Source organism: Hippoglossus stenolepis, chromosome 17, assembly GCF_022539355.2.
Source record: "Hippoglossus stenolepis isolate QCI-W04-F060 chromosome 17, HSTE1.2, whole genome shotgun sequence".
Classification (NCBI taxonomy): Eukaryota; Metazoa; Chordata; class Actinopteri; order Pleuronectiformes; family Pleuronectidae; genus Hippoglossus; species Hippoglossus stenolepis.
Window position 1 is genome coordinate 2,854,313 of NC_061499.1, and position 69,331 is coordinate 2,923,643.

The 69,331-nt window shown below is 46.6% G+C and overlaps 6 protein-coding genes across 10 annotated transcripts in view; 3 read left to right on the forward strand and 3 right to left on the reverse strand.

Annotated features, from left to right (window-relative positions):
* The first annotated feature begins 18,970 nt into the window (after positions 1-18,970).
* On the forward strand, positions 18,971-24,782 carry vps45 (vacuolar protein sorting 45 homolog). Its single transcript, XM_047344176.1, has 15 exons — positions 18,971-19,244; positions 19,709-19,843; positions 19,948-20,008; positions 20,511-20,590; positions 20,883-20,951; positions 21,113-21,250; positions 21,370-21,480; positions 21,573-21,707; positions 21,800-21,913; positions 22,094-22,261; positions 22,376-22,534; positions 22,699-22,806; positions 23,599-23,720; positions 23,935-24,066; positions 24,183-24,782. Exons 1-15 carry the CDS (start codon positions 19,152-19,154, stop codon positions 24,262-24,264), a joined length of 1,707 nt encoding a protein of 568 aa, XP_047200132.1. The 5' UTR covers positions 18,971-19,151; the 3' UTR covers positions 24,265-24,782.
* Positions 24,783-25,948: 1,166 nt separating this feature from the next.
* On the forward strand, positions 25,949-37,640 carry plekho1a (pleckstrin homology domain containing, family O member 1a). Its single transcript, XM_035182308.2, has 10 exons — positions 25,949-26,524; positions 28,375-28,524; positions 29,195-29,335; positions 32,763-32,867; positions 33,096-33,197; positions 33,301-33,612; positions 33,885-33,973; positions 34,563-34,725; positions 34,813-34,925; positions 35,013-37,640. Exons 1-10 carry the CDS (start codon positions 26,498-26,500, stop codon positions 35,812-35,814), a joined length of 2,004 nt encoding a protein of 667 aa, XP_035038199.2. The 5' UTR covers positions 25,949-26,497; the 3' UTR covers positions 35,815-37,640.
* A 6,921-nt stretch (positions 37,641-44,561) lies between these two features.
* Positions 44,562-52,644, reverse strand: anp32e (acidic (leucine-rich) nuclear phosphoprotein 32 family, member E). Its single transcript, XM_035182348.2, has 7 exons — positions 52,468-52,644; positions 49,814-49,963; positions 49,497-49,619; positions 48,719-48,881; positions 48,516-48,643; positions 47,940-47,979; positions 44,562-47,675 (listed from the first exon to the last, which is right to left on the reverse strand). Exons 1-7 carry the CDS (start codon positions 52,630-52,632, stop codon positions 47,581-47,583), a joined length of 864 nt encoding a protein of 287 aa, XP_035038239.1. The 5' UTR covers positions 52,633-52,644; the 3' UTR covers positions 44,562-47,580.
* Positions 52,645-53,391: 747 nt separating this feature from the next.
* gabpb2a (GA binding protein transcription factor subunit beta 2a) lies at positions 53,392-61,275 on the reverse strand. Of its 3 annotated transcripts, XM_035182343.2 has the most exons (8): positions 61,021-61,275; positions 59,227-59,334; positions 58,973-59,140; positions 58,497-58,691; positions 58,167-58,320; positions 57,912-58,088; positions 57,712-57,830; positions 53,392-56,628 (listed from the first exon to the last, which is right to left on the reverse strand). In XM_035182343.2, exons 2-8 carry the CDS (start codon positions 59,332-59,334, stop codon positions 56,275-56,277), a joined length of 1,275 nt encoding a protein of 424 aa, XP_035038234.1. In that variant the 5' UTR covers positions 61,021-61,275; the 3' UTR covers positions 53,392-56,274. The 3 variants fall into 3 exon arrangements, with proteins under 3 accessions (XP_035038234.1, XP_047200149.1, XP_047200150.1); XM_047344193.1 differs by having other exon boundaries at positions 57,912-58,320; XM_047344194.1 differs by lacking the exon at positions 61,021-61,275 and adding an exon at positions 60,669-60,995 and having other exon boundaries at positions 57,912-58,320.
* Positions 61,276-62,861: 1,586 nt separating this feature from the next.
* On the reverse strand, positions 62,862-66,034 carry mllt11 (MLLT11 transcription factor 7 cofactor). 2 transcript variants are annotated; one of them, XM_035182368.2, is made up of 3 exons: positions 65,924-66,034; positions 63,911-64,086; positions 62,862-63,684 (listed from the first exon to the last, which is right to left on the reverse strand). In XM_035182368.2, the coding sequence occupies exons 2-3, from the start codon at positions 64,076-64,078 to the stop codon at positions 63,592-63,594; spliced, it is 261 nt and encodes an 86-aa protein (XP_035038259.1). In that variant the 5' UTR covers positions 64,079-64,086; positions 65,924-66,034; the 3' UTR covers positions 62,862-63,591. The 2 variants fall into 2 exon arrangements, with proteins under 2 accessions (XP_035038259.1, XP_035038260.1); XM_035182369.2 differs by lacking the exon at positions 65,924-66,034 and adding an exon at positions 64,293-64,316.
* A 2,384-nt stretch (positions 66,035-68,418) lies between these two features.
* cdc42se1 (CDC42 small effector 1) overlaps positions 68,419-69,331 on the forward strand; it is an 18,051-nt gene continuing 17,138 nt past the window's right edge. For both annotated transcript variants that reach the window (XM_035182366.2, XM_035182367.2), the window contains exon 1: positions 68,419-68,537. The gene's annotated coding sequence lies outside the window, so the exon portion shown is untranslated. The remainder of the gene's footprint in view (positions 68,538-69,331) is intronic.

The window sequence follows — 69,331 nt, forward strand, 5'->3', positions numbered from 1 at the left end:
GTCAGGCGGGAGTAAGAGGAGTCAGGGAGTGAGAGGAGTCAGGTGAGTAAGAGGAGTCAGACGGAGCGAGAGGAGTCAGGCGGAGTGAGAGGAGTCAGGTGAGTAAGAGGAGTCAGGCGGGAGTAAGAGGAGTCACGGAGTAAGAGGAGTCAGGCGGAGTGAGAGGAGTCAGGCGGAGCGAGAGGAGTGAAGGGGAGCGAGAGGTCAGACGGGAGCGAGAGGAGTCAGCGGGAGCGAGAGGAGTCAGACGGAGCGAGAGGAGTCAGGCGGAGTGAGGAGCAGGCGGGAGCGAGAGGAGTCAGGGGAGTGAGAGGAGTCAGGCGGGAGTAAGAGGAGTCAGGCGGAGTAAGAGGAGCCAAGTGGAGTGAGAGGAGTCAGGCGGGAGTGAGAGCAGTCACGGAGTGAGAGGAGTCAGGCGGAGTAAGAGGAGTCAGACGGGAGTAAGAGGAGCAGGCGGGAGTGAGAGGAGTCAGGGAGTGAGAGGAGTCAGGCGGGAGTGAGAGGAGTCAGGCGGGAGTGAGAGGAGTCAGGCGGGAGCGAGAGGAGTCAGGGGAGCGAGAGGAGTCAGACGGGAGCGAGAGGAGTCAGGCGGGAGCGAGAGGAGTCAGGCGGGAGCGAGAGGAGTCAGGCGGGAGTGAGAGGAGTCAGGCGGGAGTGAGAGGAGTCAGGTGAGTAAGAGGAGTCAGGCGGGAGCGAGAGGAGTCAGGTGAGTAAGAGGAGTCAGGAGTAAGAGGAGTCAGGCGGAGCGAGAGGAGCAGGCAGGAGTGAGAGGGAGTCAGGTGAGTAAGAGGAGCAGGCGGAGTAAGAGAGTCAGGCGGGAGTAAGAGGAGTCAGGCGGAGTAAGAGGAGTCAGGCGGGAGCGAGAGGAGTCAGGTGGAGCGAGAGGAGTCTGGCGTGGAGCGAGAGGAGTCAGACGGGAGCGAGAGGAGTCAGACGGAGCGAGAGGAGTCAGGCGGAGTAAGAGGAGTCAGACGGGAGCAAGAGGAGTCAGGCGGAGCGAGAGGAGTAGGGGAGTGAGAGGAGTCAGGTGAGCGAGAGGAGTCAGTGAGCGAGAGGAGTCAGGCGGGAGTCAGAGTCACAGGAGTCAGGTGAGCGAGAGGAGTCAGGCGGAGTCAGGGAGTCACAGGAGTCAGGTGAGTGAGAGGAGTCAGGCGGGAGTCAGGGGAGTCACAGGAGTCAGGTGAGTGAGAGGAGTCAGGCGGGAGTCAGGGGAGTCACAGGAGCAGTGAGTGAGAGGAGTCAGGCGGGAGTCAGGAATGCAGGAGTCAGTGAGTGAGAGGAGTCAGGCGGAGAGGATCACAGGAGTCAGGTGAGCGAGAGGAGTCAGGTGAGTGAGAGGAGTCAGACGGAGTCACAGGAGTCAGGTGAGTGAGAGGAGTCAGGTGAGTGAGAGGAGTCAGACGGGAGCGAGAGGAGTCAGACGGAGCGAGAGGAGTCAGGGGAGCGAGAGGAGTCAGGCGGAGCGAGAGGAGTCAGGCGGAGCGAGAGGAGTCAGGCGGGAGCGAGAGGAGTCAGGGGAGCGAGAGGAGTCAGACGGGAGCAGAGGAGCCAGACGGAGCGAGAGGAGTCAGACGGGAGCGAGAGGAATCAGGCGGGAGCAGAGGAGTCAGGCGGAGCAGGAGGAGTCAGGCGGGAGCGAGAGGAGTCAGGCGGGAGCGAGAGGAGTCAGGCGGAGCGAGAGGAGTCAGGCGGAGCGGAGGAGCACGGGAGCAGAGGAGTCAGGCGGAGCGAGAGGAGTCAGAAGGAGCGAGAGGAGTCAGACGGAGCGGAGGAGTCAGACGGGAGCGAGAGGAGTCAGGCGGGAGCGAGAGGAGTCAGAGGGAGCGAGAGGAGTCAGGCGGAGCAGAGGAGCCAGACGGGCGAGGAGTCAGGCGGAGAGGAGGAGTCAGGTGAGTAAGAGGAGTCAGGCGTAGAGGAGTCAGGTGAGTAAGAGGAGTCAGACGGAGCGAGAGGAGTCAGGGGAGTGAGAGGAGTCAGGTGAGTAAGAGGAGGACGGGAGTAAGAGGAGTCAGCGGAGTGAGGAGTCAGGAGTAAGAGGAGTCAGACGGGAGGAGAGGAGTCAGGAGTAAGAGGAGTCAGACGGGAGTAAGAGGAGTCAGGCGAGTAAGAGGAGCCAGGAGTAAGGGTCAGACGGAGTAAGAGGAGTCAGGCGAGTGAGAGCAGTCAGATGGGAGTGAGAGGAGTCAGGGAGTAAGAGGAGTCAGACGGAGTAAGAGGAGTCAGGCGGAGTAAGAGGAGTCAGAAGGAGTGAGAGGAGTCAGGAGGGAGAGCAGTCAGATGGGAGTGAGAGAGTCAGGCTGGAGTAAGAGGAGTCAGACGGGAGTAAGAGGAGTCAGGCGGAGTAAGAGGAGTCAGGCGGAGTATGAGGAGTCAGGCGGGAGTGAGAGGAGTCAGGCGGAGTAAGAGGAGTCAGGCGGGAGCGAGAGGAGTCAGGCGGAGCGAGAGGAGTCAGACGGAGCGAGAGGAGTCAGGTGAGTAAGGGAGTCAGACGGGCGGAGGAGTCAGGCAGTGAGAGGAGTCAGGTGAGTAAGAGGAGTCAGGCGGGAGTAAGAGGAGTCAGGCGGAGCGAGAGGAGTCAGGTGAGTAAGAGGAGTCAGGTGAGTGAGAAGGAGTCAGACGGAGCGAGGAGTCAGACGGGAGCGAGAGGAGTCAGGCGGAGCGAGAGGAATCAGGCGGGAGCGAGAGGAATCAGGCGGGAGCGAGGGAGTCAGGCGGGAGCGAGAGGAGTCAGGCGGGAGAGAGAGGAGTCAGGCGGGAGCGAGAGGAGTCAGGCGAGGCGAGAGGAGTCAAACGGAGCGAGAGAGGAGTCAGACGAGAGCGAGAGGAGTCAGGCGAGCGAGAGGAGTCAGGCGCGAGGGAGTCAGGCGAGGCGAGGAGTCAGGCGGAGGAGAGGAGCAGGCGGGAGGAGGGAGTCAGGTGAGTAAGAGGAGTCACGGAGCGAGAAGAGTCGGCGGAAGAGGAGTCAGCGGAGCGAGAGGAGTCAGGCGGGAGCGAGAGGAGTCAACGGAGCGAGAGGAGTCATGAAGGGTAGGGGGAGGAGTCAGGCGGGAGAGGAGTAGGGGAGCGAAGGAGTCAGACGGGAGCGAGAGGAGTCAAGGAGTGAGAGGAGTCAGGTGAGTAAGAGGAGTCAGGCGGGAGCGAGAGGAGTCAGGTGAGTAAGAGGAGTCAGGCGGAGCGAGGAGTCAGGCGGAGTGAGAGGAGTCAGGTGAGTAAGAGGAGTCAGGCGGAGTAAGAGGAGTCAGGCGGGAGTGAGAGGAGTCAGGTGAGTAAGAGGAGTCAGACGGGGCGAGAGGAGTCAGGCGGGAGTGAGTCAGGTGAGTAGAGTCAGGCAGAGTAAGAGGTCAGGCGGGAGTAAGAGGAGTCAGGCGGGAGTGAGAGGAGTCAGGCGGGAGCGAGAGGAGTCAGGCGGGGCGAGAGGAGTCAGGCGGGAGCGAGAGGAGTCAGAGGAGCGAGAGGAGTCAGACGGGAGAAGAGAAGAAGCGGGAGGGAGCGAGGAGAGAGTCAGGCGGAGTAAGAGGAGTCAGGCGGAAGAGAGGAGTCAGGCGGAGTAAGAGGAGTCAGGCGGAGTGAGAGGAGTCAGGCGGGAGTGAGAGCAGTCAGGCGGAGTGAGAGGAGTCAGGGGGAGTAAGAGGAGCGGAACGGGAGTAGGAGGAGTCAGCGGGAGTAAGAAGAGTCAGGCGGGAGTAAGAGGAGTCAGGCGGAGTGAGAGGAGTCAGGCGAGAGTGAGAGGAGTCAGGCGGGAGTAAGAGGAGTCAGGCGAGGCTAGAAGAGTCAGCGGGAGCGAAGGAGTCAGACGGGGCGAGAGGAGTCAGGCGGGCGAAGGAGTCAGGGGGACCGAGAAGTCGGGAGTGAGAGAGTCAGGGAGGAGAGGAGTCAGTGAGTAAGAGGAGTCAGGCGGGAGCGGAAGGAGTCAGGTGAGTAAGAGGAGTCAGGCGGAGTAAGAGGAGTCAGCGAGCGAGAGGAGTCAGGCGGGAGTGAGAGGAGTCAGGTGAGTAAGAGGAGTCAGGCGGGAGTAGAGAGGAGTCAGGCGGGAGTAGAGGAGTCAGGCGGGAGTAAGAGGAGTCAGGCGGGAGCGAGAAGTCAGGAGGCTTGAAGGAATCAAGCGAGGCGAGAGGAAGTCAGACGGGAGCGAGGAGTCAGACGGGAGCGAGAGGAGTCAGGCGGGAAAGAGGAGTCAAGCGGGGCAAGAGGAGTCAGGCGGAGCGAGAGTCAAGCGAGGCGGAAGTCAAGCGAGGAGAGAAGTCAGGCGGGAGTGAGAAGTCAGAGCGGAGTAAGAGGAGTCAGGCGGAATAAGAGGAGTCAGGCGGGGCTGAAGAGTGGCGGGAGGAGAAGTCAGGCGGGGCTGAGAAGTCAGGCGGGAGCGAGAGGAGTCAGGGAGTGAGAGGAGTCAGGCGGGAGTCACAGGAGTCAGGTGAGTGAGAGGAGTCAGGCAGGAGGAAGAGGAGTCAGACGGGAGCCAGAGGAGTCAGGCGGGAGTGAGAAGAGTCAGGTGAGTAAGAGGAGTCAAGGCGAGAGTAGAGTCAGAGCGGGAGTAAGAGGAGTCAGGCGGAGCGAGAGGAGTCAGGCGAAGCGAGAGGAGTCAGGCGAGAGCGAGAGGAGTCAGACGAGGCGAGGAGTCAAGGGAGCGAGAGGAGTCAGACGGGAGTAAGAGGAGTCAGGCGGGAGTAAGAGGAGTCAGGCGGGAGTGAGAGGAGTCAGACGGGAGTGAGAGGAGTCAGATGGGAGTGAGAGGAGCACGGGAGTAGAGGAGTCAGACGGGAGTAAGAGGAGTCAAGCGGGAGTAAGAGGAGTCAGGCGGGAGTAAGAGGAGTCAGGGAGTGAGAGGAGTCAGGCGGGTAGAGAGTCAGGCGAGGCGAGAGGAGTCAGGCGGGGCGAGAGGAGTCAGACGGGAGCGAGAGGAGTCAGAGCCGAGGCTTGAAGAGTCAAGCCGAGGCGAGAGGAGTCAGCGGGAGTGAGAGGAGTCAGGTGAATAAGAGTCAGGCGGGGCTTGAAGAGTCAGGTGAGTAAGAGTCAGGCGGAGTAAGAGAGTCAGCGGGAGCGAAGGAGTCAGGCGGGGTAGGGTCAGGTGGTAAGAGGAGTCAGGCGGGAGTAAGAGGAGTCAGGCGGGAGTAAGAGGAGTCAGAGCGGGAGTAAGAGGAGTCAGGCGGGAGCGAGAGGAGTCAGAGCGGGAGCGAGAGATCAGGAGGCGAAGGAGTCAGGCAGGGCGAAGGAGTCAGACGGGGAGCGAGAGGAGTCAGCGGGAGTGAGAGGAGTCAGACGGGAGCAAGAAGAGTCAAGCGGGAGCGAGAGGAGTCAAGCGAGGCGAGAGGAGTCAGGCGGAGGAGAGGAGTCAAGCGAGGTGAAGAGTCAGGCGGGAGTAAGAGGAGTCAGGCGGGAAGAGAAGTCAGCGGGCGAAGAGTCAAGCGGGAGGAAGAGGAGTCAGGCGGAGCGAAGAGTCAGGCGGGAAGAGAGAGTCAGACGGAGTGAGAGGAGTCAGGCGGGAGTGAGAGGAGTCAGGCGGGAGTGAGAGGAGTCAGGCGGGAGGGAGAGGAGTCAGGCGGGAGTGAGAGGAGTCAGGCGGGAGGAAGAGGAGTCAGGGGACAGTACCTGCAGAAAGTCCCTGAGTACTGGCGTCACACAGACGTCAAGCGGCTGCAGACGACAGCAGCATCCTGATGGGATGACGATGGAATCTGTAGAGATGGAGGACAGGTCGTCTCTGAACTGGTTGCTCAGGTGACCTCGATGGACGTCCACCATGAGGACAGACTCACTGTCACACCCTAAGGCTGCCAAATGGGGGCGCCACACCTGCACAGGTACAGACAGGAGAAGGTTGAGCAAGATGATGTTAAAATAAGAATGTGGAGGAAGTTTGGATGTAAATAACAAGTCTTTGATGACAGATGTGACTGAAGACAAAGCATTTGAAAAAGACAAATAATTGCAATCATAATAATAATATTTATTAATATTAATAATTTGTATTATTATTGTAAAGATATATGTAAAGGCTCAGTATGAGCTCATTTCTTGGACCTTGTTGACCCAGATGTGCAGACGCTCCTGGTCGGTGAAGCCTTCCTGCCGAGCCTCCAGCAGAACGTTATCAGGGAACCCTTCAGGAACACGTGATGTAGTTCCCCTGAAGAACACCAGGGGGGTCAAGATGGTCCCATCGGACAGAGCGGAGAGGACAATGTCAAAAAGAGGAGAGTCTCCAGGGGAACCAAACAGCTGGAAGGCCAACTGGTTCTGGTCGTTGAAGGAGTCCGAGTCGATGAAGATGGAGAACTCGTCCATGCATCCGACGGAGTGAAGAGGAAGAGCTTTACTGTGAATCTGCAGCAGAATGAAGAGACGTTCAGTGTGAAGGAGTTAGTGACATCATCAGGTGTCGTATATGTGAACGTACACCACCTAGAGACATCTAGTGGTGAAGTTACATATAATAAACCACTGGACCCTGAGGACACAGAGGAGGCTGCAGGAAAAGTTTCAGAAAATGTCCCGAGCAAATGACTCAGACATTTGTTCTCACATACAGAGCCTCCAAAACCAGTTTCAGGAAAACAACTTCTGTTCGTGTCTAAAAACATCTCCACTCTTTTGTTGACATGAATGAAAACTGACCTGTGATCGTAGCGATTGTATGAATGTGTGGATTTTCTTCTTGATTTTCCTCGGCAGCACGGTTTGGCTGCTGGTCTGCCGACCGGCATCATATCTCAGCATGAAGTCCACAGTCCAGTTGTAACAGTCGATCAGTGGACTGTCCTCTCCCAGGATTCCCCTGGCCCTCTGCAGCAAGATGTCTTCACTCACGACTAACTGTTGCTCTCTCCAAAGCAACAAACTTTCTGCCAACTTCTCCGTCTTCCAGCACCACTTCCTGCCCCACAGCCCTCGCTCCAGCTGCCGAGTCCAGGAGCAGATCAGTAGCGCAGACGTCTTGCAGCGCCGCGATGCCTGAGAGACGCCGTGACAGAGAGAGGAGAGGACTGCTGCCAGCTGGGAGATGGACAGAGGAGCGGCTGGAGGCTGAGGCCCAAACAGGGAGAGATTGGAGGTAAAACAGGAAGTTATGCCAACAGAGAACATGCATCTCTCACATCTGCAGCTTCAGCAGCGTCCTCCTCACCTGCTCAGGTTGTGGGCAGGGCCCCAGGAACGTGATGGTCATGGCAGGCGGAGAGGACAGGGGGGAGGGGGAGGGGAGGGGTTTGACGGCCAGCTGGGTGGAGGTCTTACTGACGGGCAGGAGGTGGATGGGGATAAACGCCCCATGGCGCTGAACACCTGGTGATGTCACACTGTGAGGAGAGGGGGGGCAGTTGTGCGTCTGCTGAGCTCTGTCAACGTTCTGATCTGAAACAGACGATTTTAACACTCAACTCTTTGCTGAGTTTTACTCTGGTGCCACCTGGTGGAATCTTTTCCCGATGGTGTGCCGAAGCTTAAATTTGATTTAACTGACATTAATTTGAAAATTGTATGAATATCGAATTCTAGAAATAAACTAGTACTTTTAAATAAAGTAAAATGAAAGGAATCTAATTGTGTTCGCAGTCACTGTGTGTGTGTGTGTGTGTTACCTGTGTGTACTTTGCAGTCATGGTCAGGTCTCTCTATCAGGTGATTGGCCATCACGTCTCCTCTGTAGGAGCAGAGTGAACATGACGCACACTCCAACCTGTGAGACAACCTGAAACACACAGAAACACGGTACAATTTTTCAGATATTTTATTTGATACGTGAAGAGACTTCTGTTCATCACAAACAGGAAGTGAAGGGTGATTAAACGGCGGTGGCTTGTTACCGTGGCCCTGACTGGAAGAGGCTCTTGTACTTGGGGTTCCTCCTGGAGGTTGAATGTTTACTGTGAAAACATCACATCAACACAATCACACAACAGTTTATTCAAGCTGAGACACGGAAAAGATCATGTTACATGTGTGAACTGGTTCGATTTCTTCATGAGAATGACGTCATGTGAAATACATGTATATTACATATGAAAGGAGCGAAGTCAATTATGTTTGTGCTGAAATAATAAAGACGTCAAATTGGTTCAATAACAAAGGTAACGATCAGATGAGCTAAAGCTAACGACCAGACGCAGACGTACTTGATCATGTGGTTGGCGTACGATGTGGAGCAGCAAGTGAGGAACCTGCAGAGGAAGCAGTGGACCATAGACGGGAAGTGAGAGTTGAAGTCGTGAACGATAGACAGACACTCGACACAGTGCTGGAGAGGCCAAGAGACACCGGCTGCTTTACTGGAACAGAGAGAGAGAGAGAAGGGACACAGATTTAGAAACTGACAAGGGAACAGTTTAACAGTGTAAATCAGAATGTGAGCTCAGGACAGAACAACGGACACAGAATCCGTTAACACTGACACTATGTTTGGGTTTGTAAACTCATCACTGTTGCTATGGTTACGCTTGGTGGAGTTTCCGGCCACTAAATCAGAGACTTGTGTAAACTGGTCTCGTTTCAGTTTGAAAACTCTGGGTTTGTGTTTGAGTCTGAACAGAAACTGAGACGTTAGTAAACGATGACACGTTCTCTTCCTGATTGGTTCTCATCAGTCACATGACTCGACTACCAGCGGTGAACACAAAGCGTCGCTAACACTTCCTGTCAGTAACAGTTCCACCTCGTCGTCGCTCAGAGAAAAGAAATCCCTGCTCCGACTCTTCACTGTTCCTCCTTCAGAGGAGTTTCTGTTACTAAGCAACCAACTGCAGAGGAGACAATCTACTTCCTGTTTACGTCACATGACCAGTGTGCTTGAAAATGTCATGTGACATGATTTTTCAGGTGTATCAGTGTCGTCGGAGCCTCTGACTGTTCCAAAGACTCAAACATAATGGAGACTCGAAGCTTCGACCCGATCATGTGAATATAAACTGTAGAGGTGCGTCCCAGTACCTGAGGTTGGACAGTAGTGGGCCCAGAGTCTCCACTGGTTTCCTCTTCGGAACATCCTGTGGCGGCGGCGGTTCAACATTTACCACCTGAAACACAAAGAAACAGCTAATCACAGAGATGAAGCTTTGAAATTTCACAATCTGCAGCTCAAATAAGTTCTGACACAAAGCTACGACTGGTCCTAGTCTCCAAAGCAACCGCAGCCGAGGCTTATGGGTAATGTAGTCCACCAAAATGTCAGATAAGACCTGATCTCTTAGGACAGAAACCTGCAGCGTTGTTTTGTCTGAGGTGATGAAATGTGATGAAACGTGAGAACAGTTTGAATCCTGCTGCCTCAGGATGTCGTCTATCACATGACATCTGACCATATGAGGTAATATGTTAACGGCCTGAAGTGACTTGCCTTGCATGGAACGACAGCTTTCTTTATCGCTTCTTCACTCTCAGCCCCTTCAACCACTGAGTATGTCCTCACAGTCACCTGCAGACACACAGACACACACACAGACACACAGACACCACGAGTTGTTCAGCTCTGAGACAAACAGCAACGTCAGATAAAACCATGTGACCTCGAGGTGACGTATACCTTGGTTCCAGGCTTGAGTCCGGTTAGTTGAGAAGGTCTGACATGGGTTTTGTGATGCAACAGTTTGTGTTCCATCCTTTCTTTAATGTACAGGAAGTTAAGACGACACTTGTCACAGCTGAACATGTGTTTCTTCTGAAACACATCAACACACACAGTTGTAGAAAATTGAGTTTAGCCGAAAACATTAAAACACAGTTTTTTTTTACAGTTTACACATTACAACCTGTTGAAATAGAAAAGACTTTGAAGGATTTGTCTTCATGATACTTAAATCACTTTAAAAAGAGAAAATCAGACCAAACTTCTGGGTCACTGTGACCTCTGACCTCTAATCAGTTCATCTTTGAGTGACAACTGGTCAAAATGTGAAGAAATTCCCTTAGGACAGACTTGAGATATCATGTTCACAACAGGACGTGTGTGAGTGTGTGTGTATGTGTATAAGTGTGTGTGGGTGTAAGTGTGTGTCTGTATGTGTGTGTGTGTCTGTCTGTCTGTGTATCTAAGTGTGTGTCTGTGTGTGTGTGTACCTGGTGTTGGGCAAAGTGCTGCTGGTAGCAGGTGTGACTGCGCAGGACTCGCAGACAGTACTGACAGAGCAGGTGCTTGGTGTCAGCATGAGCTTCCTGAAAGTGCGACCACACGTCTGAGTAGAACGACGACCTGAAGTCACACACCTGAAGCACAGGAGAGAAGACGGGGGTCAGAGGTCAGACAGAGCCACAGTGGAAACGTGTGAGCAGCTGTCGTCGTCGTCGTCGTCTCACCTGGCAGACGTACGGCATCTCTCCTGGTTTGTGAGTGTTCTTCATGTGCCGGAGGAAAACTGGTTCACTGCCAAACTCTAGCTCACAGATTCTACACGTAACTACACAACAGACACACAGCATGAGGAAACAACACACTGACATAAAATAACTCAAGATTACACATCACACAGCAACAAGACGACTGTCAACTCCAAGTGTCAAGTATAGGTCGTGTGTGTGTGTGTGTGTGTGTGTGTGTGTGTGTGTGTGTGTGTGTGTGTGTGTGTGTGTGTGTGACAGACCTGTGGAGTCAGACTGACTGTGAACAGCCTCCTGGTGGCACTGCAGTTTGAATGGAGATGGAAAGTGACGGAAACAGTGAGGACACAAGGACATGGAGTTTCTGTCCTCCTGAGACATCACGTGTTGCTGCATGTGACTCATCAACCTGAGAAAGACAACGACACTCACTTCTTATTCTTTTCTGACAAACTGGATGGAGATTTTTATTAAAACAGAAAATATCAGTTAAAAAAATGATCTGCAGTAGTGAAGAATGTATGAGGCTTCAAAATAAAACACAGTTCTTTACTGGAGGACTTTAACTCTGAAAACCAGGATGAGATGCTCTTTGTCCTTCCTCAGTTAATCTGTGGTGTAATTTAGACGTGAAGCGAATTTATATCTTTATATGGTTTTGTCCATAAAATGAAAAATGTATTTCGATGTTTTCAGAGAGTCTGAAACACAAAGACATGAATTTCTAAATAAATGTCTAGTATCATTTCGACATGTGAGAGTCTGGAAGCAGCAGATATTTCTTGAAGGAGCAGAATTTACTACAGGACTGTTTGAGCCTCAGTGAGTGTGAGCGTGTGCACGCGTCTCACTCGAGGTTGTTGCACAGCGTCATGGGACAGTGGATGCAGCGGTACGGTCCAGTGAGCGTTCTGCTATGCTGGTCAGGTTTGGCGGAGTTTGTTCCTCGTGCTGAGCCGTAATAGAAATCTTCCACCAGTATCACCAGTTTCCCCTGAAGGGGGGCATGGGTGGCTTCAGATAGGTCCTGCTGGCGGCTGCTGAGGTCAGAGGGGTGGGCGGTGCTGGTGAACTGGTCTGACAGGAAGTCATCAGACGATCTGCGAGTCCTCTGCAGAGGAGAGACGACTTTAGACTGAAGGAGACAAACAGGAAGTAGATGAAGAGCGTCAGCAGCTTGAACTCACAGCAGGAAGTCCTGATCCCGTCCTGGAAACTTTACTGCTGCTCTGAGAATCTCTGGACACTCGGGACGTTGTCTTCTTCTCTCGGCTCCACATGCGAGATTTATTCTTCCTCTTCAAGTTCCTCCAGAGGAGGAGACTCTGAGCAATCTCAGGGCTGCACAGCTAGAAAGGAAGAGAAGGAGGAGGATGAAGAAAAGCAGAAGGGGGAAGACGAGGAGGAAGAAGAAGAAGAGGAGGAGAGGTTATTCTGGTCATGACACTTTATTCTCCTTCTATAGAAACTGATTAAAGCTCTCAGAGCTCTGGAGCTGAACGTCTTTGATGTGATCGAACACTTACACACATGAATCCTCTGAGCTCCGGGATGAATCTGTACTGAGACAAACAAACAGTACAGGCGGGAGGAGACTTTGGTCCCAGCTGACCTGAGGAAACAAACACACCTGGTTCATCTCAGAAATAAAGGACGACGAGAAACTTCCAACTGTTCCTCAGTCTTTTTTCAAACTCTCAAAACTTTCTTCTAAATTCTGAATTGTGTGTTTGTGTAAAATGAAGCAGATGACATAATGATGATAATTCTCTATGGTTTGAATACTTTAAATAATATCCAAGGATTCACATCAGACCCCCCATTATAATCACTGTCAGTAATCCTAAGAGCGATTATATGTTTGACATGGAGAAGGACGAATTGTCAATAATCAAGCAAAAATTTAATTCCTTCGGTTTGTTGAACCTGAATATAAAAAAAAAACATTACATGAGTGTATTCATTATTTATTATTTACGTTGTTTATGTTTTTATTTTGTATATATGTTGGTTGCGTGTTTGTTCTGCTGGCTGTACAACAAACAAGATACCTTGATATTAACTGAGGTATTCAGTGCTGACGAAAATATCCCATCAGACAACACTGTTCCAATAACACGTCTTTAAAGTATATAACATTTTGAGACATCAACATGTGACAGTTAACAACTGATGACGACACATGTTTTGGGTGAGTTATGGGACATGTATGTAATGAATGCAGTATATTTTTTAAAAGGTTGCAGGAACGTTGCACGCATGACGTAGTGGATGTAATGTTGACGTGAGTCATAAGACTCTGCTCCATAACATGTTTATAGATTATGTGTATTAATCTATTGTCAACTCATGTAAAAATCATTATCAATATAATGTCCTACTTATCTATTTATATTTTATTATCTCCTGTCAGAAGACATGCTATAAGATGTCCGACCTGTTTCCTGTTGTTCAGATTGTGGATCATCACAGAAACAATCCATGTTTGTCAGCAGAGTAAGATTAACAAAACAGCTGGTTTTAAAATCGCAGCATTTATATGTGTGTGTAAGCCTGAGCTTTGTTAGAGATAAAACAACTGTCCACATCTGTAGAGGTCAAGTGACCATGTGGTGACCACAAGCAGTCAAGTGTGTTCTGGTGGTGGATGATCTAAGCAGTTCAGCCCATTGAAAGAAAATAAAAGAAACTCGTTCGTCTCTTCAGTCAAACCTTTGTGTCGCAGCTTCAGAGGAGCTGCAGGTCCGCTGCAGCTGGGAGGAGGCTTTTTCTTCTTTGACGCTGGCTGTGTGGTCTGTGTTGAGGTGAGTGACAGGATGGGTGGGGTCTTCAGGTTTGTCAGAGGCGAGCTGGATTTGAAGTTCACGTTGTGGTTGTTTAAAACCTTCTGGGCTGCTTCACCTGAGACCACACCTGCACCACAGACACTTGGAGGTTAGAAAACAGGTCGTGTTTAAACTGCATCTTTCTGATGAGAGGTGTACCTGTGATGATGGGGGTGGAGCCTGCCTTAGGTTCAGGTGGAGCAGCAGCAGGTTTTGGAGCTGTACGTGTGTTTGAGGTGGAGAACAGGGAGATGGTAGTGTTGATGTGACGACTTCCTGCAGGACTGATGACTGTCACAGTGATGGGGATCTCAACTGAGGTGAAACCGATGGCTGAACCTTTGGGCTGAGAATATTGCTTCAGCTCTGCACCGCTACCTGAAGGATCAACATGAAGATAAAATAAATTAACGTCTCTGCTCCGACTCAATGGATCCCCCTAGTTTAACTGGTTCGGAATCTGTAGACTTTCCCTGTCATGATAGAGACAGACAGACAGAACTGAACTGACCTTCAGGCAGCCGAGGAACCAGCTGACCGTTCATTGTTAAGTCCAGAGGACCATCTGAAGGCTGAACACACACACACACACACACACACACACACACACACACACACACACACACACACACACACACACACACACACACGTTGAATCACAGACTACAGCAGTGATACAAAATTGTATCTGAATCGTCAGCAGCTTTGTTACCATCTCTGTGTGGTTGAGTGTGGTGGGGCTGCAGCTGTTCACTGGTTGGAATGTGATGGGAATGATCCTGACTGGTGGGGGGTCTTTTGACTGCTGCTCCATGGGACGGACAACAGTCCTCACACCTGCAGAGACAGAGTCGTGTTTGAGGCCCCGTTCACACCTGGTGTTCACCCCTGTCTCAGCATCTCCAGTGTTCAGGTGTGAACACATTGAGGACTCACCTGAGATGCCATCACTACTCTGAAGTGGTAGTGAGCCACTAAAACAGAGATGTTTGTTAATACTGCTGGTCCCGTTTTAGTTTGAAAACTCTGGGGCTGCATTTTAGTTGGGACGGGCAGAAATGAAAATGTTTGGAAACGATGAAGCAGACACTCACAACCACTTGCTGATCGAGTCTTTTCGGCCACGGAGTAACCAGTGCTGATTCGCCATGCTCCTATCACGTGACCTTTTTCCTGAAGAACCAGCATAAGCCTGAACTTCCAGGGTAAAATGCATCATGGATAATCGATTACAAATGTTCCCGACCATTTTGTCTTTGCTAGCCGCCGACGTTCAGTTCAATTCTGTATTTTATATGAATATAAACTGTTTACATGTGGAGGAGACGAGATATTGTACAATATTGTTTTTTACTCTGTTCCTGTCCTGATATTTAACACATCCCACTCGTTCTGTTTATGAAAAAAAAAGTTTATGTTGAAATTCACAGTTTAATTTTGGTTTCAGTGGTAAAAAAGTATTCATTCTAATAAATGTAGTAAAGACAATAAACAATATAAATAAATATGGTTAAATATGTGATCCATTCACTCACTATTCAAACTCAGCCCATTTTAACTCTTCACCTTCATCCTTCTCTTTTACTGTCTCTTGTGTCCGAGGCCAAACCTCCTGCTCCTCTTCATCACACTCCATCAGCAGGTCACCACCTGCAGCTCGCTCCACCTCCATCGTCCCCTCCTCACCTGCAGAGGGAGGCACAACTGGTGTGAACACATCAACGTGTGACTGGTACAAGTCGGGTAAGTTGTGAGATATCCATTTCTGGGTCCAAGGTCTTTTAAAGATGCCCCAGTGCTGTGTCTCTTGCTGTATTTGTGGATGTCGGATGTTGGAAATGATTAAATACCACGTGAAAAAAGTTAGTCTTTTTCCAGTGTTGCTAGCTCCACATGTGATGCATGACATTAGTGTGTAAGCAGGTCTACTTAATGTTATTCTGTGATGGAGTTTACATGAAGATATTTTCTGTAGAGTTCTATGAGCTTAATACATTTTTTTTATATATTGTAAACCACAATTAGCTTTGATACTATGATACAAAAATAAAACAGATGAAATGACAGAACCTCAAATGACTTAAAGTTGCAGTGTGTAGAATGTAGTGACATAAAGTGGTGACGTGTCATGTGGCAGCTGAACACCCCCTCTTCCAAACATGAAAGAGAACCTGTGGTAACCTTCAGTTTTCATAAAAACTCAAAGGGTTTAGTTTGTCCAGTCGGGGCTACCACAAGAAACATGACGCCTCCAAAGAGAGGACCCCCCCGATGTAAATATAAAGTATTTCAATATAAAGGTCCATTCCAGGTAAATAAAACAACAATTTGTATAATTTAGATGAAATACAGTCGTTAAAACATCAATAGGATTATTTTATATTAAATTTCTGTCAATAGATCCTTTTCACCTAAATCTTACACACTGGACCTTTAATACATGAATTTATAAATCACATTGTTTGGTTTCCAGCTGCTGTGTCTGCTCTTCATCACTGACAGATAATATGTGACAGTGTATTGTCATTGACAAACATAATACAACTGACATTACTGAATATAAAGAACCATAATGTACAGTCACACTTAAGAATGAATTAGTTGATGGATAAACTTCACGTTTGTTTGGGTGTTAGCTCTTAGTTAGCCTAGCTGCTGTGTGAACACTAAGACTCTGTTTTCTCTTTGTCTTTAATGAAAATTTTATTTAATAAATGTTGAAAACTTAAATGTTTGAAAGTTTTACATTTGAATTATTAATCTATGAACTGACCCAGAACTGAACAAGCAACTGGCTTTAAACGGTTAGCAATCTCAGCTAACATGCTAATGAGAGCACAAACAGGCTAACAATGTTAGCATGAACAATATTTACATTTGGTCTACTGATGTAAACACGATGTAAACATGATGTAAACAAACTGTGAGAGATTCATTTCATGATGCTGAGCTACACCCCCCCTCCTCAGCCATTTTACCATCCAGCTAGCAATGCTAGCAGGCTAGCCCAGCAGCTAACTGAGTGACTTAAAAAACTCTGCATGATATCTGAATAAAAAGTGAGGCGGGTGCTCGCTTACCTTATCCGGAGACTTTAAATGTTAAATGAGAACTTATTCTAGCGTTAACTGTATTTTTAAAAGAGTTAGTGAGTGAATGAGTGCAGACAGGAGGGTTAGCTGTTAGCTGTTAGCACCGGGCACACCGTTTGTGGCTGCTCAGACTGATCACGGCTCTAGCCTCGTATTCCTCCGCTACGTCCCCGCCTCCGGCTGCAGTGAGGACACATGTACCACACCACGGCGGATGGATATCTCCCAGTGCTGGCCCAAAAGTCACTTTTAATAAACTGGAATAACAACAAAAAATTAATCTAATTAAAAATATAAACATGTCGTTATCTGACATTTACCTTTTGCAGATTTATCGCGACGTCACGTCAATTCAACCGCGTTCAGCAGCGTTTTATCCCCGGGTCGAGCCGAACCACAGCTGCGTGTCAACCACGGTCCCAACAAATAGATCCGAACCAAACTAAAGTCAGACTTTCACAACCAGTTAACGTGACCCGGGTCCAGCTGCACTGACCCGGGTCAGTCACCGACCCGGGTCCAGCTGCACTGACCCGGGTCAGTCACCGACCGGGACGCACGATCGTTCATCTCACGACGCTAATTGTGTAGCATTAATTAGGCTAAGCTAATGATAGCCAACGTAAGCTAAGTTACGTCGCTAAAGTATCAACAGTAACACGTTCCCGTTAACATCCAGCTACATGATGCTAATTAGCATCTGAACACATGCTAACAGCTGCTGCTGAAGTTCAGTGAGACACGAGTTGCTGATGTTTATAGTCATAGCTGTGATGCTAGCTAGCTGCCTGTGGCTAAGTATATATATATAGTTAAAGTAATGATCAGCTGAAGTACTGATTCACGTGCCTTCATCACATCTATAGCATGTGTTAGCTCAGGGCTCAGCTAACCGGCTAGAGAAGCATTTTATTTATATTATCAAATATTCAGTCATTAGTTGGTTTAAAACCGCCTCCATCATTTTGAGTTGTGGTTTTCAACTCTAGACACTAGGAAGAGATGTGACATGGATTTTGAAGAATGTTTTAAAATTAATGTGCGAAATTTCCACGAATGCAAAAATAGAAACTTTATTCGATAAAAACTGAAGCTAGCTGATTAGCTAACATTCATCTAGATCAAGCTGATGATAAGTGACCTGAACAGGCCTGTATTGCTTCCATTAAATATTAAGTGGATTTCATTGTTATCATCAAAAACTATGAAATATTCCTTAATGTCATTCAAGTGAACAGAAACATAAATGAATGACTTAATTACAGCTGAGTCATAGGTTTACGTACGTATCATATAAAATTTATAATAATATTGATAATAATATTACAGCTTGTACAGGACAAACCGACCCCTCTACACGTTATTCATTAAGAGGCTCCATAGAAAACATTGACGTGTTCATCAGCTCGAACTGATCCACGGCTCAATGTCCAAACACTAGATGTACTGTTCATCCAGAGTTGAAAAATAAGCACCATGGTTTTTAAGTCTTTGATGTAATCATTTTGAAATCATATTTGATTATTAATTACATAAATTCCTTTAATATAAATCACCTGTTTACTATCACATATTGAACTATATGTTCATAAGAACATATAGTTCAGCTGACGCTTTATCCAAAGTGACTAACAATAATATGTTAAGACTCTATTAAGTTCAATTCAGAGGTATTTCTATTTCCATCTCATTTCACTGCAGTGCAGAGGAAAATATTGTTACTACACAGTTTATAACAGAACATTCATCAATGTTTATAATGTGTTGTTCCAGTTTATTGGGAACGCCCAGCATGCAACAGTCCTGTAATAAATCATGAAGGTTTTAATGTTCACTGTGTTCAGACCATAAACTATAAATAAAGATGGACGACATGAGTTCAGTGGCTCCGTCCCAACCAAAGTCACTGAGGTGGATGAGGCCCCACTGCTCCAGCTACAGAGCGCTGCTCACCTGTTTTTGATCAAAGTTTATTATTATAACATGTACAACAATGAGAAAAGTACATTTCACTGGACCCTTAATAACACACATGACAATTGTGAAGGTGATAAGTTGAATGGTTCTGAGATATGCAAGATACTTTACAGAACATTAGAACCGATTAGCCCTTAGTTGTGACGGCGTTGTTCCTACGTCTGTGTGCTTTTGCATCAAAATGTGTTAAAAACATGAAGGCTGTGAACAACATGAGTTGTATTAATGTGTTTAAACAACACTGACTCATCTTCATGATATTTACATGATAACAAAGAGCAAAATAAAAGTTTTGGGCGTGACAGACATATTTTAAAATGTAGTCATACAACATCTGTATTGGACAAAGAGGGAATAACAAAAGTAACATTTGACAAGTTCACATTAAACGCTTATTTTTTATTAGTTGACTTGTAATTGATGACATCAGCAACTCTATCACTTTACAATCAACCTCGTGAGTTGTGTTTCCAACCTGAGATGATGTGAAAGTCTCCAAATCATTTTTCCAATATTTCTGTGACACATCATCAACGCACAGTTAGTTTCAGCTGTAAATTTAACAACATTATTAGTAAAAGAACAACAATAATAATAAAGACATAAAAACAACAGTAATAATGTAAAACCGAACACTAAAGCTTTGTTTTATTATATATATATATTTGTACATTCCGGTAATAATATATTTTATACTTATATGTCAAATATATGTTAAAATAAAATGATGAGAAAATACACCAAAAAAACGCTTACTACGTATTGACGTTGGTGTCGCGCGTGTGACGTCAGGACGTGATGGACCCGGAAACAGCCAGCAGCTTGTTGTCGTTGTGACCGACACTAACAGAAACCTTAGACCGGACCCGACCGAACCGGACTGAACCGGACCCGACAGAGCCGGACCGAACCGGACCGTAACTCGCAGCTGTCGGTGCTTCGTGAAGCCGCCGCCATGAACGTGAGTCTCGCGGTGAAGCAGTACGTCTCTAAGATGGTGGAGAGCAGCGGCCCCGGGATGAAGGTGCTGCTGATGGACCGAGAGACGGTGAGTCACTCACACACACTTCCTGCTTCACGGCCATGTGACCTGGAACAGGAAGTCTCCACTGGAAGATGAAGTGTGATGATCAGCAACAACACTGATAAACCACTAATGAATAAGAGCCCGGGAAGAGCGCCACCTGCAGGCCGGACTGCTGACAGCAGCTCCATAGATTCATGTTGGTTCTGCAGAAACACAGTCTGACCTCTGACCCCTGACGTCAACACACAGCTGCTGCAACAATCACGTCACTGTGTGAGATTCAAACCGGAAGTGAAGCTCCTCACCTGCGACCTTATACACCGAGGTGCTGCCATGTGATTGGCTGAGGTGTTCCTAATAAAATGCTCATGAGTTTATGTTTAGTTTAGTTTTCTGCCTGTAGGAAAAGACTGCAGCTCTCTGGATATTAGTGTGTGTGTGTGTGTGTGTGTGTGTGTGTGTGTGTGTGTGTGTGTGTGTCACAGACCAGCATCGTCAGCATGGTGTACACTCAGTCTGAGATCCTGCAGAAGGAGGTTTACCTGTTTGAACGGATCGACTCTCAGAACAGAGACAGTATGAAACACCTGAAGTCCATCTGCTTCCTCAGACCCACCAAGGTACGAGAGCTGCTCCGCCTCCCTGTGATGATGTCATTCATTGTGATGAGTGATGTCATGTCCGCTGTGATGATGACTAAATCTTTAACCTATGTTTTCTGCAGGAGAACGTAGAACATCTGATCCAGGAGCTGAGGAGACCAAAGTACGGCGTGTACTTCATCTGTAAGTAACTTATCCTCCTGAGAGTCACTGTGACATCAGTTCCTGAGGACGTCATCATCTCTGATGTCATCAATAATAAACCTCCTGAAATACATAAAGTAGGGGAATCAGAATGTGCAGAACCTCATAGAGAATCTTGATGTTTTTAGAAAAGACTCTGAACAAAGACCATGGAGTCGTTTGAAGTGAGGGACAGGACAGGGTGGGGGACGTCCCTGGTGGTGGTTTTCGGTCTCTGGTGGTGGGGCGCCACCCACCTTTGATTAGAGGCTGTTTATCTTTTCATATTAAAATGTCCTGACGTAGAGACGTCTCAAACTGTCGACTCTGCGTCAACATTGGTCCTGAAGGGTCTAGGACAGTTTGAACACACACATACTATGTACATGTAGATTATTTATTAATGTGATAGTAAAACTAACATCAAAGAGTAGTCATGTCATTTAGTTTACAACACATTGAAGTGTGTGTGTGTGTGTGCGTGTGCGTGCGTGTGTTTCAGACTTCAGTAATGTGATCAGTAAGAGTGAAATCAAAGCTCTGGCTGAAGCAGACGAACAGGAAGTGGTGGCTGAAGTCCAGGTGAGTCACAGCAAGTTTAACCTGATGAACTCTCCAAGTTAAAACTCACTGTTGGTTTGAGTCTTCAGTTTCCTTCAGTGGGAATTAGATAGAATCAGTCCTGCTCAGAATAACAGATGCTATTACACACAGTACTTTCTCCACTTGTTTATCAAATATTCACTGATCTTTAACAAACTCCGTCACCCGTCAGCCGCAGGTGGTGAGAACATGAGTTTCTATGTGTCAGTTGAACTGAGGTTTGCTGCTGTTCAGATGTTAAACTACCGTGATGGTTCGTCTGTGTCTGCAGGAGTTTTATGGAGATTTCATCGCAGTGAATCCACATCTGTTCTCACTGAACCTGCACGGAGTGTCCAGGGTGAGTGTGTGTGTGAGTGTGTGTGTGTGTGTGAGTGTGAGAGTGTGAGTGTGTGTGTGTGTGTGTGTGTGTGTGTGTGTGTGTGTGTGTGTGTGTGTGTGTGTGTGTGTGTGTGTGTGTGTGAAGTGCAGTAAACGTGTGTGTGTGTGTGTGTGTGTCAGGGTCGGAGCTGGGAGTCGTCCATGTTGTCTCGCTGTACTCAGGGTCTGACGTCCGTCCTCCTCGCTCTAAAGAAATGTCCCATGATCCGCTACCAGCTGTCCTCGGACATGTCCAAACGCCTGGCAGAGAGCGTCAAGGTTTCCATGGCAACACACACACAGTAACTCTGATTTTAAAATCACTGATTTAAAGATTTCGTTCTAAAGGAAGAGACTTCTTCTTCTTCTTCTTCTTCTTCTTCTCTCACGTCCGACAGCAAATCATCACGAAGGAGTACGAGCTGTTTGACTTCAGGAAGACGGAGGTTCCTCCTCTGCTGCTGATCCTCGACCGGAGCGACGACGCCATCACGCCGCTGCTCAACCAGGTGACCAATCACAGCGCTCCACACCAGGACATCAGCACATTTTAAGGTTAAAGATCTTCTGTTCACGTCAGTGTGTCTCTGTCGTGGTACAGTGGACGTACCAGGCGATGGTCCACGAGCTGCTCGGCCTCAACAACAACAGGATCGACTTGTCCAGAGTCCCGGGGATCAGCAAAGACCTGAGGGAGGTGGTTCTGTCTGCGGAGAACGACGAGTTCTACGCCAACGTGAGTCAGACCGCAAGGACACACAGAGACGCCATTTCTAGAAGTATGTGGACACGTGTGTCAGGTTGTTAATGAAGTCGTGTCTCTGTCAGAACCTGTATCTGAACTTCGGAGAGATCGGCACCAACATCAAGAACCTGATGGAGGATTTCCAGAAGAAGAGACCTAAAGGACACCAGAGGCTGGAGTCCATCTCCGACATGAAGGTCAGACAGCGGGGGCCCGTCACTAACAGCTGCTCCCTGTCACTTACAGGATGTTCTCAGCCTCTTCTCAGTGATGTAGATGCTCAGAGTCAAACTTAAAGTTTGAAAATCAAACCAGGACATTGAAGCATCGTCTGAACGTTTCCAGCTGTGACGTTGACCAGATGTTTTTCTCCGCAGGCGTTTGTCGATAACTACCCTCAGTTTAAGAAGATGTCGGGCACCGTGTCCAAGCACGTGACGGTGGTGGGCGAGTTGTCTCGGCTGGTTTCGGAGCGTCAGCTGATGGAGGTGTCGGAGGTGGAGCAGGAGCTGGCCTGTCAGAACGACCACTCCAACGCTCAGCAGGTAACCTGACGCCGTTTCCTGTCTGAGGAGACCAGGGTTACCATGGTTACCACCGTAACCAACAGAGCGGGAACGTTAACGCCTCATCTTCTCTGCTGCTGCATCTTTTTTCAGAGCGTTCGTCGCCTGCTACAGAATCCTCGTCTGTCAGAGCTGGACGCCGTGCGCCTCGTCATGCTCTACGCTCTGAGATATGAACGCCACAGCAGCAGCATCCTGCCGTCACTGATGGACGAGCTGAGCAGGAGAGGAGTGTCTGAACGCCACCGCAGGGTAAAGATCTCACTAAAGCTCAGCCCTGATTGGACGAGTAAATGCTCCGTATATTTCAATTTACAGTTGATCCACAGCTTCTTCTGTTTGTTTCAGTCACTGAAGATAAAAACACTTTTTTATAAACTGATTCAGTAAAGAATTGCCCCCCCCCCCACTGACAGATGGTTCAGTCTGTGGTTGAGTACGGAGGGAAACGAGTCAGAGGAAGTGACCTCATCATGCCGACAGACGCCGTCGCCATGACAAAACAGTTCTTCAAAGGACTCAAGGTACAGTCACAGTACACAGCATAGTAACCACCTCATCCTCCTTAGCAACCACTGTCAGCATAGTAACCACCTCATCCTCCTTAGCAACCACTGTCAGCATAGTAACCACCTCATCCTCCTTAGCAACCACTGTTAGCATAGTAACCACCTCATCCTCCTTAGCAACCACTATTAGCATGCTGTCAGCATCACATCCTCCTGCAACTCATAGTAACCACCTCATCCTCCTTAGCAACCACTGTTAGCATAGTAACCACCTCATCCTCTTAGCAACCACTGTCATCCTCTTGCAACCACTATTAGCATAGTAACCACCTCATCCTCCTTAGCAACCACTGTCAGCATAGTAACCACCTCATCCTCCTTAGCAACCACTATTAGCATAGTAACCACCTCATCCTCCTTAGCAACCACTGTTAGCATAGTAACCACCTCATCCTCCTTAGCAACCACTATTAGCATAGTAACCACCTCATCCTCCTTAGCAACCACTGTTAGCATAGTAACCACCTCATCCTCCTTAGCAACCACTATTAGCATAGTAACCACCTCATCCTCCTTAGCAACCACTGTTAGCATAGTAACCACCTCATCCTCCTTAGCAACCAATGTTAGCATAGTAACCACCTCATCCTCCTTAGCAACCACTATTAGCATAGTAACCACCTCATCCTCCTTAGCAACCACTGTTAGCATAGTAACCACCTCATCCTCCTTAGCAACCAATATTAGCATAGTAACCACCTCATCCTCCTTAGCAACCACCGTCGTGTGTGTGTGTGTTTGTTTCAGGGTGTGGAGAACGTCTACTCTCAGCATCAGCCGCTGCTTCATGACACTCTGGATCAGCTGATTAAAGGTCGACTCAAAGACAGTCAGTTTCCATACCTGGGAGCCAGCAGCCTGAGAGACAGGTACCACACACACACACCACACACACACACACACACACACACACACACACACACACACACACACACTGAGAGACACGAAACACACACACAAGCATAGTAACCACCGCATCCTCCTTAGCAACCACTGTCAACTGTGTGTGTGTGCGTGCGTGTGTGCGTGTGTGTGTGTGTGTGTGTGTGTGCGTGCGCGTGTGTGTGTGTGTGCGTGTGGCAGGCCTCAGGACATCATCGTGTTTCTGATTGGTGGAGCCACTTATGAAGAAGCTCTGACTGTTTACAACATGAACCGAAGTTCACCTGGAGTCCGCATCGTCCTCGGAGGAAGCAGCATCCACAACACCAAGAGGTCTCACACACACACACACACACACACACACACACACACACACACACACACACACACACACACACACACCTGAGTCACAGTGCAGCTGTCTTTACCTCGCTCTCTCTCTCTTTCAGTTTCCTCGAGGAAGTGATGTCGTCAATGGGTCACGGTGGTGATGGACCACAAGGAAGTGGTCGCCATGGCACTAGACGCTGAGAAAACACACGCACACACACACATATTCATATCAGTCTCATTATGTTCATCATGAAATCAGTGTAAATTTTAAAAGACATTTGATCTTATCATGTTAAAGAAAGAGATAAAAGATCCTGATGTTATTTCCTCTCTGACTCATGTTTCATCCAGTTTACTGGAAATATGTTCGTCCTACTGACACACACAGACACACATAGGACAGGGGTCTGTGTTGTTGCTTTTTGTGTAAGATCCTTTATTACGGGGGTCAGAATATTAGGAACACCTCTGAATCTAACACAGTGAACCTCACTACCAACACATCACAGGTTCCAGCTCAGCTGCTCATGTCTGGAACAACACAAACAGGCTCAGTGTTTGAACTCTGTCAGTCTCTGGTGGTTTTCTGTTTGTATTTGGTGAAATGTCCCTTTAAAGTGTCTAAATGTTAAACTTTTAGGTTAGAATCTAAATAAATCATAAACTTGACAAATGACTGCATCATGTGATTCATTAAACATTTTCTCCAAATTAAATTTGACTTCATTATTTGTTTTTGTCATTTTTTAATTTATATTTTAGTTTATTCCTCAGAGACTTTAAAAAAAGTTTAAACGCTTCTGCTGCGACATCCACTTCCTGTCCGCCTTCACTTTAACTGGAAAACAGGTGTGAAGCACAAAGACTAGAAACAAGCTATTTATCACTTCATGTAAGTGACCTCAGGTCAGAGGTCACCGAGAGGCTTCATTTCTCTATCAGTTATTTTCATTATTTATCAATTTGTTCATCTCAATTATTTGTCACGAGTTAATAAAGAGAAACTTCAGAGCTGAATTTAAACAAAGTTCAAACTGTGAGTTTGAAATGTGAGATGTTAACCAGCAGTGGGAGCTGTTGTCTCATCAGTGAACCATCATGTTAAACTGAAGCTGATGACTGACCTCTGACCTCGCTCAGTTTGCCTCAATTGACACTCTGATAATTTCAGGTTTCAGCTCCAGAAGGAAACAAACAACTTTACACAGTCAGAGTCAGAGGTCAAGAAACAGGTCAGGAAACAGGTCAGAGGTCAGGAAACAAGTCAGAGGTCAGGAAACAGGTCAGAGGTCAAGAAACAGGTCAGAGGTCAGTCCATAGTTTGGCAAAGAAGGGTTACCCTGTTTTTCTTTTATTTAAAGTAAAGAAAAGATTTTATAATCTCCAGTGAACAAACTTACCTAACCTAACCCTAACTACAGTTTTGGTCAAATATCATACTAAAATATTATTTTAATTTTATTTCATTTGTTTGACTGAATAAACATCATTTATGAGTCTTTCTGTGAATAAGAGTTTGCTTCTCTTGCTGAAATGAGTTTAATGGGGCGGCTGAGGGGGTCGAGCGGTCGTCTTCTAACCAGACGGTCGGTGATTCGATCCCAGTCTTAATCTGCCAAAGTTCCCTGAGATACTGAAGTTGCCCACAGATAATCTATAAGTAAATATATATTCTGTATAAACACAGAACATTTAAACAACATTTGAGGCAATAAATTACATTTCTGATAAACTGACATTATAATTCTTAATGAATTATTAGAAAGGAAGTCGAGATGCTTGTGTGTCAGCAGGTGGCGCTGTCGGGCTCTTTGTGCTGGAAAATAGGCTACCGTGCGTTTCACCGCGCGTTCACGAGCGAGAGCATCTGCCTCCACGGGCACACGCACACGCACCAGGAGGATGCTGCCTCGGTTTAGAAAACAGAGGAGCTGAAGAAGAAGAGGAACCGGGCACCGACTCCAGGATCCACCGGGCACCGACACCAGGATCCACCGGGCACCGACTCCAGGATCCACCGGGCACCGACTCCAGGATTCACCGGGCACCGACACCAGGATCCACCGACCGGGACCGACACCAGGATTCACCGGGCACCGACACCAGGATCCACCGGGCACCGACTCCAGGATCCACCGGGCACCGACACCAGGATCCACCGGGCACCAACTCCAGGATTCACGGGACCGACCGACCTCCAGGATTCACCGGGACCGACACCAGGATCCACCGGGCACCGACACCAGGATTCACCGGGCACCGACACCAGGATCCACCGGGCACCGACACCAGGATTCACCGGGACCGACACCAGGATCCACCGGGCACCGACACCAGGATTCACCGGGACCGACACCAGGATCCACCGGGCACCGAGCTACCGGCGGCCGGGCTGCACCTCCTCCCCGTCGGTGAGAGAACCGGAGGAAGGATGAAGAAAAGCAGCCAGAGCAGGAGAGTAAGAGACGTTCATGTGTTCCTCATCTCCATCATCAGTCTGTAGCTCCCACTCCTCCTCCACTCCACTCCTCCTCCTCTCCTCCTCCTCCTCTCCTCCTCCTCCTCCTCTCCTCCACTCCTCTCCTCCTCCTCAACTCCTCTCCTCACTCCTCTCCTCCTCCACTCCTCTCCTCCTCCCACTCCTCTCCTCCCTCCTCTCCTCCTCCTCTCCTCCTCCCTCCTCCTCCTCCTCCTCCTCTCCTCCTCCCTCCCACTCCTCTCCTCACTCCTCTCCTCCTCCACTCTCTCTCCTCCTCCCTCTCCTCCTCCTCCTCCTCTCCTCCTCCTCACTCCTCTCCTCCTCCTCTCCTCCTCCTCCTCCTCCTCCACTCCTCTCCTCCCTCCTCTCCTCCTCCTCACTCCTCTCCTCCTCCTCTCCTCCTCCCTCCTCCTCCTCCCTCCTCTCCTCCTCCCTCTCCTCCTCCCTCCTCTCCTCCCACTCCTCCTCTCTCCTCCTCCTCCCACTCCTCCTCCTCTCCTCCTCCCTCCTCTCCTCCTCCTCCTCCTCCTCCTCTCCTCCTCCTCTCCTCTCCTCCTCCTCCTCTCCTCCTCCTCTCCTCCTCCCCTCCTCTCCTCCTCCTCTCCTCTCCTCCTCTCCTCCTCTCTCCTCCTCCCTCCTCTCCTCCTCCTCTCCTCCTCCTCTCCTCCTTCCTCTCCTCCTCCACTCTCTCCTCCTCCTCCTCTCCTCCTCCTCTCCTCCTCTCTCCTCCTCCCTCCTCTCCTCCTCCTCTCCTCCTCCTCTCCTCCTCTCCTCTCCTCCTCCCACTCCTCTCCTCCTCCTCTCCTCCTCCTCCTCTCCTCCTCCTCCTCTCCTCCTCCTCTCCTCCTCCACTCCTCTCCTCCTCCACTCCTCCTCCACTCCTCTCCTCCTCCTCTCCTCCTCCTCCTCTCCTCCTCCTCTCCTCCTCCACTCCTCTCCTCCTCCACTCCTCTCCTCCTCCTCTCCTCCTCCACTCCACTCCTCCTAGCAGATTTAATCAGTGAATCTGTACAAATAAAGACTGAATATGATCAAAGAAGTATCTGTTTATGATTATGATTATATTAATAAATTATATTATTAATATTATTATTAACATTATCGTTATTATTTTGTTTGTTTATTTATTTTAACTCTTTATCTGAATCAGGATAAATAAAAACGAAGTCAGACTAAGGTGAAATTAGTTACTGAAGGAAACAATGTGATTGGCTGTTTAGATTGTGACGTGTGACTCACTGTCCAATCATCTGTCCTCGTCTGCGTGATGTCACAGCTGATCTCAGGTCTGGACATAGAGTCTGAGAAGAGAAAGTGAAGCCAACGAGGAAGTGACTGAACAGAATGTTCTGTGTATGACCAGCAGGGGGCGACTCCACTGGTAGTTTCTACAGAAGTCTATGAGAAAATGACTCCACTTTATAACGTCAGTAAACATTTAGTTTACGTCTCAGTCTCTAGTTTCAAGTCTGATGTTCATTTAGTAAATTGTGATAATTTAGAGTCAGACCATAAAGCACCAGGTGTATATGGGCGTGTCCTCGAGCTCTCGGTCAGGCTCCACCCCCCGCTCCTTGCTGCTGGGACGTGGACTGTCGGCCCCTCCAGGTCTGTTTATACTGGGGCCCCTGAAGTCCCCTGAAACGCTTCCTTCCCTGATGGTTTTTTCCCAGTATCATTTGTGAAACATCCTGATGGACAGGAAGTGGCTGCAGGTTTGACTCTGTTCATTTCCTGTCCTCATCTGGTTCTTGTTCGTTCCTATGGTCGTTCTTCTCTGTTTGTTTTTGAGCGTCCGTCCCCCTGACTCCTGCTGTCGTGTGTTTCAGGGCGTTCAGGACTCGGGTCAGCCGGCGGTTCAGCAGCTGGAGAAGGTCGGCTGGATCAGGAAGTTCTGCGGTCGAGGAATCTTCAGAGAACTGTGGAGGAACCGATACGTGGTTCTGAGAGGAGACCACCTCTACATCTCTGACAAGGAGGTGAGTCCACGATTCACCAGGACTCAAGCTCGGTTGTAACCACGTGAACTCGATGATGAACTTTCTAACTTCAGGGTAATGAAGTTTGAGACTTCTGACACATCTGTCAGCATCTGGACGAGCAGCCACATTAATGTTGTTAGTGAAGCTTCATCTGGTTGCCATGGTAACATCATGATGGTATTACTAGCAGCATCAGCACCTTCAGGCGCAGTACTACAGTATTAAAGTACTCCACAGTACTACAGTACTACAGTATTAAAGTACTCCACAGTACTACAGCACTGTTCTGGTCTGAGGAACCTTTCACACCTGATGTTCAGGTTTCAACAGATTTGTTCCATGTGATGAATGTCTCAACCTCAGTGTGTGTGTGTGTGTGTGTGTGTGTGTGTGTGTGTGTGTGTGTGTGTGGTAACTTTTAAGGGAAATTGCAGTTTCTCTGTTGTTCAGGATATTTTGTGGTTTTCTGATGTTAATCATTAAAAACTGAAACTTCTTTTTTCTGCTTGTGTTTGAAACTTGTTTAATGAAATCCTGTTGTGTAGTAAACTCAGGTGATGTTGGATGTGGATGCAGATGTTAGGGACAGATGTTTGTGTGTCTCTGGGAGGATATCGTGGATGTAAAGGCTCCGCAGCAGTGATGACGTGTGTGCTTTCTTCTGCAGGTGAAAGACGAGCGTAAAGCGCAGGAAGTGATCGACCTGGCTGATTACGAGCGTTCGGAGGAGCTGAGGAAAGCAAAGAGTCGCAGCAAGAAGAACCACAGTCGCTTCACGTTGCTGCGCTGCAGACGGCCAGGAAACACGGTGAGTCAGCAGGAAGTGATGTCACATGTCAGTGTGTGTTACCTCATCACACGACGACATGTGAAAACCTCTGCTACAGAGACGGAGACGTTTCTAAACGCTGCGTTTTCACACACAAACGTAGTCTCGTGGAAGGGACCTGGGTTCAGGACTGGCTGAAACGCCCCCTGTGTCCAGTCTGGTTCCCCTCACCCAGTCTGGTTCCCTTCACCCTCACCCAGTCTGGTTCCCCTCACCCTCACCCTAACCCAGTCTGGTTCCTCACCCTCACCACCCAGTCTGGTTCCCTCACCTCACCCAGTCTGGTTCCCCTCACCCTCACCCAGTCTGGTTCCCTCACCCTCACCCTAACCCAGTCTGGTTCCCTTCACCCTCACCCAGTCTGGTTCCCCTCACCCTAACCCAGTCTGGTTCCCCCCTCACCCTCACCCAGTCTGGTTCCCCTCACCCTCACCCTCACCCTAACCCCTCACCCAGTCTGGTTCCCCTCACCCTCACCCAGTCTGGTTCCCCTCACCCTCACCCTCACCCTAACTACCCTCACCCAGTCTGGTTCCCCTCACCCTCACCCTCACCCAGTCTGGTTCCCCTCACCCTCACCCAGTCTGGTTCCCCTCACCCTCACCCAGTCTGGTTCCCCTCACCCTAACCCTCACCCAGTCTGGTTCCCCTCACCCTCACCCTCACCTAACCCTCACCCAGTCTGGTTCCCCTCACCTCACCCAGTCTGGTTCCCCTCACCCTAACCCTCACCCAGTCTGGTTCCCCTCCCTCCCCTAACCCTCACCCAGTCTGGTTCCCCTCACCCTCACCCTCACCCTAACCCCTCACCCAGTCTGGTTCCCCTCACCCTCACCCTCACCCTAACCCTCACCCAGTCTGGTTCCCCTCACCTCACCCTAACCCCTCACCCAGTCTGGTTCCCCTCACCCTCACCCTCACCCAGTCTGGTTCCCTTCACCCTCACCCAGTCTGGTTCCCTCACCCTCACCCAGTCTGGTTCCCCACCCTCACCCAGTCTGGTTCCCCTCACCCTCACCCTCACCCTCACCCTAACCCCTCACCCAGTCTGGTTCCCCTCACCCCTCACCCTCACCCTAACCCCTCACCCAGTCTGGTTCCCCTCACCCTCACCCTCACCTAACCCCTCACCCAGTCTGGTTCCCCTCACCTCACCCTCACCCTAACCCTCACCCAGTCTGGTTCCCTCACCTCACCCTCACCCTAACCCCTCACCCAGTCTGGTTCCCCTCACCCTCACCCAGTCTGGTTCCCTCACCCTCACCCTCACCCAGTCTGGTTCCCCCACCCTCACCCTCACCCAGTCTGGTTCCCTCACCCTCACCCAGTCTGGTTCCCTCACCCTAACCCCTCACCCAGTCTGGTTCCCCTCACCCTCACCTCACCCTAACCCTCACCCAGTCTGGTTCCCCTCACCCTCACCCAGTCTGGTTCCCTCACCCTCACCCAGTCTGGTTCCCTCACCCTAACCCTCACCCAGTCTGGTTCCCTCACCCTCACCCTCACCCTAACCCCTCACCCAGTCTGGTTCCCCTCACCCTAACCCCTAACCCCTAACCCCTAACCCAGAGTCAATAAGGATTACTACTCTGAATTTACAAGTTTACATGAGATGAGCTCTACGGGTTTAGCAGCTGTCGGATGAACTAGAAAAGATTAGATTCCCACTTTTTTATTCTGTTTGTGTTTCTCCAGACCAAGACTTGATTTATTATTTTGTGTGGAAGATGAAGATGTTGGAACTGAATCACTTTGAGTCATTAAACAGTCTGAACAGTTAAATATTAAATATCCACAGATCGTCATGGTGACAGTTTTATTGTAGCTACAGGAAAAACTCTCGTTCACTCAGTTTTTCCTGTTTCTGTCTTTATTTATCTTCATCCTCTCGTCCTCTGCTCGGAGATTACACCCCCCTCCCTCCCCCGACTCTAACTGCCACCCCATTGGTGGATTTCCTCCTACATACGTCTCAGGAATGGTGGATCAGATTTAACATCATCCGCCCACCCTGCCTCAGCTGCTGTGATTGGCTGAGCTGTTATTTTCCCTCCTCTGAAAAGGTTTAATCCACAGAATCCCATTAGTCCGTCAGAGGACGAGTTACAGACCAATAATCCCTCACATGTCAGCTGCACTTTATTACAGACCAATGTTCCTCATCACGTCTGTAGATATGAACACGTCTGTAGATATGAACACGTCTGTAGATACGAACACGTCTGTAGATATGAACACGTCTGTAGATATGAACACCGCTGTAGATATACGTCTGTGATAGACGCTGTAGATATGAACACGTCTGTAGATATGAACACGTCTGTAGATATGAACACGTCTGTAGATATGAACACGTCTGTAGATATAAACACGTCTGTAGATATGAACACGTCTGTAGATATAAACACGTCTGTAGATATGAACACGTCTGTAGATATGAACACGTCTGTAGATATAACACGTCTGTAGATATGAACACGTCTGTAGATATAAACACGTCTGTAGATATGAACACGTCTGTAGATATGACACGCCCGTAGATATGAACACGTCCGTAGATATGAACACGCCCGTAGATAGAACACGTGTAGATATGAACACGTCTGTAGATATGAACCGTCTGAGATATAACCGCTGTAGATATACTGTACAACGTCTGTAGATATAACACGTCTGTAGATATGAACACGTCTGTAGATATAAACACGTCTGTAGATATGAACACGTCTGTAGATATGAACACGTGCAGATATACACAGTCTGTAGATATACACACGTCTGTAGATATAAACACGTCTGTAGATATGAACACGCCAGATATAAACACGCTGTAGATATGAACACGTCTGTAGATATGAACACGTCTGTAGATATGAACACGTCTGTAGATATAAACACGTCTGTAGATACGAACACGTCTGTAGATATGAACACGTCTGTAGATATGAACACGTCTGTAGATAGGAACACGTCTGTAGATATGAACACGTCTGTAGATATAAACACGCCGTAGATATGAACACGTCTGTAGATATGAACACGTCTGTAGATACGAACACGTCTGTAGATATAAACACGTCTGTAGATATAAACACGCCTGTAGATACAACTGTAGAACCGTCTGTAGATATAAACACGTCCGTAGATATAACGTCTCCGAGATGAACACGTCTGTAGATATGAACACGTCTGTAGATATGAACACGTCTGTAGATGAACACGCTGTAGATACCACGTCTGTAGATAAACACGTCTGTAGATATGAACACGTCTGTAGATATAAACACGTCTGTAGATATGAACACGTCTGTAGATATAAACACGTCTGTAGATATGAACACACGTCTGTAGATATGAACACGTCTGTAGATATGAACAGATGAAATGACTTCCTTTCCTTCTGCAGGTTCCGAACCTCGTGTTTCTAGCAGTGAGTCCTGAAGAAAAGGAATCATGGGTCAACGTCCTCAATGTGGCAATAATCAAAGCTAAGAACCGAGTTTTAGACGAGGTAACTAACATGTCGACTTCAGTAAATCTCCTTTTCTAAGAACTGAACATTGATTTATTGATTATTAGTGTGTCCTGTTAATAAAGCTTGATTACTGATCAACCTTGCACTTCCATAAGTCATAGGTTTGTATATAATATATGGTGGCACTATTGATGGATTCTCCCAGAAACCTGGTGTGTTGTGACATTTCAGACGACACTGATCAGGTGTTGTGTTTGAGTCCAGGTGACCATCGAGGAGAACAGTGCGCTGGCTCATCCCACCAGAGACCGAGCAAAGATCCCTCATGGCCGTCGGCTGCCGACCAGAGGTCACCTCCTGGCTGTGGTACTGGGATTTCTTATTATGGTTCTTCAATAGCCTCTTAATACACAACATTAATATCATTATCTTCAATTTAGCTATGTTGTCCTTCAATCCCTCGCCCCAGGCGTCTACCTCCTCCCATGGCATGCTGACCCTCGACCTGGTTGCTGAGGAGGACGGTTTCTCCCCGGACTACGATGGCAACTCTAAGGAATCCTGGCAGAACTTTCGGGTCGACCTGCAGAAGGGGGGACAGGTTGTAGGATCTCGGGGGGTCGGGGGTCGTCAGCGGGCCGGCACCGATGTCTCAAAACTCAGGGTGACCTCCAAGGAGCCCAAGGTGAAGACTGGCAGTCTGCCCAGAGGTAGTGAGTGGTCCTGGGGTAAACAGTCCCACCTGGAGGCCTCCAAGGTTCAGAAGACCCAGCAGGTGCAGGTGGGTAAACTTCACATTGCTCCTTCTGAGACCTGAACATCTCTAACTGGCACCAGGAGCATCTGAAAGCAAAACTCAGCTCCAGGCTACAGTTCATTCTTTACTGATCGTTACCCAACTACTGTTAAACTTCCAAAAACCCTGAATCTTAACACACCGCCCTCAGAACGTTGTTGTTGTTGTTTTTTGCTCAATTTCGATTTTTTCACAAATACACATTTTTCTTTTCTTGTATAATAATCGGCAGACTTCAACTTACCGTTTCTTTTCAGGCTCAGTCTCGAACTCCACAACCCGGAAAGAGGTTCAGCATGCAGGGCCGGAGTCGCTGTGCCTCCATGGATGAAGTCCTTTCCTCCAGGTAATTGGAAAAAACCCACAACACACCTCATGATCACAGGATCACTGCATTCCACTCAACATTTATATTTGAGTTGCTGAGTTCCTTCTATGTCTGAGTCTGGGCGGTGGCCACAGACTAAAGGCTCATGGCTTGGATGTATAGTCCCTCTCGTGTGTCGTGGGACTGACCCAGCTTCTCGTTTCACTTGGACCTGGAGGATTTGTGATCAGATCCCAGCGGTTTTCTCCGATCTGCGTCTTCACCTCGAGTTCTTGTCTTTGGGGGGGATCCCAGACACCCTGCAGAACTAATTCCTTTTCCACTTGTGTCATGGATTATCCATCGGCTGCACATTTCAAGTATCTGAAAGAAGATGAACTGAAATTAACGGCTGTGATGGACCTTTTGCAAAATCTAAGTATTGTGATGTTCAGTTAATGGGTCAAAATGTGCGACCACAATGCTAAAGGTTCTCGGGTCGATTTATTAACCCCAGAGCTTTTGAATACATCTGAAAATCAAGTAAATGCACTGAAATTGACTTTAAAGTTCAGTCTTGGTTATAAATTTAAATTAGCCCAAACTTCTTCCTCCTCCCCCTCTTCAGACCGGCGATGATTCGTTCGGAGTTGCGGTCCGTTCTTCGCCGTTGTCCCACTGAAGAGGAGGCCGGGGGCGGGGCTTCGGTGCAGCCGGTCGGTCAGCTGCAGAGCCTCATTGCTCAGAGGATGCAACGAGCTCAGGAGCTGCTGGAGGAGATGAGACTGCAGGTTCGACTGCTTCATGAATCCTATCGATTCGTCTTTTGTACGATAGAAAACACAATAAAGACTTATACTGAGTGTCTTGATTGACAGGAATTGCAAAAAGCCAAAGCAGAGCGAGAGCGAGGCGGCAGCTCACCGTACCTGAAGGGCATCGACTCCCCTCGACTCCATCACCTCAGGGGCTCTGACTCTCCTCACTCCAGGTCAGTTCATTAACATTTCAGAAGTATATGATGATATGTGTGAACAAATAGGATCAATGTTTAACTGACTGCTGTTGTCCTCTTCAGTAAGTCATCAGGTTCTCCGAGGAGCAGGAGCAGCGACTCTCCTCGCCTCAGGGGCAAGGATTCTCCACGTCTGAGAGGAAGAGAGTCTCCTCGGTCCAAAGCCAAGAAGAACCGCTGCAAAGGGGCTGACTCACCTCGCTCAAGAGGATCCCATTCCCCTGCTGCGAAAGCAAATGACTCCCCTCGACTGAAAGATTCACCTCGACTGACGACCACAGAGTCTCCACGATCAAAGAGCTCCGACACCGTTTGTTCTCCAAATCTCAAGAGCTCCTCCAGCTCCTCTGTTCCCAACAAGGACGACTCCCCCCCGAGCGGAAGAGGATCAGACTCCTCTGGGGTTAAAGGATCAGATTCTCCACAAGGCAGCGAAACGGACTCACCTTGTCTGGACAGCAGCAAGGAGTCGCCCTGTCAGAGTCAGAAGAACTCCCCAAGTTTCTCTGGATTCTGTGAGTCATCTCAGGCCGAAACGTCCGACCAACAGTGTTTGTCTCCATCTTCACCAGCCTCACCTCCCTTCCTGCTGTCGGAAGAGGAGTTGGAGGTGGAAAGGAGGCGCGCTGAGGCAGAGCGGCTCCTGGAGGAGGCCGTGTCCTCTTGGAAAGAGGCTCAGGAGGTGCTGCAGGAGGTGAAGGATCTGCAGAGCCAGACGCTGCGGCGACAGCGTAGGAGGACCTACGAGAAGATGACCACAGCGACGGTGGCGGGTTCGCCCACAGCGAGTTCTGCAGCAGAGGACGACGACACGCCGGCCTCGCCGACGCCACCTGAGGACGACGACGAGTCCGAGACACCTTGACAACTGTTTTTTCTTTTCCAAAAAGCTGAAACGTTTTTCCGCAAGAGTGTGCACAAATTGCAGACATGGTTTTAAAACATTCAGGAGTTTTAATTCTATCCCTAAAATGTTTTTCATCTTTTAATGCGAGGACAGTGGGATTCACATAAACACTTAAGCAAATGTGGATTATTTCCAAACCAGCAATCTACAGTTCTTCCCAGGAGGTTGAAAGACTTTAATCCTCTACAATGCACTAGACCGACTCTGTGTGAGACGCGTCACACTTCACTGTGAATGGTTCTGCATGTTTTCCTCTCGGTTTGTTGAAGGTGGAAAGATTCTGCGTTGATTTTGGACATTTCTTCCCCTCGTGAGTTTTTTTGAAAAGATGAAAATTTGTTTCTAAACAAGGATGTCAACATTTTTACAATGAGTCTTTTTCAATCACGGCACTAAAGAGCACTATGTTTCCTAGGGGGCTGTAAATGTCTTTTTATAAGGGTCGACTGAAAATTGATGCTGATCAATAAGAACTTAATTATCTGTCACCTGATTTATTTGCTAATTATTATCATGTCTCTTATTGTCTTTTTTGACATTTCTGTCAAATTCTAAATCTACAATTTATTCGTAGCCTCAAAAAAACTTCTTCCAACTTACTTTCAATATTTTAAACTCGAGACTTTTTAACATTGAGTTTTGTCAAACTACAACAAAACTCAGGGAGTGAAGAGAAAATAAGCAATAATGTCGATAAGGGACGAAGACGCGTTTACATGTTCATCAAATCTGAGCTGAAACAGGAAACATCTGTTCGACTCACTCTGTGAATCACGAGGTTTTATGTGAAAGAAAACTTATATTCAACAAAAAACACAAACTGAAATCCTGATGGTCCGATGGTTAGATTCTGACTCACGGATCCAAGCTGATGGTCGAGTTGCATCAGTCGTGTGAAGATACAAAATAACTCTTTAATAACATTAATGATTGACTTTTCAAAAACAGGCCACAGATATAAACCGATCAGCAGATCAGAGAATAAACAGAACAAAGTGAAAGTATAAACTTGATATTTACTTACAATTACGAACAAATAACAAAATGTAGCCGACGTGTCACTGACGTAAGTGATGACATCTTCGTGTTGTGGGAATGTATGGAAATATTAAATATCAACTTCAATACAGTAAGAAATATTTATAATACATAAGTAACACTGAAACCATCCATCATATAGTCGTGTACTCATTTTTAAATAAAACCGTCAGTTTAAATATCTAAAACTCTACTGGTTCAACTAAAATAACTAAAACTAATAACTAAGTTTGTCAAATAAATGATTGTACACTGCAGTCCGACATTAAATGATCTATCTCTTTATTAGGAAAAAAAAGTATCACTAACCTTGGTTTTATGAAAACAACAAAAAGAGCCACAGAGGAATCAACTCTTTAAATACGTCTCAACCGTCGGATGATAAACATCAGTTAAATAACAATGACTCCATTTATTTGTGTTTGTACGTTAACGTTAAATATTCATATTTATCAGTCACTGTAGTTTTTAGATGACGTTAAAAAGAAAACGACAACAACACTGTCAGAGGTCAAAGGTCATGATTCATTGTTCAGTGTTGTAGTGAAACAACGTCTTTATTTTATTCACTTAAAGGTCAAGTGTGTAAGATTCAGGTGCAAGGATCTATTTGTAGAACCTGAATATAAAATAATCCCAGTGATGTTTTCACTTGTTTCATCTAAATTCTACTAATTGTTTTCTTCACCCTTTATATATAAATACTTTACATTCAAATACTTTAAATTAACTACTTTATATTTACATCAGGAGCAGGTCCTCTCTACGGAGGCAGCCATGTTTTTTACAGTAGCCCAGACTGGACAAACTAAACCTTTTGAGTTTCTATGACAACTGACGCTGCCACAGGTTCTCTTTCATGTTTGGAAGGGAGGGAGGGAGGGGGTGTTCAGCTGCAACATGACACTTCACCACTAGATGTCACTACATTCTACACACTGAACCTTTAAAAGTTTGTGCACAGTTTAAATATGATTATCTGAAATAATTTAGCATCACACTGTGTTCACTTTGAAAAATATGAAATGAAATTGTTTACATGTTTTATGTTAAACTAAAGCTTTATATGTTGTTTTTGAATGATATTGTTTGAATTGCCGCAATGCATTGTGGGTAAATGGCACCAAAATCCCCAGTTTTTTTCTGTTTTGAGATTCAAGACTTTACATGTAAAATAAAAGAAGCTGAAGAAAGTCACGGAAGAAAGACATGATTTCATTCTGTAAAATACAATCGTTTTATTTCAGCACTTAAGTAAAAGTACTTAGTTACTTTTCACAGTCGCTCTTTCACACACACACACACAGTGAGCGTTGTAGAGGTGGAGCTGTGTAATGGAGCGATGCTGTTTGTCCTACATCTGCTCTTCATCACAGCTCACTGACCTGTGTGTGTGTGTGCGTGTGTGATTATTTATGCATGTGTGAGCATTTCTTGATGACTAATCTGCAGCTGTTGTGCGCTCTGTGTTTGTGTGTCTGAAAACCACATTTTAAATAAACGCTTCACTGACCCAGTTTAGCTTAGCTTAGCACAAAGACAGGAGGCAGAGGGAAACTGTTAGCATAGTATCTTTGATTTTTTGGACGCTCTCACTCATGTGACATGGGCCTGAATAATTTCATGATCTTCAGGTTCCCCGTAAATAAATATTTGTCAAAGATGGTTTCTGTCATTTCAGGTCGTTCTTATCTCACTGATGTTTCTGATCAGTTGGGTTTGAATCAGTTATTTGATGATATAAAAACAGACTGAAACGTTATGATTGACAGCTGAGACGTCATGATTGACAGCTGACACCGACTCCTGGAAGTGGAGTTGAGTCGTCGTCTTTTTTACGTCTGATTTGACATAAATTATTTCAACTGTTGAGATCAATGTTTCTTTATGAGAACAAAAGTAAATATAATAACAAACTTTCTGTTTCAGAAAAACATGAACAAACAGAACCCGCCTGCAGGGGGCGCTGTAACAAGCTCTTATTGCTTTGAACAGACGGCTCTTCACTCTTCAGATTTGATTTCACTGGTGACTTTACAGCTCAAACTCCAGAAGTGTTCATGAGCCCAGATGCTCAGGTGGGTTCTTGGTGTGAGCGTCAGATTCTCTCGCTTCTCATTCACGTGTTAAAACTCATTTTCAGACCTTGTGATGTCGTCTTCTTCTACATATTTTCTGATGTCAGTTGTTTGTATTTGAATTAATTGGCTTTTATTTAAACTCTATTTTTTGTAAATTCCTTGATTTTTTTATCAGTGTAACTAAGTTTCTGAAAACATTTTAAAAGGTGCTATAGAAATTATTATTGTTAATATTGTGAAGATGTCATTGGTCGACATTATAACTGCTCTTTTATTCTATTGGTTGAAGAGTTTTGAGTCGAGAGGAGGCGGAGTCCAAATGAAGATCGAGACGATGAATTCAGAACGTCTGAAGGTGACTTGAAGAAATAAAGGTTTTAAAGAAAAAGTGAATAAAGAAAAAAGATCAATATGTTCCCAGAGTAATAAACTACATGTGTGTTAAGTTACATCCTGATAAAAACACAGAGGAGGATTCATGTTCACATCAGAGTCGGATCAATTATTTACACTGACGACGTCTGATGCTTCAGTTTGAGTTATTTTCATTGCAGAGTAGGGGGATACATTTTATTAATAACAACACACACACACTCTCAGAGGTGCAGTGTGTATCAGGTCAGTGTTACAGTTTGTCCTCATTTAAAACAGGAAGGATTAAACAGGCGTGTGTAGTAAAGTGTTGGGGGATGGTAAATGTTCATTGTGACTCACGACCCTGCAGCGTCTGTTCAAAAACTCGACCTCGTTTATTCCTCCTCTCCTTCTTTCCTTTCCTTGGATCCTCACTTGAGGAAAATATGTTTTCTTACATGTTCCTGACATGTTCCTCACATGTTCTGTCTGTGAGAACAAATGTCTGAGTCAGTGTCTCTGGACATGTTCTGGATCTTCTCCTGCAGCCTCCTAGTAACATGTGTGTAACATGTCAGAGTGAGTCCATGTGAGGACACAGCAGGACAATGTCCTGAAGCTTCCCAGTGAGCGAGTGGACGTGTTGATGAGGTTTCTAACACGTGACGGACGTGAAACTGGAAGAACACAAACATCTCAGGATGAAGAAGAGGAGCCGTACACGTAGAAGACGAAGACGTCCACTTGGAAACACGAGGAGGTTCCAGAGCTTCTGGTGATGAGGGCCGACGCCGGTGTGGATGAGCTGTAAACAACAACACTGATCTTTCCACAGCAGAGTTTATACGTCATGTCCGGCCTCCTGCTGCTCTACAGGCTCCGCCCCTGCTGCTCTACAGGCTCCGCCCCTCGCCTGGATGTTCCCACATGTTCCTGTTTGAACGAGTCGGACCCAACCTCCTGCTGCTCTACAGGCTCCGCCTCGCCTGGATGTTCCCACATGTTCCTGTTGTGTGAACCAGTCGGACCCGCCTCCTGCTGCTCTACAGGCTCCGCCCCTCGCCTGGATGTTCCCACATGTTCCTGTTGGTGTGAACCAGTCGGACCCGCCTCCTGCTGCTCTACAGGCTCCGCCTCGCCTGGATGTTCCCACATGTTCCTGTTGGTGTGAACGAGTCGGACCCGCCTCCTGCTGCTCTACAGGCTCCGCCCCTCGCCTGGATGTTCCCACATGTTCCTGTTGGTGTGAACGAGTCGGACCCGCCTCCTGCTGCTCTACAGGCTCCGCCCCTCGCCTGGATGTTCCCACATGTTCCTGTTGGTGTGAACGAGTCGGACCCGCCTCCTGCTGCTCTACAGGCTCCGCCCCTCGCCTGGATGTTCCCACATGTTCCTGTTGGTGTGAACGAGTCGGACCCGCCTCCTGCTGCTCTACAGGCTCCGCCCTCGCCTGGATGTTCCCACATGTTCCTGTTGGTGTGAACGAGTCGGACCCGCCTCCTGCTGCTCTACAGGCTCCGCCCCTCGCCTGGATGTTCCCACATGTTCCTGTTGGTGTGAACGAGTCGGACCCGACAACCTGCTGCTGCTTCACGAGGAACACAAAGTCCACCAGGGGGAACCAGAACATATTTGTGAGGGACGGCAGAGGAGGACAAAAAGAATCATAAACAGATAAATTGAAATGTGAGGCCCGATTTAAAACAAGATGAATAAAGTGTCTGAAAGAGATGACGACAAAATGGTCTCAGAGCTTCTCTGTAAAGAGCCTTGAGATGTGTATTATGATTTGGTTCTATACAAGACGAGAGATGAAGAGGATGAAGATGATGAAGAGGTGTTCAGAGTCAGTGTCGTCCTCATCGCTCTCGTAGCAACAGAACTAAAAATATTTCCTGTTTATTATCGACACACTGAGACAACCATGATGACATCACTGTGACATCACCGCTGCAGTGTGAGCTGTCACAGTGATGTCATCGACTCATTCGCTCATCACCTCTGTGCGTGTGTGTGTCTGATAAAAATAACCACAAGCTTTTAGGTTGTTTAAATATTTCAGAGGAGCAAACACACACACACAGACACACACACGTGTGTCAGAAAATCTTCTCACTTTATTTTGTTCATAAATATTTCTATAAACAGGATTCATTGTTTTAAATAATTTGAAAGATATTTTCATCATTATTTGAATGTAAACATTTTAAAGGTGAACTAGAAGTTTGAATTGAAATCAGTCAGCAGAGAGACGAGGGCGCCACCTGCAGGACAAACTAAACCCAATCACACGATATCCTGCTGACATCTAATAATTTGTATTTATTTATTTAGTCCGGTCTTTAATTCTTTTATTTGAAAAATTATTTTTTCTATTCCACCTTTACAATTAAAACCATATTATATAAATAACCATTATAACTATAAATTACTGATTCATTCATATCAAGAGAAAAATTAAACTTCACAATAAAATGCTTCATTAAAATCTGAAGACATTCTGATTTATGTCAGTTACATTTTATTTGTCGCACACATTTTCAGACGAGTTTTGAAAGAGAAACTGAACACAACTTTTTCAAATGTCGATTTATTCAAGTTATTTTGAACATTCATTTAAATCTGTGTAATTATTTTTCATTCTCCACTTTTCTTCCTAGTCTCACTCCTCCTCCCTCGTTCTCAAGATTCCCTCCATTCTTCCTCCCCTCTTTCCTTCACTCCTTCCTTATCCTCTTTCTGTTCGTCATTCAGTTTCTCATCCCGCCATTTCTGCTATTTTCTCTTTATTTCTTTTCTCTCACTTCACTTGTTTCTATCTTTTAAAACTAAATGTTTGACATCACTCGTTCCTCCTTTCCCGTCTCTCGATCAGAAAACGTTCTCATGTTTAACTGATGTTTATCAGCCGAGTCCTCACAGCGTGTCTGTGTGTGTTTTCAGTATGTGTGTCTCTGTTTTCTTTCGTTTTTAGATCTTAAACAATAAATAAAAACTGATTTATCGCAGAACTCGCGACGATAACGAGTTGTTTGGGTTTTTCCTGTTATCTGCCACAATAAACAAACATCTGGACAAAAATAAGACGCGATGTCGCGCTGGAGAAAAAACATGATCTTTATTGTTTGTTTTTACAAATGTATGAATTATTCATGTTTTTTCTGAACTTCAGGAAATTTCTACTTTTCATTTGCATTTAAATGGTTTTAAATTCAAAGTATTATACATAACACTTTGAATTCATTCTGTTTTAAATGTTACACCTTTTTTCTTCATGATATTACAATTGAATAACATTGTAACGTGTATGTTACACAATAAGCACCTGTTTACAACATGGCTTTAAAAATGTTTTTAGAATTTAAATACACTGCATGGTCACAGAACAAGGGTTCAGCTCTAAGCCCCACACCAGTTCAACTTCAGAGAACCAGTGGTTGTGAACCAGTTTCTGCTTTGGAGCAAATCAAAGTAACAACAGGTGAAATGGAGGCAGAAGCAAGACGAGCCCCAAACAGAGACTGTCTTTAATGTGGTGTCCACAGACAGCTGCTCTCTGCTGATCCTTCCTGACTCCTTCTACTTCTGGGTCCTGCTCCTCCTCACTGCTGGTAGCATGAGGAGCTACCTGCAGCTCCACCAGGCTGCACAGGTAGTCCAGCTCCTCCAGGAGGACACATCCATACCTGGGGTCACAAGAAGGTTTGTGTCTCCCAGCACAGTGTCCAGAGCCTGGAGGAGACACCAGGAGACGTTACTCCAGGAGACACCAGGAGATGTTACACCAGGAGACGTTACACCAGGAGACACCAGGAGAGCACCAACCTAGCAGCAGGTACCTGCTCCTTTGTGGAGGAATAACAGGAGGAGCACTGCTCTACAAAATGACCTCCAGCCAACTATTGCTGTGTTTCTGACCAAGAGAAACAGACTCCATGAGGAGGCATGAGGGCCGACGTCCTCTAGTGGGACCTGAGCTCACAGCTCCATTCACCAGAGAACACCAGGACCAGCAGGTTCACCACTGGAACCTCGTTCTCCTCACAGATGAGATCAGGTGTGAACGAGTCTGGAGACGTCGTGGTGAACGTGAAGCTGCTGTAACATCATCTATGACCAGTTTGGTGGATCAGTGAAGGTCTGAGGAGGCAGATCCTGGGAGGGTCACATAGACCTTCATGTCCCAGCCAACGGTTCCCTGACTGCTGTTAGGTACCAGGATGAAATCCTCAGAGTGACTGTCAGACGCTGGTGCAGTGGCCCCTGGGTTCCTCCTGGTGCAGTGGGCCCTGGGTTCCTCCTGGTGCAGTGGGCCCTGGGTTCCTCCTGGTGCAGTGGGCCCTGGGTTCCTCCTGGTGCAGTTTGCCCTGGGTTCCTCTTGGTGCTCCTGGTGCAGTGGACCCGGGTTCCTCCTGGTGCAGTGGCCCCTGGGTTCCTCCTGGTGCTCCTGGTGCAGTGGCCCCGGGTTCCTCCTGGTGTCGAGGACCCGGGTTCCTCCTGGTGCAGTGGCCCGGGTTCCTCCTGGTGCCGAGGACCCCGGGTTCCTCCTGGTGCGATGGCCCCGGGTTCCTCCTAGTGCGAGGACCCGGGTTCCTCCTACCTGGTGCTCCTGGTGCAGTGGCCCCGGGTTCCTCCTGGTGCAGTGGCCCCCGGGTTCCTCCTGGTGCCGAGGACCCCGGGTTCCTCCTGGTGCCGAGGACCCCGGGTTCCTCCTAGTGCCGAGGACCCCGGGTTCCGCTGACCTAAATCCAGTTGAGCACCTCCTGGACGCCACGGTCTGTCCAGGAGGTGACGATTTATTCACTGAGTCACATGATGACTTGATGAAATTCCCACCAGTTGGATCAGCCTGTGGTTTCAGTTTGTTACTGGGATGTTCAGTGTGGTTTTGAATCCAGTCCAGTGGGTTGATGGTTTTAGTTTCCATTGAACGTTGCTATGGCATTTTGTTCTCAACTAATTATACAATGTTCATCAGTAAAGATTTTATACTTGAATACAACTTTGAGCAGTGCATTTATAAACGGATGTAACAGGAGATCGTGTTGTCACTCACCTCCTCCATTTACCTGCTCAGATGATGAACGCCGCTCCCTCACAGCAGCGGCCGGACTTCCTGTCTCCAGACCGGAGCCCTGAACTACGAAGCAGGATTTGGTTATCAGGGTAACTTCAGGTTTAATTCAGAGTTCTCACTTCTACGAAGCTCGTAGGAAGGTTTAACACAACATGTTTCTTTTATAGATTTTATTGAAAACCCCTCAGTACTGTTTTTGTTACATCACACAAAAAGTTAAACACAGTTTTTCCCACAGACGGGACGAAGGAGGACGCTAACAGCTGACAGAGGAGCGAGCTGGGGTCAAAGGTCAAAGGCTCAACTATCACCTCGCTGCAGAAACAAAAACATCCTTAAAATGATTTAAGTCTTTAACAAAATAAAAACCAACCTGAAACTGAGATGAGTGTATTTACAATATTGCCTAAAAACCAGTTAAAACCCGACGTCAGCAGGTCTGACACGTGTCCCTCGACATCTACACTCTTAAAAACAACACGGTAAAACATCCTCATGTTCACGTTGGTCTCATGATTTTATTGAAGGTGAGCGATTTGACGGCTGACCACAAGGAGTCACTGGTGCAAAACACAGACTTGATCCCTCACTGGCCTGGTTCCCACCAAGGAGCAAATGAGTCAAACTAAATTCAACATTTGTATTTGATTTTGAAGCTGATCACTTTTTCAAATAATCAAGTAACATTAAACATGATTTAGTGACTATGAAAGTTTAGAAGAATTTAAAGAGAGAAAGAAACAGTGGAAGATGACTTACATACTTTTATGTCACAGATCGAGTGTTCGTTTTTCTTCAAAAATAAATCTTTAGAACTTTAGAACTCAAATTTAAAAGATTTGACTGAATTAAAAACGCAAAGATACGAAATCAAACTAAGTTCATTTAGTGGCTGATCTGAAGCTTATAGAAACCATAAACTTCAATTTACACCTCATGTTGAAATTTTCATATTTCCACTCAAATGTTTTTAAAAGATGTTTAACAGTTTAAAAGTTATGATTTAAAATTTATCCTGAGCCCAAACTCAAAGTGCAGAATGTTTGAACCAGACGACGAATCAGAAGCTGAGACCAGACACGTGGATGCTTTAAAACAATATCATTTTCAAAAGTGCAAAATGAGAGAAAAGCTAAAAGTTTACAGCAGTTTAGATAAAAGTCTGAGCAGCTTCGGGAACAAACCTGACTCACCTGAGAAAAACCAGCCAGCACTCGGCGTCGTGTGAGAAAGACAAGTTTTCTCTGGACTCATTTTTGAGTCTCGTTCTAAATTTTCTTGTCTGATCAGTTTTTTGTTTGTGAGCAGGTTTGTTTCTGTCGCCCGAAGCAGGAGAAAGTAGAAAATACACAACAGGTGTGTCACGTTCAAACTCCGCCCCCCGAGACCAGCTAAAGCACTCTGAAGTCAGCCGTCTTTAGTCCTTAACATCCCATAATCCACTGTGACAGGGGACCGAGTCGTAGAGTCACAAGCTGAGCAGGTGTCAGTGAAGGCAACATCGCGTAACGACTCAGAGACACGTCACCAACTCAGTGCTCGCCTCAAAAAGCTGCCGGTAAACGGGCACCTGAGGTTTAAAGGGGGAGTTGTGTTTAGGAGGCGGAGCCTGAAGTGTGACGGCAGCGGTCTGAATATCGCAAGGGGACGGGCTGTTTGAGAACGAGACGCTCGGTTCTACTTCAAACTAAAAACATCAACAGCTGCTGACGGGGACAAAAAACAGGCTGCTGTTAACTTCAAAAACAAACACACCCAAACTACAACTTCACCCCACCCGCCCCCTAATCTTCCCTGAAGAACCCCCACAATAAATCAAACACACACTGGGAATATTAATCATACGATCTCTGTGGACCTGAGCGACGGCAGGTCTGCATATGTCGACTGTGAGACGGCAGAGTCACGTGACTCGTCCACGTCAGGGAGTTTATCGGACTGAAACGTGACGGTGCTCCTGAAGAGGGCGTGCTCCACGCCGGTCAGAGACTGATATGGCTGCAGAAAGAACAGAGTTCTGATCCGGAACAAGTTTTTGGTGAATAAGATCAGATGCTGGTCTGAGGCTCAGAGAAGAACGATGTGATGAAGATGAATCTGTAAAAACCTGTGAAGAAGAAGGTCCCAATACGAGAAGTCGGGTTTCTTGGAGGTGAAACTAATGTTTGGATCTGCTCAGATGTTCAAAACTTAGAAAACAAGTCCAGTTCAGACTACAAGATTTTCAAACCTTTTTGTCAAAGAAGTTTTTGTCCCAGGATGTCGTCATGGTGATTCTACGCCTGTGACAGCAAATAAATCCACCACTGACCTGCTCTTAACAAGGTGTTGCTTTACAAACTGTAGGATTCAGGCCGGAGATGAACTTCTTTTTAACGACGTGTTTGTGCGCACGTTGTCAACATCCATGAGAGCAGTTCTCAGAATTTAATGCCATCTGTAACCGACAGCTGCTGTGAAAACATCTGGACCACCAGAGGGGGCGGGTCTACGTCTCAGTGAAAACACGGAACGAAACTGATTTATTACAAAACATCTGCAACTTTAAAGTGAACATCACAAACTGCCATTTGGTAACTACGGTAACCTGATGATTCAGACTGATAGGATCAGGTGCTGGAACACATCTTGTAGTCTGGACTGGAAAAGCTGCTCATTACAAAAGCTAAAAACCAGGGGGCGACAGTGCCCCCCCGACTGGTAAAAATAAACCTGTTTACAGGAGAAGAAGAAGAGTAGTCGTCCCATGAGACAAAGTGTGTTTTGGTTTTCACACCTGTTCTTTAACAAGGAGCCGGTTCACACCAGAACTTCAGATTCAGACGTCCAGCCGACGATGAGACGAGGGTCAGAGTTCAGGGTCAGGACGTGGAGACGGACTTACGGGACAGACGGAGGCTTTCACCCTGAACCAGGTTTTAAAGGGAAATGTGTTGAGTCTTCAGCTGAGAACCATCAGGTAAAGTTCTGATAAAATATTCGTATATTATCTAAAAACAAAGACGTGATTTTCTACTGCAAACTGAAAGGGACTATTTCAGATCACCGTTCCTGTTGCTGCTGATGTTGCCATGGTTGCAGTGATTGTTGTCTGGCGGAGGTCGGGTCCGGAGGTGGACTGAGACGGACAGAAACAGGACAGGACGACACACAGACGACGAGTTGATTGAAGGACTAGTCGTCTTCGTCGTCGTCATCATCGTCGTCTTCCTCGCCTTCATCGTCCACGTCTCTCTTTCTCTTCTGTCCCTGAACGCCTGGCTGGTCCTCTGCACAGAGAGAATCAACCAATCAGAGGAAGCTGTCAGGGTTCTGACCAATCAAAGCTATTCAGTTAAAACTTCTGCACCTTCTTTTACAGGCAGAAACTATTTTACAGGTGGTGATTAACGTTATGAAGAATATCTTTTTTTAGGTCCTTAGCGAACCCCTTAAAGAGGCTGAATATTAAATTAAATTGTGGATCCATAAGATGAAATGCGTCAGTTCCTCGAGTGACTTTAAGGATAAAACATGTCATGTACATCACTTACCTTCTTCCTCCTCTTCCTCTGCAAAGTCTTCCTCATCCTCCTGAGACCAGAAGAAAAAATTGACTCAACACACCTTCACACTTTAAGAATAACACACAGGCAGCTTGCTTCTGATTGGATGACACTAATGAAGCTCTACCTACGTCAGATCATGTGACCAGGCTGATCGCCATCAGACCGACTGACAGTTTGTTCAGAATTTAACGCCACAAACATAAATAAAAATAAACTACTTGACCTGTTTGATTTTTAATTCTGTAATAAGATCTAATTTCAATGTAAATATGATCATGTATTGTAGATTATATCTACAATATATCTAACAGTCATTAGATCATCACTGGTGCAGTTTTCCTTCTGATCAGGGTCATGCATCAGAGGGTTCTGAACCTGGTCACAGCTGAAGACAGGCCGTCCCACCGGCTCAGGTCGGACCAGGCAGAGACTGAATGTCCACAATGAATCAGCTCAGCATCGACCTCGTGTCTCGTGGTAATATTGTTTATTCTTTTTCCTCTTTGCCTGCGTCTGAGCCGGCGGCGGGTCGACCTGCAGACTGAAGCCTGAGTTGCTCACCTGATCCCCCCGGTTCACCTGTAAGCTCAGCCCCACCTCCCCTCCCTCTGAGCCGTCCTCATCCTCTTCTTCATCATCCTCATCGTCATAGTCACCAGTCTGCCCCGCCCCATCCTCGCCGTCCTCGTCTGTGAACACAGAGACGAGGTTAAGAGATGTTCACGGGGAGGTTTCTCTGCCGAGCACTATACCCTGTGTCACACCTTCGTCCTCGGCCTCAGAGTCCGGAGCCTCGTTGTCCTCCTGGTCGAAGCCGTCCAGGTAGGTGACCTGAGGCAGCAGCTCGAACACGCTCTCCCTGTAATCCTCCAGAGACGTGATCTCACAGTTAAACAAGTCCAGACTCTGGAGACTCTTCAGGTTTTGCTGCAGCAAGAAACAACATGTTAGCAAGTTAGCAGCTAAAAACAGATGCAAGTGTATGTGTGTGTGTGTGTGTGAGTCTGTCTGTGTGTCTGTGTGTGTGTGTCTGTGAGTCTGTCTGTCTGTCTGAGTGTGTGAGTCTGTCTGTGTGTGTGTGTCTGTCTGTCTGTCTGTCAGTGAGTGAGTGAGTGAGTGTGTCTGTCTGTCTGTGTGTGTGTGTGAGTCTGTGTGTGTGTGTGTGTGTGTCTGTCTGTCTGTCTGTGTGTGAGTCTGTCTGTGTGTGTGTGTGTGTGTGTGTGTCTGTCTGTGTGTGTGAGTCTGTCTGTCTGTCTGTCTGTGTGTGTGAGTCTGTGTGTGTGTGTGTGAGTCTGTGTGTGTGTGTGTGAGTCTGTGTGTGTGTGTGTGAGTCTGTGTGTCTGTCTGTCTGTCTGTGTGTGTGTGAGTCTGTGTCTGTGTGTGAGTCTGTGTCTGTGTGAGTCTGTGTGTCTGTGAGTCTGTCTGAGTGTGTGAGTCTGTCTGTGTGTGTGTGTCTGTCTGTCTGTCTGAGTGTGTGTGTGTGTCTGTCTGTGTGTGTGTGTGAGTCTGTGAGTGAGTCTGTGTGTGTGTGTGTGTTCTGACCAGGGCCTCCACGTTGCTCAGCTCTTTGATCTTGTTCCCACTCAGGTTGAGGTAGATCAGGTTTGGACATTTTTCTGACAAAGTTTCCAAAGAACCAGACAAGTTGTTGTCGCTCAACTCCAACTGAAGAAGAGAAGACGATTATAAAGAATCACAGATCGTTTATATGTCCGCTAACATGGAGGAGGAGGGTTAATAACCTATAGAGCAGCCAGCCACCAGGGGGCGATACATCTTTATTTACAGTCTACATTTCTGACATGTTCCACAGGACGGTGGGTAACCAGCAGAACCGGTAACCTTTAATATTTTGTTACCTTACGTAGTTTGGGCAGCGACGGCAGTTTAGCCAAAGAGCTCAGACCCACGTTGACCATGCTGAGGAACTCCAGCTCCTTGAAGTCGTCTGAGAGTCCTTCCACCTCCCCGTCCGCAGAGCGACTGTTGTCCACCACCAGCTCCGCTATCTGAGGGGGAGACAGGCAGAGACAGACGGGTGTCAACAGACGGGTGTAGACAGACAGACGGGTGTCAAGAGACGGGTGTCAACAGACGGGCGTAGACAAACAGACAGACGGGTGTAGACAGACAGACGGGTGTCAAGAGACGGGTGTCAACAGACGGGCGTGACAGACAGACAGACAGACGGTGGCAGAGACAGACAGACAGACGGGTGTAGGCAGACAGACAGGCGTGAGCCAGACAGACAGGACAGACGGTGTAGACAGACGGGTGGACAGACAGACGGGTGTAGACAGACAGACGGGTGTAGACAAACAGACGGGTGTCAAGGGACGGGTGTCAACAGACGGGTGTAGACAGACAGACAGACAGACGGGTGTAGACAGACAGACAGAAGGCGGGTGTAGACAGAGACAGACAGACGGGTGTAGACAGACAGACGGGTGTAGACAGAGCAGACAGACAGAGACAGACGGGTGTAGACAGACAGACGGGTGGAGACAGACAGACAGACGGCAGGTGTAGACAGAGACAGACAGACGGGTGTAGACAGACAGGCAGTGTGACAGGGACAGATGGGTGTAGACACAGACAGACGGGTGTAGACACAGACAGACGGGTGTAGACAGAGACAGGCGGGTGATGGACAGAGACAAAGGTGTAGGACAGACAGACGGGTGTAGACAGAGACAGACAGACAGAGACAGACGGGTGTAGACAGACAAACGGGTGTAGACAGAGACAGACGGGTGTAGACAGAGAGACAGACGGTGTAGACAGAGAGACAGACGGGTGTAGACAGACAGAGACAGGCAGGTGTAGACAGACAGACAGAGACAGACGGGTGTAGACAGACAGGACGGGTGTAGACAGCAGAGACAGACGGGTGTAGACAGACAGATGGGTGTAGACAGAGACAGACAGACAGAGACAGACGGGTGTAGACAGACAAGCGGGTGTAGACAGAGACAGACGGGTGTAGACAGACGAGAGGGTAGACAGAGACAGACGGGTGTAGACAGACAGACGGGTGTAGACACAGAGACAGACGGGTGTAGACAGACAGAGACAGACAGACGGGTGTCAGACAAGACAGGCGGGTGTAGACGAGAGACAGACGGGTGTAGACAGACAGAGACAGACGGGTGTAGACAGAGAACAGACGGGTGTAGACAGACAGAGACAGACGGGTGTAGACAGACAGAGACAGATGGGTGTAGACAGACAGAGACAGACGGGTGTAGACAGACGAGACAGACGGGTGTAGACAGAGAGACAGACGGGTGTAGACAGACAGACAGAGACAGACGGGTGTCAACAGACAGGTAAATGTTTGTGTGAGGACTTTGCTCATATTACCCAGAATTCCTCTGGTTGTTATATAAGCAGCAGACACTGGTTCAGAATGAAAACCAGAGGCCACCATCACTGACACGGAGCGCGTGCGTGTTTAACCTACTATAAGCTTGGGGGCTCTACACACACCATCTGCCACCCCCCCACTCATACAACATGACACCAGTGAACACTACGAGTGAGTGAGGGTGTGTTGTGTGTTATTTGACCGACGCCGATCGGTTTGTAGTCCGACACACACACACACACACACACACACACACACACACACACACACACACACACACACACACACACACACACACACACACACACACACACACACACACTACCCTCGGTAACCTCGGTAACGCCATTTTGACTCGTTAGCGACGTTGTTTACCGAACACCTAAACCCGCGTTACAGTAACGATGTAACGTTACTTTAAATATAGATGTATTCGTTTAAATCCGCGTCGACGCCACGATAATCCGCTCAGAGTAACGTTAAGTCGGTAACGCGTTACCACCGAGCTGCGGCTCAAAATGTCTGTGACCGACCTCCGCTCCACCGAGCAGGGTCGCGACCAGGCAGCGAGTAAAACCTCAGAGTCGCCGGTAAATCCGCCGGTAAATCCGGTTCTTAACCAAGTGTAACGACGCAGTTTGACAAAACGTCGTTTTAAACGTTGTTTCCGTCGAACTTGAAGTGACTTAAAATGTCCGCTCACGAAGCGAGGACCCGCCGCTGCTCGGTGCGCAGCGTTCGACCGGGACGGAGCCCCGCGACGAGCCCCGGACACCGGCTCCGATTACCGGACAGACGCGAAGTTAGTCTGCGTTAGAGGCTGGAATGGTCCGGTAAAACCGAGTCTGTCCGAGCGGCGGAGACTGATTCAAAGTTAAAGTTTCTGATGAACCGTGAAGACCGAGAATTTAGTGACGGTAGATGAATTTTAACGGTTTAATATAACAGATTCTCCGGGACGGGGGGGAACCGAGCCGCGGGATGCTTCCACATCCACCGGGTCCGCTGCTGTCGGTTTACCGGACTGAAGTGACCGAGTCCCGCCGCTGAGTTTCCGTTGAGTGGTCGGGGCTCCGGGGCTCCGGTGGCTCCGGGGCTCGGTGGCTCGTCCCGGGGTATTTAACACTTTTAAAGAGCGGGACTCACCTCCGCCGGGTTCCGGCTCCGCAGCTCCAGACTGATCCTCTTCTTCATGTCCATGGTGCCGGTGTCGGTGCTTCGTGTGCTCGGTAACGGAGGTGCGGTCCCGGTGCTCGGAGCTGCTCTCCTCTGACGGACTGGGTCTGTACTGGGTCTGTACTGATCCTCCATGATACCTCGGCCCGGCCCCCTCCGCCCGGACCCGCCCCCACACACTCGCGGTTGGCCGCGTGCCTCTGCGCCGCCGCTGATTGGACGACGGGTACGTCAATCAAAGCTGATCGCATTTAATCCACGAGGTGGGTGGGATTATGTCGGGGGCGTCTAACAAAGGATCATGGGAAATGTAGTTATTTCATATGAGCAACATCATCGTTCTTCTCTTGATTGACAGGTGTCTCAGCCAATCACCCCCCCCCCCCTCCTCTCTTCTGTATTTTTTGGGGGTCAATTAAATAAACTTCCGGTTTGTTTACATGGAGCCTGATCATGTGATTATAATCAGAATGAAAACAAACACACACAAAAAACACCGATAAAAATCAGGAAGTTGCAGAAAGTGTCGATCTTTTCATGAAATAATCAAATAGATTATTAAACATGTGACATCACTTCCTGTTACCTCCTCCATCTGTGTACATTTCTCCACTGAACTAAAAGGGGCGGGCCTTATTAAATATAAGGTGGAAATAACATCGTTAATAATTTTGTCTTCGTAGATTTAAGGCATTTTCTTGTTGATAAAATAAATTCCAGCTGTAATTAAGTGGTGTCATTTCACTTAAATAATTTTTATCAAGGTGACTTTTAAAAGAGGTTAAAAAACTGAACAGGCTTTTATAAATTTATAAATGTTATAAATGTTATGGGCCCTGAACGCCCCGTGCAGCGTTCAGGTGTCACTGTGTCAAACACAAAACAGAGAAGATGTTATTCAAAAAAACAAGTATTTATATTTCTGAGTACTTTAACCTGGGCAGGCAGCCGTCATCCATCATCGTTCAGGTACAGTTAAAAAAATACAACTTTTTATGTACATAGAAAAAGGTTGAGCTTATAAAAACAACTCAAATTAATCAGTGATGGGAGGACGAAGAGCTCGACGCACCAAACATGAGAATCAGCTGACAGGGAGGAATCCATTACTGATTGTATACGGGGGGAGTGAACCAGGGAGAACAAGACCAGCAAAAACTGGACCAGAAACAAAGCCGAGACTTCAGACACTTCACATTTATGTTGACTCGTCCGTTCACACTCGTGTTTTTAGGCCGATTTCCTTCTGCAGCAGAGAAAATTCGAATTTGTCGACGTACAGCAGAGAGAAGGTTTTGTTAGTTCATACATGTACGGTCACGTTTAATTAATATTTCCTCAGATCCACTCTGAAGCTTGTTTTCTGTTCTGGTGGATTCACGTGTCAGAGTTCCGACGAATGAAGTCGTCCTCACGTACAACTGAGTTTCCTATTCCTCATCAGTATTTTAGTGACATTTTAAAGTGAAAGTACGAAACGCTCCAGATCTCTTTGCCTTGTTGGAAAGTAAACTGAATATTTTTAGGTTTAAAACAAATAAATGATATCTGTTTAGGGCATTTTGGCAAGAATACATTTTATGTTTAGTTGATTAACCTTTTAGTCACCCACAGAAAATATTTTTGTGATAAATTTTCATTAAATAGTCATAATAGTTATTCCAAAATATGAATATTTTTCATTAAAAGCTCAAGTTTCCACTATTAACTGTATATTTGGGTTCATCTGAATTTAGACTTTATTATGATTTTTTAAATTCTCTGTGGACTAAAAAAGTTATTAATTAAGATGATAAACACATTAATTCAGAATATTTCCAGCAACGTTTTGAGAAAAGATGTTTCAGTCTGGACGTTTGTCTCGACTCTGAACGAAGAGTAAAGACGACTTGTGTTTCCAGTGATAACGGATCATTTTCATGAGTGAACTGAAGGAAATGGGTCAGAGAACAGACGAGTGAAATTAAACCTGTCGATGTGATTTCCTCTGTTTTATGAAAAGTCACAGAAACACAAGTGATTACAATGAACAATTATCCACTGAAAAAGTTGGTCATTAAAAACTGATGCATTGAACCGAACACAGCTGAAACAATCATTAGCCAATTAATCAATAAATTTATCAACAGAACCTGAGTTGGTTTTCACAGTTTAACGATGAAGGTCTCATGAACATTTGAACTTTCAGTTTTTCTTTTGGATTTTCTATGAAGGTTTTAACTCATGAAGACGTTCAACTGTGAGAAATGCTAACGTGAAAACACAAATTAATTAATAATGGCGATGATTGGATCGGTAGGCGAGCTTGTGTCAGCTACGTGAAAGCAACCGAGTTTACGACGGCATGATGATGCAAACGAACTGGACGAAAAAAAAAAATCACAATTAATGAGTAATTGAAGGTTTCATGAAGAATCTGCTTCAGTTCAGGGTATTTTTCTATTTTCTAACTAAAGTCAACGAGTGACTGAAAAAAGAACATGAGCCATCGCAACAGGAAATCGTACAAGTTTGTTGCGTTTTTTACACAGGAAGTCACATCCGAAAACGTCCAGAGACAAAGTATAAAAATACCAGAACAAGGGAAAAAAAAACAGGAAGTTGTTTAGTCCAAACTAAAATCTTCTGTTGTTGCCTTGTTTCCTTCTGAGGAAGCAAAATGGTGCAACCAATGGAAAAGTTATAGTAGCTGGATTTTAAAAAGGAGCAACGTGGTCCCAGGTTAAAGGCGTCAGACGAACAGCTGTGATGGTTTGTTTCACCAGTAAAACTGAATATGACAGAAATAAAAAGGGACACAAATGGCTCCAGCGTGAGGAGCCATCTGTGACCAAAACAATGTTAAAAACAAACTTTCTGAGAATTATTTTACACAAACCAGGTTTAGTCCTCACGCAGTAACTCTGAGTCCGACTGGGACGTGACGTTAATCAAACAAACGGGGGCGTGTCCAGGTCGTCGTCACGTCCGACTTGGGCTCCCACCTCCTCCTGAACACAATCATTGGATTCTTTATTCCAGCTTAATTTGTATCTGCAGCCATTTTGCATCCATCCTCTATAGTGAAAAGTATTCGGTTAACAGAGTTAGTGGGAACATGACTCCAACTGGACATCATGTTTTGTTTTCACTTTCCTCTTCTTCTGGGTGAAGCCATTTTGTTTCTCCTCTTGTGTTAGTATCAAATCTTTCAAGAAATCAAAATGGCGCAGGTCTGAGTTCCTTCGTGTTTATTTAGGTTTTTTTCAGTCTTTCCTTTTCTTGCTGTTGGAGTTCTTTGGGGAAGCCATTTTGTCTCCCTCTCTGAAGAACAGGTCAAAGTGGTGCATGACTGAAATCCACTGTCATTTTCGGTTTTCAGTCTAACTTTTTGTAGCAGCCATTTTGTTCATCACTCCTGTTGAATCAATTTTCGGGGGAATCAAAATGGTGCACAACTAAATTCCACCATTGTGCTCATTTTGGCCTCGGCCAGTTTTCTGTTTATTGTTCTTGTTTTTGCTTCTCCACCCCAGAACATTATCAAATCTTTCAAAATGGTTCACGACTGAAACTCGATGTAATGATTTCTTAGTCCACCTTCCTCATACTACTGTTTAAGAAACCATTTTGTCTCTTCTGTTGGGGATTCAAAATGGCGCAGTTAAAATCATCCGACTCAGCTCCTCCATCACTCTGTTCAATGGGAATCAAACTTGTGAGTCAAACTGACCCTCTGCTGTTATGATGCGTCTCTTTGTTGGCATCACTCCCTCCTCCTCCCCCCCACCTTCTCTGTTAGGAGCTGACCTCCGTTGTTTCACCCCCTGCCTCCACCAGCGTCACCTGACCCTCCTCCCCCTCCATGATGATGCCTCCATCCGGCAGCACAACCATCTCGCCCTCCTCCTCCACCATGCTGGCAGCTCCTTCCTCTTCGTCCTCATCTCCTCCCACCACTTCCTCCGGGCTGGCCGCAGCGTTGGCGGCGGTCAGGGTGCCGGCGTTGACACTGGTGCTGTTGGCCTGACTCTGGGACATGGCCTCCAGTTTGATGCGATACTCCTCGGCCTCCTGCTCTTTACACATCAGCTGCTGTCGGTATTCCTGCGCCTTCCTGTTGGCCTCCACCAGCTGCCTCTGCAACAACTCCTGGAGGAGGAGGAGGAGGAAGAGGTCATGTCACAGTCAAAACAGATAATGTCAGAGTGAGTTCATGTGAGAAAACAGCAGGACAATGTGTGGAAGCTTCCCAGTGAGCGAGTGGACGTGTTGATGAGGTTTCTAACACGTGACGGACGTGAAACTGGAAGAACACAAACATCTCAGGATGAAGAAGAGGAGCCGTACACGTAGAAGACGAAGACGTCAACAAACACGAGGAGGTTCCAGATCTTTTGGTGATGAGGGCCGACGCCGGTGTGGATGAGCTGTAAACAACAACACTGATCTTTCCACAGCAGAGTTTATACGTCATGTCCGGCCTCCTGCTGCTCTACAGGCTCCGCCCCTGCTGCTCTACAGGCTCCGCCCCTCGCCTGGATGTCCCCACATGTTCCTGTTTGAACGAGTCGGACCCGACAACTGCTGCTCTACAGGCCCGCCCCTGCTGCTCTACAGGCTCCGCCCCTCGCCTGGATGTCCCCACATGTTCCTGTTTGAACGAGTCGGACCCGACAACCTGCTGCTTCTATGATTTATTGTTTCAAGTCACATTTCTAGTTTTCAGTGAACTGACCATCTTTGGCTCCATTTTTAAAGTTAAATTTAATGGTTATTTTTTAGACCTCAATAAATGTGTCGTGCTCTGCCCCCATGAATACTTAATAGTCAGCATAGAAGAAATCAACACCCATCTGTGTTACACTATTAAAAATATAGATCTGTGTGTGTCTCAGTACTAAAGATTTAAAGACGTTTTTACAGTGGGACACTGTGTGTGACAATTTTCCCATCAGCCTTAAGGGTTAGGGTTAACCCTAACCTTAAGGGTTAACCCTAACCCTTAACCCTAAACCCTAACCCTGCAAATTCTATACTTTACAGCCAAGTTCTGGCCAATTGAAGAACCCTGACCCTGTGCCCCACGACGTCACTTAGGATTGTGAGAAATTATATAAAGTGGGTTTTTTTATATTATGTTTTTATAGGAAAAAAAATGGAATCAGGGGAATATTCGTTGGCCCTACATATATAAACTTTAGTGTTAAACATCACATCATGGCGTCAGCTCACCGTCTCTCCTGTGTCGTTGTGGTTGCTGGTTACCTCCAGCTTCCTCTTCCGGGTGGGTGGGGGGTGCGGCTCCTCCGTCACCACCTCCTCTGTCACTGCGTTGGCTGGGACCGCCAGCACTGACCACAAACAAACACAGTTAGCGTCATCACGTGACTCAGAAAATAACAAACTGGATGAAGGATGTTTAAAGTTCGTACTCTGTTGTCCGTGCTGCATGGTCACGAAGAACGGTTGAGACATTCCTCCAGTTGTCTGCAGGTTGCCATGCTGGTCCGTTACTATGGTGATGACCCTCTGACCGCCCTCGTTGACAACAGTGGCGTGTTGGATGTTGGAGTCCAGAGCGCTGGCCGCCATCGCCTCCTCTGAATCTCCTGAAACATTAACATCACATCCGAGTGTGAGAGAGTGTGTGAGAGGGAGTGAGTGAGAGTGTGTGAGTGATGTCATACCTGCATTAGCCTTGTTGAGCAGCTCTGCCAGGTTGACCACGCCCCCCTGTAATGCAGGTATTCCCTGGATGATGAACTGTGGTTGGTTGGTGGTGGAGCTCGTCTCCACATTCATACTCACCTGGTTCATGTTCACCTGGTTCTGCATGCCTTCCTACACACACACACACACACACACACACACACACACACACACACACACACACACACACACACACACACACACACACACACACACACACACACACACACACACACACACACACACACACAGTTACTGTACTGTAGATCTGACACAATAACCAACCAGACGTCGGGATGTTGTCTCACCTGCAGCTGCAGCATCAGCTCGGTGTTCTGGATGTCGACAGCGATGTCGAATGGCGTCTTGTCAAACTTGCTGAGCGAGTGCACGTCTGCTCCGTGCTTGATGAGCGTCTCGGCCACGCCGTGGTGTCCGTGCTGAGCCGCCCAGTGCAGCGCCGTCATCTTCAGCATGTCTTTGGCGTTGATGTCTGCGCCGCTCTGAAAAGTAAAAACAGTTTTAAACACACAACTGCTTCATAGATTTATAGTAAATTTGAGAATTGGTAGTTTTTACTGGACTTTACTTTGGTAAATAAAATATCTAAAAAACATTTAATTTTAAAACTTTTTTTATTTCAAATAAGTTTCACTTTGATGTTGATTTTAACATCAGAGGAAAAACTGACGTGGAGAAGTAATCGGCTGACGACGCACTGAACGCAGACTTTAACGATGTAACAAGTCTAAATTAAATCCAGATTCATCTGAGCTCTTCTTACTCGGACCAGCAGCTCCACGATGATGGTGTGTCCCTCTGCGGCGGCCATGTGCAACGGCGTCCTGTCCACTTTGGTGCGGGCGTCCCTGCTGACGCCGGCTCTGAGCAGGACGTCGGCAGTGGAGTAATGACCGTGCTGAGCGGCCAGGTGGAGGGGGGACGTCCCTAACTACAGGAGACACACACGTATTGTTTTTAATTCATAATCAGATCACATAAAAACAGATGAATCATGAATTGATTTTTTCATCTCACCCAGTCGGTAGTAAACGGCGCTCCGTTGGCCATCAGGTTTCTGACCTCATCGTCCTGACCTTTACGAGCCGCCTCCAGCAGACGCTTGCCGAGGTCCACCAACGACATCTGACGCAGAGACAGACGCAGGAGACAACACGTCAAAGTACGAACGCCAGCCCCACCTCCGTTTGCTTCATCTCTGTTAACTTTGACGAACAGAAACTCTTTGCTCAGGGTTTACAAACTGAGATGCAAGTGAGAATTGTGACATCGCATCCTGTTTCAGGAACACACGCAGGCAGATTTTGTTGAAGGGAAACATCATGTGACCTTTATTTTAACATAAAACTTTGTAATGTTTATGTGTCGCATAACAAACAGCTGATAAATGTTCATTAAACTCAGAACTTCCCAACAACTGTTCAATGTGTGTGTGTTATTTCAGTATAATGCAGGTTACAACATTCAGTTTGGGTTGTTTGTCTGTTCCTGCTTCGTACTGAGATGTTTGATGAAATCTCAATATTTCTTCACATTATTTAAAAAAAAATTTACAAATATAAAAATTAACTTTTTCAGATAGAAGAAAAATGTAATTTAGCTTTTATCACAAAACATTCAAATCCTTTTTTGTCTTGTTATTCTCTTCAGCTCCTGATTCTTTGATTTTATTGCAAATAACAGCTTGTTTTAAACAGCTGATGCATCAAATACGATTATTATTTCATTAGTAATAGTATCAGTAACATTTAACACTTTACGTTAGGATAATTTTGGTTTGGTCCAAATATCAAATTCATTCAGTTTAGTTTGTCAAAATCTAAATTTACAGAAACTTACTGTGAAACCTCACATCTGCAAGTTTACAAAAAACTATTTACTGAGAAAAGCATCACGGTTAATCAATAATGAAATTGATTATTAGAAGCAGTAAAACCAGTAAACATGTTTTTTACATGTTAATGATTTTACAACATACAGAATGCGATTTACGCTCGGATGTCATTAAACGGTGTCAATCAGCTGATTGGCTGATTAGAATCAGTCGATGTATCTGTGATGGTCAAATCAAAGTGTCTGATGTTTGAAACAGTGAACTTCTGATCGATCACCTCAGGCTGATTATTGATCAGCACGTTTATCAGATTCAGCAGCAGAAAAGCCGAACGCCTGTCCGATAATGGAACCAGAGTAGCGTTGGTTTTGGGCGCTAACATCGTGAACATGTTTGAGACCAAACTGAATAAAAACCACAGCACGCGTGCTATCCGGGTTTAAACGCAAGACACGGGTATTGTGGGATGTCTGCGTTTCTTCGGGCGGCCATAGTTGTGTTAGGTCGCAAAGTGAGCCACGCTAACGGAGTTAGCTATACGGCGTGTCCGATAATGGAAGCCCGGAGTTAACCAGCGGCAGCGAGTGTGGAGCAGCGGAGCGGGACGAGGAGCCATTTTACGCGCCTTCACGGACAGAAAGAATCCGCCATGTGCCACGTCCCCACCGGGATGAGGGTCCCCACCGCCGCCGGTAAACACCGGGAGCAGCTGCACCGACTCACGGACACTCACACCGACAGGAAACCGTTTGATATTAACTTGTTGGTTTTCCGGGGGAAGTCACAGAGAAATTTCCTATTTTACACCCGGAGAAAAAACTACTTCCACATCCGGTTAACGAGCTTCTGCAGCGGCACCGCGGAACAACCACCGGAGCAGAGCCCGGTCCCTGCCCCGGTGCCCCGGTGCCTGGCCCGGTCACTGTCCGTGTTAAACTGGCCTGAATCCTCCGGAGCTCGGCGGCTCAGATACTCACCGTGTCCGGTTCAGTGAGGAGCAGGACCGCGCTCCTCTCGGCTAATGCTAGCACGCTAACCCGTTAGCCGAACCAAGCGCAGGTTTGTGCAGGTTTTCGCGCTGGAGTCGCAGCGTTGAGCAGAACAGCGCAGACTTCTGTGCGCACTTGAATTCACAAAGATCAGATCCGGAGTTTCTGCGCCGCCGCCGCGTCTCCTGCTTGTTTACTGCGTCAATCACCCAGAGGAGGCCGCTGCGCCCGGAAGTCTGGGCTCCAGCCTTCAAAATAAGAGCGTCTGTCTTTTTCTCTTAGTTCTTATCAGGTTGCAGAACAGAACACTTCTATTTTTCAAAGTAAAGTCACCAAAGCTGAAACTGTCCCCGATACAACGACGAAGACAAATAAGTATTATTAAATATATGAATTCTGTCTAATTTGGTTACAACAGAGAAATCGAGTTAGATAATATTATTGTAACATGATGTCATATTTTCCATTTCTGACGTGATGATTCTTTGTCATAATGAACGATAACGTTATGTTTGTGTGTCTGTGTGAGTTTGGACGTTTGAAGACGTTCAACTTTACAGAGTTGTAATATTTATAGACGATTCATTGACGATAGTTGAAAGTTACAATATTTATCTGCAAACAGAAAAATCATGATTTCATACATGTCATTATTCTTTAAATATAAATGTCAGTTTCTAAGTAAAAGGTTTCATTTCATCAGAAAAGTAAAAAATCAGTTCACAAAGATTTTAACATTAGATAAAGAATAGTTTGGCTTGAAGATGTAATTAAAATAATATATCAGTGGCATAATATTTGTGTGGAGCAGAAGTTAACGTGTTGTACTTTGTGACGTTAAAGCTCCTCAACTCTGTTACTCTGGTTATATCCAGCAATGACTAGTGACAGTTGATTTATGATAAATTAACGAACCAGTGCAGTTATTTACATCTGAATCAGGTTCTTTGCTTTTGAATGCAGCTCATTGCATATACTCTCTCAATCTGTATTTTATGTTGAAACTCCAAACAGGAGGTGTGCTCATTCCTTCGTGTCATTTGACGCGCTTTTTTAGCAGCTAGCTTTGTTAGCCGTTAGCTTGTACAGACTGTTAGCAAGGGAAGCTAAAGCAGCTTCGGATGACGTCACTGAGGCGGTGACAGGTGCTCACCTGCAGGGGGAGGGGCTTATGTGAAAACAAGATGGCGGCTCTGCGACACCGGAACAGGAGCCAGAGAGGTTGACCTCGGTGTGGGTGGGTCCCGACGTCAGCGCGCCCCCTACAGTTCACCTGCAGCCCTGCAGCCGTTTATTAGTATTGATCATTAATAAAACACACAATTATAATTTTTTACGTCAACTCATGATTGTGATTGATTATATTTATTGATCAGTGTCAAATCACAGGACACGTCCACCTGGGAGTAGACAGAACTACATATCCCATCAGCCCTGGGAACGTCACAGGATCAATGGAAGAAAAATACTTAAATCAGATCTTCAAAGTTTAAATTTGTTATTTCTGAAAGAATTTCAAATACAAATAAAGACATACTTTTAATTTTTTCGTTTAAGTACATTTTCTAATATTTTCCTGATGCGATTGTCATAGATGCATGATAAACTTTTTTTTAATCTGCAGCAAAAACAAAGTTTGTTCTATAATTATTTTAATATTAAAACCTTTGTTTTAGTTTTACAGTTTGATGTTTAACCATATTTTAATTTACAGTAGCATCACTTCACATTAAACTGGATCCAGTGAAATCACAGGTTTCCAGTTCTAATGTGTTTTCACTGTTTTAGAAGCTTGATGTATTTCAGAAGAAACCGATCAGAGATCAAAGTGATGTCGAGCAATCAATGACGTTTTATTGGTGAGTGTGAACATTACATTCTGACAGGACTTTCTCAAAGTGGGTCAAACAGCAGCATGAGAAATCAATAAATAATCAAGACGACTGAACAAAGCAGCTGAAGGTGAAAAGAAAAAAGGCACAAATAGAAACTGATGAAACGTCTCACAGGTAGAACTCGTCTAATAAATAAATAATTTATGTGACAATGAAGAACATTCGGGTCATTATCTGAAATAAAGTGATAATGATAAATTATTGATCAGACATGGACAAATACTCGAGAGGTGCATCACATTCATAACGGAGACCCGATGATGTCATGATTTCCTCTTCCTGTGATCCACTTCCTGTTCCATCAGTTCTTCACTATGACATCATCACATCTTCAGTGAGTGTGATGCATCTTCATACACCACTGGGTCAGAGTGAGCACGAAGCTGACGGACGCTAATCTGAACCAGAATCTGAACCAGGACCAGAACATGAATCTGAACCAGGACCAGGACCAGTCTCTGCAGACTCTGGTTTTTAATTTTCTGACGAATTCACTAAAAAACACAAATGTTCTGTAAATGCTTCTAAAGAAAAACTTCAAGCTGGAGCAAGAGACTAATCCAGGATCCGGGGTCACAGATCAAGTGAGGCTGGTGAGAGGTGGTCTGGGGACATGTAGTCTGGGGTCACAGGTCAGGGGGTCAGAGGTCAGTTGAGGCCACTCTCACAGCAGCAGGTTGAGGTCGGCGAGCAGAGCGTCCACCTCAGCGATTGGAGATCTCCAGTAGTTAAAGGAGGAAAACTCCTGCAGCTTCGTCTGTGGAGAGAAGAAGAGAAGACGGTGTCAACACGAACAGGAATCAAACCTGGTGACAGGTGAGTCACAGCCCCACCTGCTGGCAGCAGAACAAAGTGGTTTTGTAATGAAGACGTAGATGTTTTAAATACGACTAAAACATGAATAAAACTGATTCTCGTTGGCAGATTAATCAACACACATGAAGTCAGGGGATCAAACACTCAAAGTAAAGTCGTCCTCTCACCTCCTCGTTCTGACGCCTAAGTTTGGACGGCTTGTCTTTTCCTTTTCTGCCATTGGTCGACTGACCGTCAGTCAAACCTAGATCCTCCAGCTCGGACAGATCGAGGGCTGGGATTGGCTGCCTCCAGAAGTGGAAGGACTCGTATTGGCTGTTTGACTTCTCCTTCATCTTTAAACCTGAGACAGGAACAGACGTTAGCAGAAGGTTCTCTAACGTCAACAGATATGTTTTGTGCACAGCGTGGCTCCGCAGGTACAAAACAATTCACACGTTTTCTGGTGAACTTTGACTCGTAGACGAGAGAAAACTTATCATTTGTATCTGAATATTTCTCAGCTTCAAGTTTTCAAACACGTGGCGACAGATTAAACATTTTATTTACGTGAAGAAGAGAAATAATTCTGGTCCAGTGAAGACGGAGCAGTTCCTTCAGGTTATTTTCAACGTTGTATTTTTAGTGTGAGCTGTTTACAGCAGTGACGCTGACACACAACCTCCGTCTGGAACTTCAACACTAACTTTATTGAAACAGGACAGAACACAAAACACTTTATTCTGAAATAAAAACATGAACCTGATCTGATGCTTCAGCTGTTACCATGGTGATCAACATCAGTTCAAATGCTTCCTGTTTTTAAAATGATGATTATTAATAGATCCAGATGTGGATTGTTGACGTCCCTGTTTGTCGTTGGACATATTAATATGTGCTCAGGACACTACAGGGGGCGCTGCTGAACACTCTGTGACTGTGGTTTGATGATAGCAGCTGACAGGAAGAGACTGGATGGACAGATTAGACAACTGGTGGACAGACTAGGAAGAAGCTGTGTCCTCTGACCTGAAGGACCATCACAGCTCCTGTCTTTCTATTCTGTCTGTCTGTCACTCTCCGTCTGTCTCTCCTCTTTCTCTCTGTCCCTCTGTCTCTCTCTCCTTGTCCGTCTGTCTCTCCTTCCTTTCTCTGTCCCTCTGTCTCTCTCTCTTGTCCGTCTGTCTCTCTCTCTCTCTGTCTGTCTCTCTCTGTCTCTCTGTAACTCTCTGTCTGTCTCTCTCTGTCTCTCTCTCTCCGCTTGTCTCTCTCTGTCTCTCTCTCTCTGTATGTCTCTCTCTCCGTCTGTCTCTCCGTCTCTGTCTGTCTATCTGTCTCTCCTTCTTTCTCTGTCTCTCTCTCTCTGTCTGTCTCTCTGTATGTCTCTCTCTCTCTGTCTCTCTCTCTCTCTCTGTCTGTCTCTCTCTCTGTCTCTGTATGTCTCTCTCTCTCTCCGTCTGTCTGTCTCTCTGTCTCTCTCTCTCTCTCTGTCTCTCTCTCTCTCTGTCTCTCTGTATGTCTCTCTGTCTCTCTCTTCTTTCTCTGTCTCTCTCTCTCTCTCTCTCTCTGTCTGTCTCTCTCTCTCTGCTCTCTCTCTCTCTCTCTCTGTCCCTCTCTGTATGTCTCTCTCTCTCCGTCTGTCTCTCTCTCTGTCTCTCTCTCTCTCTCTCCGTCTGTCTGTCCCTCTGTCTCTCTCCTCTGTTCGTCTGTCTCTCTCTCTCTCTGTCTGTCTCTCTCTCTGTGTCTCTCTCTGTATTCTCTCTCTCTCTCTCTCTCCGTCTGTCTCTCTCTCTCTGTATTCTCTCTCTCTCTCTGTCTCTCCGTCTGTCTGTCTCTCTGTCTCTCTGTATGTCTGTCTGTCTCTCTGTCTGTCTGTCTCTCCTGATAAAATGGCGTCACTATTGGTGATAGGTGTGGTTATTATTGGATGGATGTTATAGGCGTTGCCCGGGGCTCGAACTGATTCAGGCGGTAAATCCGCTTTACCACAAAGAATCCGGAACATGTTGGTGTTTCAGTCGAACGTCGGTTTTAACGGGTTTTAACGGGTTTTTACCGGTTTTAACGGGTTTAACGGGTTTACCGGGTTTACCGGGACTGAAGGCGCGGCGGGACTCGACAGCAGAGACGGTTACCGGGACCAGATGTAACACAGAAACAGTAGAAGATAAAAGATGGCGGCAGAGAAACGTAGTTTTTACCTTTTTCTGTCTCTTCTTCTTTGTTCCGCTGCTGCAGCTTCTCCTGCGTCAATCACTGGATCACTTCCTGTTACACCTTTCAAAATAAAACACAGCACGGTCTGTGTTTCAGACTAAAACTTCTTATTAAACCTGAAACAAGTTATTATTGTCTGTGACTTTAATATACATGTTGACAATGGTAATGATTTAGTTCAATATTAGACTCACAACCCATTGTTGTGACCACACACTTGTTCTATCATGGTGTCAAAACATCTAATCGTGATTCCACATGATCCTGTTCTATCAGACCTTCATTTAATAACCTTTGATTTCTCATTATTTCTTATTATTATATATAGATAACATGCCATTAATGAAAAACTCCTTTTCTAGATGTCTACCTGATAGTGCTGTAGCTAAATTTAAGGAAATAATTTCCAAATTACAATCACAACCGTGTTGAATATCTCCTCGCCTGGAAGAATAGTGTTAAAGTTTATAAGAAGGCTCCACAAAGCAAGAGCTGCCTGCTACTCCACATTAATAGAAGAAAATAAAAACGACCCCAGGTTTCTCTTCAGCTCTGGAGCTGACAGAGAGTCACACCTCCACCGAACCCAGTATCCCTCCATCCCTGAAGAGCAATATCTTTATGAACAAAAACAATCAACCATCTCCTGCCCTCAATTGTCACTAATACATCACCAAGCACAGAAATCTCAGAAACTGCTGAGAATCTTTTACTGATTATTTTTGACAGCTTCTCTCTGATCAGCCTTGATCAGCTGACCAGAATAATCTCATGTTCTAAACCAACAACTTGTATCTTAGATCCCATTCCTACAAAATGACTTGAAGAAATTCTGCCCCTAATTGACAGTTCGTTACTGAACACAATCAATCTGTCATTATCATCAGGATGTACCACAGTCCTTTAAACTAGCTGTAATCAAACCCCTTCTCAAACAACCACCCTGGACCCGAAGGTTTTCAACTACAGACCGATATCCAACCTCCCCTTCCTGTCTAAACTCCTGAGAAGGTTGTAGCCAATCAGCTGTGAGAGTTTCTCCAGGAAAGTAATGTGAAGACTTTCAGTCGGGGTTTAGAGCCAATCACAGCACGGAGACAGCCTTGGTTAAAGTCACTAATGAGCTTCTAATAGCTTCAGATGTTTGTGTCTGTCCTCGTCCTGTTAGATCTCAGTGCAGCATTCAACACTATTGACCATCACATTTTATTACAGAGACTAGAACAGTTCATTAGCATTAAAGGAACCGCCCTAAACTGGTTTAAATCTTATTTTTCAGATCGTTTCCAATTCGTCTAAATTAATGATGAGTCATCTGTGCGCACCAAAGTTAACCACGGTGTTCCACAGGGCTCTGTGCTCGGCCCAATTTTATTCTCATTATATATGCTTCCACTAGGAAACATTATCAGGACACACTCAGTAAATGTCTACTGCTATGCAGATGATGCCCAGTTATAATAAAACCTGAACAGTGTCATCAATTAACTAAACTCCAAACATGTCTCAAGGACATAAAAACCTGGATGAGCTGTAATTTTCTCTTATTAAACTCAGATAAAACAGAGGTTCTCATACTTGGCCCGAAACACGTTAGAGATAAATGATCTAATGATGAAGCTGCGCTAGACAACATTCCCCTTGCTTCCAGTGAAACAGTCAGGAATCATCTTTGATCCTGATTTGTCCTTTGATTCTTATTTAAAACAAATTTCTAGGACCGCCTTCTTTCACTGGTTTAACATCTCAAACATCATGTCTCAAAAAGATGCAGAAGAACGAGTCCACGCCTTTGTTCCATCCAGACGTGATTATTGTAATTCCTTATTCTCAGGCTCCAGCAGGAAGTCGTTAAAGACTCTGCAGCTTGTCCTAAATGCTGCAGCACGTGTCCTGAAGAGAACCAGGACCAGAGACCACATGTCTCCTGTGTTAGCTTCACTACACTGGCTTCCTGTTACATTTAGAATTTAAAACCCTCCTCCTCACCTACATTAATAATATGGCAGCATCAAACCTTAAAGAGCTCATCGTACCTTATCACCACTAGAGCCCTGAGCTCCCAGAATTCAGGCTGTTGTCCCTAAAGTCTCTAAAGCAGAGGAGGAGCCAGAGCTTCAGCACCAAGCTCCTCTCCTGTGGAATCATCTCAGCTTCAGTTGTGGAGGCAGACTCCCTCTGTACGTTGAAGATTCAAACCTTCCTTTACGATAAAGTTATAGTTCGAGCCGGTCCAGGTTTGTCTTAGTTCTGCTGCTGAAGGTCTAGAATGTCGGGGACACATTCTCTTCTCTTCCCAGCTGCTCCTTCCTCTTCTCCCTCTTTATCACATTAAAGTCTCATCAACACATGTTACTGACGTGACTTCTGTTAGTGGTGTTGATGGAGCAGCTGTGTGTCAGGCAGCAGGAGGCGCTGTGTGACCAGGAACAGAGGAGGAGGAGGGGGAGGATGGGTTTCCTGTTCGGGGCCACACCTCAGAGAGAGAGAGAGAGAGAGAGACACTGACAGAGAACTGGAGCTGTGAATGATCTCAGTGACCGTTTTTCACTTTTCATTTTTTCAGTCTGAGTCGTTGTGTTGGTCTGTTCGTCTCTGGTGAGTCTGCTGCTTCTGTTTCTATTAAACCTGCTTTAAAATCTTTAAAATGAACTTTGACCTCACTTTCCTCTTTCATTACACATTGACACAAAACACACGGCTGAACTTTGACACCAGTGTGTGTTGATAAAAACAAAACGGACATTTTCAACTCATGGACAAGCTGTGTCCGCAGACTTGTGGCCATTTAAATGGGTCTGTTACTAACAGATATTGTCTCTATTGATGAAGTGAAGCATCAGAAAACTGAAAAATGTCTGAAAGATTTTTGCTCTAAACCACAGATTTTCTGTTTATTATTACGTTCAACAAAGAAAAGGGTCAAATATTTGACCTTTTTACTTCAAATGATCCTTTTAAAGAAACACATAAAATAAGAATCTGTGAATTTAAAGCTTGTCTGTGTCTGTTGTTAGACCAGTGTTACACTGGTGTTAGACCGGTGTTAGACTGGTGTTAGACCAGACCAGTGTTAGACCGGTGTTAGACCAGTGTTACACTGGTGTTAGACCGGTGTTAGACTGGTGTTAGACCAGTGTTAGACCAGTGTTAGACCAGTGTTACACTGTTAGACCGTGTTAGACCAGTGTTACACTGGTGTTAGACCGGTGTGACTGGTGTTAGACTGTGTTAGACTAGTGTTAGACCAGTGTTAGACCAGTGTTACACTGGTGTTAGACCGGTGTTAGACTGGTGTTAGACCAGTGTTAGACCAGTGTTAGACCAGTGTTACACTGGTGTTAGACCGGTGTTAGACTGGTGTTAGACCAGACCAGTGTTAGACCAGTGTT

Bases quoted from the DNA above. Each gene is read 5' to 3' on its own strand.
- vps45 (XM_047344176.1), top strand. From the start codon at position 19,152: ATGAACGTGAGTCTCGCGGTGAAGCAGTACGTCTCTAAGATGGTGGAG. The intron at 22,535-22,698 runs GTAAAGATCTCA...CCCCACTGACAG, and splicing joins TGTCTGAACGCCACCGCAGG to ATGGTTCAGTCTGTGGTTGA. The intron at 23,721-23,934 runs GTACCACACACA...TGCGTGTGGCAG, and splicing joins GCCAGCAGCCTGAGAGACAG to GCCTCAGGACATCATCGTGT.
- plekho1a (XM_035182308.2), top strand. From the start codon at position 26,498: ATGAAGAAAAGCAGCCAGAGCAGGAGA. The intron at 32,868-33,095 runs GTAACTAACATG...GTTTGAGTCCAG, and splicing joins AGAACCGAGTTTTAGACGAG to GTGACCATCGAGGAGAACAG. The intron at 34,926-35,012 runs GTCAGTTCATTA...TGTCCTCTTCAG, and splicing joins TCTGACTCTCCTCACTCCAG to TAAGTCATCAGGTTCTCCGA.
- anp32e (XM_035182348.2), bottom strand. From the start codon at position 52,632: ATGGAGGATCAGTACAGACCCAGTACAGACCCAGTCCGTCAGAGGAGA. The intron at 48,882-49,496 runs GTCAGAACACAC...TTCTTGCTGCAG, and splicing joins TGAGCAACGTGGAGGCCCTG to CAAAACCTGAAGAGTCTCCA. The intron at 47,676-47,939 runs GTAAGTGATGTA...CTCTCTGTGCAG, and splicing joins AGAGGAAGAGGAGGAAGAAG to AGGACCAGCCAGGCGTTCAG.
- gabpb2a (XM_047344193.1), bottom strand. From the start codon at position 59,334: ATGTCGTTGGTGGACCTCGGCAAGCGTCTGCTGGAGGCGGCTCGTAAA. The intron at 57,831-57,911 runs GTACGAACTTTA...GTTTGTGGTCAG, and splicing joins CATGCAGCACGGACAACAGA to TGCTGGCGGTCCCAGCCAAC. The intron at 56,629-57,711 runs GTGAGCTGACGC...CTCCTCCTCCAG, and splicing joins ACAACGACACAGGAGAGACG to GAGTTGTTGCAGAGGCAGCT.
- mllt11 (XM_035182368.2), bottom strand. From the start codon at position 64,078: ATGAAGGAGAAGTCAAACAGCCAATACGAGTCCTTCCACTTCTGGAGG. The intron at 63,685-63,910 runs GTGAGAGGACGA...TTCTCTCCACAG, and splicing joins TTAGGCGTCAGAACGAGGAG to ACGAAGCTGCAGGAGTTTTC.